Source organism: Heterodontus francisci, chromosome 18 (assembly GCF_036365525.1).
Source record: "Heterodontus francisci isolate sHetFra1 chromosome 18, sHetFra1.hap1, whole genome shotgun sequence".
Classification (NCBI taxonomy): Eukaryota; Metazoa; Chordata; class Chondrichthyes; order Heterodontiformes; family Heterodontidae; genus Heterodontus; species Heterodontus francisci.
The window spans coordinates 46,943,671-47,015,759 of NC_090388.1; positions in this window are offsets into that span (position 1 = coordinate 46,943,671).

The window sequence follows — 72,089 nt, forward strand, 5'->3', positions numbered from 1 at the left end:
TATGGTAACAAAAGTTGAAGATGTGAGGCAATCACAATCAGGTGGAAGCGACACACAAAATTGTCAGGCTCAGCTGGGCTTGATGATCAAGGAGACTGGCAGTGTGGAGTGTCAGGTATCACTGGGACTAATCACCAACAAAACTATTGCAGTGACACGTTCTGGATTTTTGATCAATTTTTTTCTTCACAAAACAATATGACACAGGTTTAAAAACCCACAGGCGATAGCAATGAGACAGAGTTAATGGCCCAGATGTATTGATGTGTAATAAAGCTTTAAGAGCCTGTTTGTGGGATATCATAGCTGAATTTACATCAAATTGAAACAATAGAGTCAAATGATTTATCCCAGACTCATTAAGTTAGAATGGTCTCAATTTATTTTTAGTTTAGCAGGTGATGGCTTCTTTACACCCACACCCCAAAGAGAAAGAAGGAGTAACTGGTTTTATTGATAGTCCTACTGGTGAACTGGGATAATCTCTTGGAACAATACATTCAGGAGCCAACCAGAGAGCAGGCTATACTAGACCTGGTATTGTGCAACGAGATAGGATTAATTAATGAACTCACAGTTAAGGCGCCCCTGGGTAGCAGCAATCGTAATATGATTGAATTTTACATTCTGTTTGAGGGAGAGAAGAGTGGGTCCAAGACTAGTATTTTAAACTTAAATAAGGGCAATTATGAGGGCATGAAAGCAGAGCTAGCTAAAGTGAACCGGCAAATCAGGATAAGGGATAGGTCAATAGAGATGCAGTAGCAGACATTTAAGGGGATATTTCAGAATACACAGAATAGATACATTTCAACGAGAAAGAAAAAGTCCAAAAGGTGGGACCCGCCATCTGTGGTTAACTAAAACAGTTAAGGATAGTATCAAACTTAAAGAAAAAGCCTATAATTGCACGAAGATGGGAGGCAGGTCAGAAGATTGGACAGAATGTTAAAAACAGCAAAGAAGGATTAAAAGATTGATAAGGAAGGTAACATTAGAGTATGAGAGAAAGCTGGCTAGAAATATAAAGACAGATAATAAGAGTTTTATAGATATTTAAAATAGAAAAAAAAAGAGTTAACAAAGTGAGCGTTGGTCCTATAGAAACGGAGTCTGGGGAATTAATAATGGATAATAAGGAGATGGCAGATAAATTGAACAGATATTTGGCATTGGTGTTCACTATTGAGGATACAAGTAACTTCCCAGTATTAGCTGTAAGTCAGGAAATGGAAGGGAGGGAGGAACGCAAGAAAATTATAATCACCAGGGAAGTGGTACTGAACAAATTGTTGGAGCTGTGGGCTGACAAGTCCTCGGGTCCTGATTGACTTCATCCTAGGGTGTTAAAAGAAGTGGCTAGTGAGATAGTTCATGCGTTAGTTTTGATTTTCCAAAATTACCTAGATTCCAGGAAGGTTCTGTTAGATTGGAAAATAGCGACTGTAACTCCTTTATTCAAAAAGAGAGGGAGACAGAAAGTAGGAAACTACAGGCCAGTTAGCTTAACATTTGTCTTAGGGAAAATATCAGAAGCAGGGCATTTAGAAAAATGCAAGGTAATCAGGCAGAGTCAACATGGTTTTGTGCAAGGGATATCATGTTTAACCAATTTATTGGAGCTCTTTGAGGGAGTTACATGTGCTGTGGATAATGGGGAACCGGTGGATGTATTGTACTTAGATTTCCAGAAGGCATTTGATAAAGGTGCCACATCAGATGTTATTGCAGAAAATAAAGCTCGTGGTGTAGGGGTAACATATTAGCATGGATAGAAGATTGGCGAGCTAACAGGAAACAGAGTAGGCATAAATGGGTAATTTTCTGGTTGGCAAGATGTAACGAGTGGTGTGCCACAGAGATATGTGCTGGGGCTTCAACTTTTTACAATTTATATTAATGCCTTAGATGAAGGGACCAAAGGTATGATTGCTAAATTTGCTGATGACACAAAGATAGGTAGGAAAGTGACTTGTGAAGAGGACATAAGGGGCCTACAAAGGGATATAGATAGGTTAAGTGAGTGGGCAAAGACCTGGCAAATGGAGTATAATGTGGGAAAGTGGGAAATTGTCCACTTTGGCAGGAAGAATAAAAAAGCAGCATATTATCTAAATGGTGAAAGATTGCAGAGCTCTGAGATGCAGAGGGATCTGAGTGTCCTAGTGCATGAATCGCAAAAGGTTAGTATGCAGGTATAGTAAGTAATTAGGAAAGCTAATAGAATGTTATCATTTATCGTGAGGGGAATTGAATACAAAAGTAAAGGGGTTATGCTTCAGCTATGCAGGGCATTGGTGAGACCACATCTGTGTACAGTACTGGTCTCCTTACTGAAGGATGTAAATGCGTTGGAGGCAGTACAGAGAAGGTTTACTGGACTAATACCCGGAATGGGTGGGCTATCTTACAAGGAAAGATTCGACAGGCTAGGCTTGTATCCATTGGAATTTAGAAGAGTATGGAGGCAACTTGATTGAAATATATAAGATTCTGAGGGTTCTTGACAGAGTGGATGTGGAAAGGATGTTTCCCCTCGGGGGAGAATCTAGAACTAGGGGTCACTGTTTAAAAATAAGGGGTCCCCTGTTTAAGAGAGAGATGACGAGAATTTTTTTCTCTCAACGGGTCATGAGATTTTGGAATTCTCTTCTCAAATGGCGGTGGAAGCAGAGTCTTTGAATATTTTTAAGGCAGAGGTAGATAGATAGATTCCTGACAAGCAAGGGGGTGAAAGGTTCTTGGGGGTAGGTGGAAATGTTGAGTAATCAGTTCAGCCATGAACTTATTGAATGGCGGAGCAGGCTTGAAGGGCTGAGTGGCCTACTCCTGCTCCTAATTCGTATGATCGTGTGTTTGTATGAAGCATTGAATGGAAAAGTCTGAGGGACAGCTCTCCAACTTTCTGTGATTAGAAAGAAAAGGAGAAAAGAGATATGGAGAGTCAATCAGGCTTTAAACAGAGACCATGAACTGCAAGCCTGAGACTAGAACTGGAATCGCCTGCAAAAGAGACAGGGCATGCATTTTTCTCACTTTTTGAGGAGAGAATTGAAAAGTGAGTGAAGTAAGTGAAATTTCATCTCTGTTAACTCTGAACCTCCACTCATCAGTAAAATAATAACTTCTATTTATATAGTGCCTTTAATGTAATAGAAAAGATCCCACAACACTTCACAGAAGTGTTATAAATCAAAATTAGATACTGAGCCACATAAGGTGATATTAGGGCAGATGGACAAATGCTTGGTCAAAGAAGTAGGTTTTAAGGAGCATCTTAAAAGGAAGAAAGAGGTCAAAAGACGGAGAGGTTTAGGAAGAAAATTCCAGAGCTGACGGCCGAGGCAGCTGAAGGCATGGCTGCAATTGTCCAATATGGGGAAGTATCATGTACTGTATTAACACTACAGATGCACTGAATTTCTGGCTCGGGCAACAACCAGATGATATCATGGATGAAAGAAGCCAGCAGAAACATTGGCTGAAGCCAAGTGAACATCAGCTGGGTAGGAAGGGAAGCTGGCCCTGGTATATGTGCTAAGAAAGCAAAAGAACTTGAACACTAAAGAGGATTTTATATTTGGTATTTCTGTAGTTTGGGGGTTGGTAGTGTCACACTTATGTGTTAGCACTTCATATTGTTAAGACTGGCTCTGTTATCATGATGGAAAATCATACATTACGGTTGTAATTCAGCTGTTGGGATAAGGGAGTATAATTTATCATAAATGGCTGGCAGCTGAATCAAAATTGGGTCTACTCACGAAGCGAGAATTAGATGAGTGTAGATATCTGAGGGTTGTGGGGTGAGAGGAGATTACAGAGATAGGGAGGGATGAAAATATTAATATTGAGGAGTTTTTGACTGGAAGCCAATGTAAGTCAGCAACCAGAGTGGTGATGGGTGAAGGTGACTTGGGGTGAGTAAGGACATGGGCAACAGAGTTTTGGATGACTTTAAGTTTACAGAAAGTAGAATGTGGGGGGCCAGCCAGCAGTGCTTTAATAAATAAAGCAGCTTAAGATTTGTATCTGGTTGCATCTTGCTGAAGTGTTGTTGATTCCACCATTGAAAGAGTGCAGATGTGAGGACACTGTGAAAAGCACAATATCCAGTTCAGATAACAGGATGGGGTCCCATAGTTACAAACACAGGTATACTATCATGCAACTTACAGAAGTGACCAGCACGGCTAAACCCAGAAAATACCTAAGGTAAACCTGCAACTTGAAAAGTCGAGCACCCAGCATCTCTGGGATTGGTCACTAATGACACTATGAGATTTAAGTGTTCGCACTGGGTTTTTAAACAGTGCCCTAAACAAGACATGAAAGGTAATACATTACAAGCTGCTAAATTAGTCTGATACACTATTGGAGATGGATAGGATATTGAGTGGCCTCAAGCTATTACGGTATTGCTTTGGAAATTTGTCCCATTGGTGTTCAGCTTTCCCACCCCCACCCTTACCCACACCCACCCCAACACTGGCAATTGTCCAATATGGGGAAGTGCCATGTACTGTATTAACACTACAGATGCACTGAATTTCTGGCTCGGGAAACAACCAGATGATATCATGGATGAAAGAAGCCAGCAGAAACATTGGCTGAAGCCAAGTGAACATCAGCTGGGTAGGAAGGGAAGCTGGCCCTGGTATATGTGCTAACAAAGCAAAAGAACTTGAACACTAAAGAGGATTTTATATTTGGTATTTCTGTAGTTTGGGGTTTGGTAGTGTCACACTTGTGTTAGCACTTCATATTGTTAAGACTGGCTCCGTTATCATGATGGAAAATCATACATTACGTTTGTAATTCAGCTGTTGGGATAAGGGAGTATATTTTATCATAAAAGGCTGGCAGCTGGATATGACTCTCAATTTGAACTACAGAAGCACTAACTACAAAAGTGGCTTCATTTACTGAATTGGACTTCCTTTTACAATACAAAGAAAGAACTCGGGGACAGTGAGATGGAGAATGGCTGTTGCGTCTTATGGCCTGTTTGTATCTCCAACCAGTAGCTTTTCTTCCCTCCCTCATTTTGGTTGCTGATAACTGAAGATTACTGAAGCTTGAAGTCATTTTTAAAAAAAAACATGTAATGTAGTTCACTTGCATAAGCACTCTGCTTCAATTCATACACAGAAACAATGGTCATACATGCATAGTGATATAGATGATTACAATTACAACGTTGGTTTCTAAAAATCTTCAGATTTTATCATCAGTGCCTATAGCTACAGTATGTTGAGGGGACAAACCACTCCACAGTGATATGAAGTGGCTATTGAGGGAGGAAATGGATTGGGGAGCATGACAGCCACGTTGCTGTAGCAGGTTCAAAACTGAATCTGATACCCTGATAGATAGCACAACCTTAAGATAACCAGTCTTAGACTTTTAAAAGCAGCATAAAAAGGTTGAATTCAAAGTGTATTATATTTGTCCTAAAAAATAAAATAAAAGCAAAGAAAATAATGGAAATATATCTCCAGTCCAGAGAGCTAACAGCTTAACTGTTTACTTGAAAACTATTAGATAAGAGAGCCAATAGCATGTCGGATATTACAAGTTGTACTACTGTCCCCTTAGCCCTGCTACAGAGAGATCGTTGTTTGAGAGAGTGACACGTACAGCTGATCACCTCTGACAAGATCCACCTGAATTGTGAAGCATTATGATCGGATCGCATTTCTGTACTTATCAGGGTTGACAGATTATTAAGTGACTTTCAGTGGACAGATGATACAACAGAGTCCTGAAAAACAACAGATATGTACCTGCTACTTGACATTGTAAATCTATACAGTGGTAGAGCTAAAACTGCCAGTTCACTCACATCCAATACAGTATGATTAGTGTTAATTATTATATAGGTACAGTGCACATCAGGTAATTATCTGGTGTTTTAAGATTCATGTGTATTTTAATATCAACATCCATGCTTTAAACTGGACAAGTCGGTTTCCCATTAAATGTGATAATCAAAATTTGAAAGCAGATCATTTTTTTAATATTCGTTCATGGGATGTGAATTTCACTGGTAAGACCAGCATTTATTGCCTGTCACAGATTGCCCTTGAGAAGATAGTGGTGGGGCAGCCTTCTTGAACCGCTGCAGTCTGTATGGTATAGGTATACACACAGTGCTGTTAGGGAGGGAGTGGCAGGATTTTAACCCAGCAACAATGAAGGAATAGCAATATATTTCCAAGTCGGGATGGTGTGTGACTTTGAGGGGAACTTGCAGGCGATGGTGTTCCCATGCACCTGCTGCCCTTGTCCTTCTAAGTGATAGAGCTCGTGGGTTTAGAAGGTGCTGTTGAAGAAACATTAGCAAGTTTCTGCAGTGCATCTTGTAGATGGTACACACTGCTGCCACTGTGTGCCAGTGTTGGAGAGAGTGAATCTTTAAGTTGGTGGATGGAGTGCCAATCAAGTGGGCTATTTTGTCCTTGATGGCTTCTTGAGTATTCTCATCCAGACAGGTGGAGACAATTCCATCACACTCCTGATTTGTACCTTAAAGGTGGAAAGGCTTTGGGGAGACAGGAGAAAAGTTATTTGCTGCAGAATTCCCAGCCTCTGACCTGCTCTTGTAATCACAGTATTTATGTGGTTGCTCCAGTTCAGTTTCTGGTCAATGGCAATCACCAAGGTATTGATGGTGGTGGATTCAGCAATGGTAATGGTGCTGAATGTCAAAGGGAGATGGTTAGAGTCTCTCTTGTTGGAGATTGTCATTGCCTGGCACTTGTGTGGCACGAATGTTACTTGCCACTTATCAGCCCAAGTCTGAATGTTGTCCAAGTCTCACTGTATTTAGGCACAGACTGCTTCGGTATCTGAGGAGTCATAGAGTCATACAGCACTGACACAGGCCCTTTGGCCCACCGATTCCGTGCTGACCATCAACCACCCATTTATACTAATCCTACATTCATCCCATTTTTCCCCTCTCACATCCCCATCTTCTCTCAATTCTCCTACCTACACTAAGGTAAATTAGCCATTGTAAAAATTGCCCCATCAACCTGCAAGTCTTTGGCATGTGGGAGGAAACCGGAGCACCTGGAGGAAACCCACGCAGTCACAGGGAGAACTTGCAAACTCCACACAGGCAGTGCCCAGAACCGAACCAGGGTCACTGGAGCTGTGAGGCTGCGGTGCTAACCACTGTGTGAATGGAACTGAACATTGTGCAATCAGTGAACATCCCCACTTCTGACCTTATATTGGAGGGAAGGTCATTGATGAAACAGCTGAAGATAGTTAGACCTCGGACACTGCCCTGAGGAACTCCTGCAGCAATTTCCTGGGGCTGAGATGATTGATCTGACAATCACAAACACCTGAATTGTGAACTTTGAGTGATAGACTTCAAGACGACATAGACGGGCTGGTGTAAGGGACGGACATGTGGCAGATACAAATGAATGCCAGAAAGTGTGTAGTAGTACATTTTCGTAGGAAGAACAAAAAGAAAAATTTTAAAAGGCTGCGTTTGCTGACAACACAACCACTATGTGGCACAGCACTGGCACATGCGCATATGCAGCCTGTTCCACTAAAATGGCACAGTCTGTGACGTTCAGGCAGCTGCCAGGACTAAAGATGGCGCTGCTCAAATAATCACACGAGGGCAACGTAAACTCACGGCAGCAGACAATGGCTGGAGAGAGCGGGCAAGGGAAGCGGGGAGCGAGTAGCCGGAGAGAGCAGGTGGGTGGGGGAAAAAAGGAGGAGAGCACACCCGCCGCCAATACCAAGGTCTTCGGCCGCGCTCTTGCCCGCTTTCTCCTCCGCTTCCCCCCCACCCCTACTCTCTCCCCCATGTTACGCGATGGCGTCATCTGCGCATGCGCCTAGTCCTGGCAATGCTGCGCACGCACAGAGAGCAGGAGCCCGTTTGTGCAAAGGTGCAGCTTGCACAGTCTGATGATGTCAGCGGCTGGCTGCGTTGTCAAGAATCACTTTGATTTTAAAAGGGGTGCAGGAACATTTTAAAATCAGCCCTCTATGGATGTGCTGCGAGGTGGGGAGAAGGGCTGTAAAATAGTGAGGGAAGGTGGGGTGTGGCGTGACTGTCACCTTCCAACACCATTCAATTTTGTTAGGGACGGAGAAGGTTACAGACGGCCTTCCTGCCCAGAGGCAATTGAGGTCCTTAAGTGGCCAATTAATGGCCACTTAAGGGCCTCTTCCCGCTGCCGCTGGCATTTTACCAGTGGTGGAGACTTTGCCATGTGTGGCGGTCACCCAGTAATACCAGGGGGCCTTCTTGTGGGCTGTGGGTACCCTCCTGCGTGGGCAATCTGTGGCCCATAGAGGCAAAGGCTGCCCCCTCCACTAACAATCCCTGGGGCATCCTCAACGACCACCCTCCTCCCCCAATCTCGCCGTGGCCTGCTGGACTGGCCCCAGCAAGCCTGCCCCACTTACCTGAGGTCCAGGTTTCCAGCGCTCCTCCTGGACCCAGGCCTTCAACAGCACTGGCAGTGGCCACCACTCCTGTCCTGCCAGCTGTGGAATTCGACCAGGGGTCCAAAAGAGGGCCGAGGTGCAGTCGGCCCACCCACGCCTTTCAGTCTGTTACTGGGACCCCCACCATCTGGGTAAAATCCAGCCCATTGAGAACAAAAGCAAGGAACTTATGATAAACCTTTATAAAACATTGTTTCGGCCTCAACTGGAGTATTGTGTCCAATTCTGGGTATTGCACTTTAGGAAGAATGTAAGGCTTTAAAGAGGGTGCAGAAAAGATTTACGAGAATGGTTCCAGGGATGAGGGATTTCGGTTACATGGATAGATTAGAGAAGCTGGGTTGTTCTGTTGTGTAATTGCCTTTAAGAGTGATGTCCCTTTAAGATCTTAGTATGCTAATAAGCTGATTACCAGGATACTGTCATGTAACTACATGCCAGTCTCTCTGTAATTGTAGCACCAAGAGTCAAGTACTGTAAATAGTTAGCTCTGTGCTGTATATATTAGTTAGCTGTAATAAACCTGTTTGAAATCTTCAACCTACTGGCCTCCATGCATTTCACATCAGTTGCAACAGACAACATAAAAAGCTTCTCATTATATAATGGCAGTGGTGTTGAGAAGACAAGATCCAAGATTGAAAAACGCAGGAAAACAGCTTTAAAAACTGCCTACAGCTAAAAGAGAGAAAGTTAAAAGAAATACTAGTCCAAACAGTGTAAAGAAGAAAGAAAAAGCCTCACCACCAGCTGTAGAAATAAGAGCTCTGAACGACAGGCTGCAAATCAATCACTGTGATCAGGTGAGTCATTGTGCCATCAGTAGAGAAATCCCAGTTAAAAAGAGAGAAGTTTTGAAGTCCTTAAAAGATTGATTTTTTTTTTGACTCTCAAAAGTATCTCTGGGACTGATTTCAGACTATTCAGACAAAGAATACAGTATGCTTCACAGACCAAGTAATTACAGAACCAGAAATCTGAACAGGACCCAGAAAGCTCCTGCAAAGATAAGAGTGAATTTTCAAATTCACCACCTGGAATTGATGTCCTTCAGGCAACAACCACAGGAATCAATAGACCAGTACATCAGTAGATGATGTAATAAGAGCAATGAATGCAATTTTTCGGAAGCTGAGCTGTCAGACTGAATCATAGAGCTCTAGTGATTGTATTGACACCCATTGATGCATTTCAGAAAGACCTTTTGGAGGAAAAAAAAAAAAAAAAGAGGTCACAGCATGATGTGCTGCTCAAAGATGGCAGGAAATATGAAGCCATTGTAGCTGGACAACAGCACCTGCAAGCACTAGGTGCAGTCAACAGTATTGGCACCATAACTAGGTCAAAGAGAGCAAGCAAGCTTTGTGGTATGTGCAGTCTGTCCCACTCATGGTGAAATTGCCCTGCATTTCGAGACCTATGCAAGGTGTGCAGTGCAAAAGGACACTGGGCCCACTGATGCAGGAATTCTGGCTCCAAAGATGCAGCCAGAAATCACGGTAGAACACAAACAAACAGAAAACAGGGCAACAGCAGCAAGGAAATCGCTAAAGACCTGCATAAACGCAAACCGATGCATGAAGTCCACAGCAAAATAGACCTGAGACAAGGCTGAGAGAGAAGTAGTTCTCAGACAGAAGATGAACAGACACTCCCCATTGTGAACCTGACACATCACGTTGATGACGTCCAACAACTGGAAGCTTTCGCCACTATTAACATCATGTGCCCAAAGAAAGCTGGCAAACATACACTCAAGGTCAAGATTGACACCGGCACTAATGCAAATATCCTACCAGTCTGAATCCTGAAGGATATGTACTGGAGTCGTTGGAGATCAATGATACAACCGACAACTGTCAAATTATCTGCATACAACGGATCACCCATCCCTTGCAGTGGGGCATTAACCATGCAATGCAAATATGGCAAGTCGGCATAGAAACATTCTATCTAGTAGTCACGAGTGGACCAGCAGTGACAGGACTACCAGCATGTAAGGACCTCAATGTCATAACTATCCATGAGAGAATTGCCAAGGGAAAATCTCCGAGAACTAGAACCTGCTTGCAGACTCTGACCAGCATCAAATGCTGCAGTCTGGAAACCCAGCAACAGCATAACAATGCCATGCCTTCACTTCTACTGTCTAAAGAACCGCCAGCACCATAACGAGCCAGAACAGACAGATACCTCCATGAGGCCAAGTACTTCTTCCCCAACAAGTCCTCGATCTTTATCCTCAAGCCTTCAGACGCGGAGGATGAGGAGATGTGCAGGACACGCAATGGCCTGAAGAGGCAGAATTGAAGCATTGTTTAGTGGCTATTTGAGATGAGGTGCCGGAACTTTCCAAGAATGACAAGGCCTCAAAGGTGGCCATCTTGAGCAAAGCAACAGTGTATGTTAGCAGGCTGAAGGCAGAGCAATACAGATTGAATGCAGAGAAGGAGAAACTTCAGAAAGAATAGCAACAGATGAGACGCAAACTCCCTGAGCAAGAGTTGTCAAACCACCGAGACGATATATGGACTTTTGAGCCTCTATATTTGTAAAGTTCATAATCTCTATACCTATGTAAATAATTTTGATGTTATCTAATTTTGTGTGTTTTAACTTTTAGCATATGAGACTTATCTTAGGAAAGAAAGGGGCTGTTGTGTGATTTCCTTTAAGAATGATGTCCATTTGAGATATGAGTATGCTAATAAGCTGAGTACCAGGGTGCAGACATGTGACTATATGCCAGTCTCACTCTGTAACTGTAACACCAAGAGGCACCCTGTAAATAGTCAGCTCTGTGCTGTATTTATTAGCTGTAATAAACTTGTTTGAGATCCTCAACCTACTGGACTCCACGCATCTCATTTATGTTGCATCAGACAACATAAAAAGCTTCTAATTACAGTTCTCTTATAGAAAAGGTTGCAAGGAAATTTGATAGAGTTGTTCAAAATCATGAGGTGTCGAACCAGAGTAGATCAAGTGAAATTGTTTCCATTGGTAGAAGGATTGAGAACCGGAGGACACAGATTTAAAGTGAATAGCAAAAGCACCAAAGTCGACATAAGGAAAAACTCTTTGCATTACAACTGTTTACGATCTGGAATACACTACCTGAAAGGGTGGTGGAAGTGGATTCAATCATGGCTGTCAAAAGGAAATTAGATAAACACCTGAAGGGAAAAAATTTGCAGGGCTACGGGGAAAGGGCTGGGGAGTGGGGCTAGCTAAATTGCACTTGCAGAGAGCTGGCACAGACATGACAGGCCAAATGGCCTCCTTCTGTGATTTGTGTTAGATCTGACTCCAGCCAGTGGAGTGTGTTCCCCCGATTCCCATTAACTTCAATCTTCCTCAGGCTCCTTGGTGCCAAGGACAGTCACTCTTGCCTCACCTCTGGAATTCAGCTCTTTTGTCCATATTTGAACCAAGGCTGTAATGAGGTCTGGAGTTGAGTGGTCCTGGCAGAACCCAAACTGAGCATCTGTGAGCAGGTTGTTGCTGAGTAAGTGCTGCTTGATAGCACTGTCAAAGACACCTTCCATCATTTTGCTGATGATTGAGAGTAGATTGATGGGGCAGTAATTGGTCAGATTGGATTTGTCCTGCTTATTGTGGACAGCACACACCTGGGCAATTTTCCACTTTATTGGGTAAATGCCAATGATTTAAGCCGTACTGCAACAGCTTGTCTGGAGGCATGGCTAGTTCTGGAGTACAAGTTTTCAGCACTACAGCCAGGATATTATCAGGACCCTTGGCTTTTGCTGTATTCAGTGCCTTTAGCCGTTTCTTGACATTGTATTGAGTGAATCTAATTGGCTGAAATCTGGCATCCGTGATGGTGGGAACCTCAGTAGGAACGGAGATGGATCATTCATTTGGCAATCCTGGCTGAAGATGCTTGGTGATGAAGCCTTTTGTATAACATATTTGTTCAGCATTCCAGATAGATACAGCTGCTGCTAAAATCATCCTTAAATATGCACAACACTGTTAGACATGGCTGATCAGGCACATCATGGGGCATCAATGGATATGTAACTCATGAGGAATTCATTGGGAAATTAGATTGCATGAAATTCTCTGGGTGGCCTTTAATGTAGTTGCAAGCCGATAGAGCCTCAGTGTTTCCCCCAATCCCTTCGTCTTTTTTCCTCCTCACCAAAAGGCTTTAGTGTGCATGGCTGAACGTTGGACCATGTGGAAGCAATATCAGATGAAGATTAATGACCTTACCCGGGACCCAAAATAGGAAAGCCACCATTACCTTCCATTAATGTAATGCACTGAACATGCATGGTATTTACATTTACCTCTCCCCTCACCCAGTTTAAAACACCTTCAAACTGTACCATCTTGAGAAGACCAGAAAATGTACTGGAGATAGGGAAGTTAGAAGACTGCTACCAGATCAGTATTCCTGATACTTTCTGCTGCTCTTATCATAATCTCTCATTCACTTACTGCCAACAACCATACTCCTCTCTGGGGTTGTCTTTTTAGGTGCTGTTCTGCTCATTGCTGAAGAAGGCCACTGTGTCAATTTCTCCAGGAGAATGTTTGTGGTTTCATCTGAGAAATGGCCCATTCTCTGGCCTTTGCACACTTTACAGATATTATGGGTGATTTGAGGTTCTGGCAGTGCCTGGTGAACTCTTACTGATCCTTGAAAATATGGGAGGGATGATGTAAATATCATGCCTGTCTATGCTCGTATCCGCTGGCATGTTAGAGCCAAGGAAGCAAGGGGAAGTCGACAAGTCAAATCTGTAGCTTTTGGGTAAGGCTGGCTTTAAGAGTTGGATTAGTTTGGCTGGGGCACAAAGCAGTGCTGGATACATGTTATAAAAGAAAAAAATACAGAAGAAATTCTGTCCAATTCTTGTCCCCTCACACAGTGAGAGATATAGAGGCCCTAGAAAGGAGGGTTACCAAATTAATACCTCATTTACCTTAGCTACCGTAATAGGCTCAGGGAATGGAGTCTTTTTCCTCTAGAAAAGTGGATATACTGGGGAGTCTTGATTGAATTATTTAAAATGGTGTAAATGTGGACAGATTGTTTGAATTAGATAATTTAGGGAGAATGAGGAGATAAAGTAACACAGTAACATTAGATGTCAGGAGGTCTTTCTTTTCCCAGAGGATCACTGACCTTTGGAATAGGTTGCCAATTCGTGCAGTGGATACAGGACTGAATTTCTGCCCCCATAGGGGGTAGTGCAGAGGCAGGCGGGCAGGAAAATTCAGGCTGATGGCCAGTGTGCCAGTTTCCTGGCACCATCCTGCCCCCAGGCTATTTTCCTGGAGGCTCGCAAGCAGCAGGTAGGCCATTAAGGGGAATTACATATATTAAGAGCTATTGCCGGAGGCTGGATAGAAATTTCCAGTCAGCCTGTGGGCCCCCACAAGGCATCGGGGACTAGGCCAGCTGGCTGGAGGCAGTGTTTCGGCAGCACACCAGGGTGCCAGTGCTCTAGGTAGGCTTTGAGACCCTTCCCAGTTGCCTGGCCATAGTTGTGACCACAGGCCGCCCTGTGGAGAGATTCCCCTCCACAATGGTGGCCCGGCTGCTGAGTCCATTTTTTAAATTTAAAAGTTTAGAAAGTTGGAGACAGGGTGTCTTTCTTATCTGAACTGCAGGCTGCTGCTCCTTACAAGCTGGAGGGCCTCCTATTGGCCCTCAAGCTTTGACTGCCTGCCTGTCCGCTGTCCTTAATTGGATGGCGAAACTGCCCACTGACCACTTATTGGCCAATTCAGGGAAAATCACTGCCAGGTGACTGCCTCACACTGTGAGAAACAATGACCCCCATTTGACCCTGATATCGGGGTCCCAACCCAAAATCCTGCCCACATTTTCACTGCAAACATTCAAAAGGGTACTGGACAAGCTCCGAAAGAAAACTAATATTCCTGCAATGAGAAGGTAGGTAGGATGTCACATAATCTATTTCATGGCCATTGTTATCTCCTGGAACTCGTTCTTAGTCACCTTCAGGGGGTCAGAATTGACCTATAAGTTTTGTTTATTTGGTGTTTCCCCTCTCCCTGAATGACTGCTGGTAGATGGGGGTTTTTGGAGCTCAGGTTGCTTTGTTGCAATGTGACTGAATGGGACATAGCTGATAGAAAAAGACCAGCTGGTCTGTCTATTTCATAGCTTTCATCAGAACTTTAGTGCATTGCCACCATTTACTTGAAGTTAGGTATGAAAGGCTGCTGTTAAGATCCCCAAACGTAACTTATTTTTTCTTTTCATTTTGTAAATGTGGGAGAGAAAGCTGAGCCAGGACAGACTACAACCAGGCATATCAGCACACACTCTCCCTCTCTGGCAAGGGGCCAGAAAACACACAGGCTAAGTTGCCTGTGGAAGTGGCACAGTCTGCAACTGATTCCTCTTAGAATGCTACTGCTGGCGGGCGAGCGTCACATCAATCTCAACATGCAGACGACACACAAAATTTAAAGTTTAAGAGCATAGTCATCATACAATATTACCAAGCAAGCAAATAGTAGACATTCATATCCATCATGTTTGGTTATTAAAAATTTATTGAACTGAAATTGTTGTTCATCCAGAGAATGTTCTTGAAGAACACTACAACATATTAACAACCCTTCTTGATTATTCTGGTGAATAGAACCTAAATAGCAACAGGGAAAAGTGCAGGAAAAGAATTACAATAATCTTGAAATGCTCCTACTAATGATCTTATAAGGCTCTTTGAAGCTACTTCAGTAACCAGTATAGTTCCTAACAACCCTGTACACCTGCTTTATTTGGGAAGCCATGTGAATTAGTGCTGTACAAACTAGTACACCAGGAAATTGTGTGCATAACGTTATGAGAATTTTAATTTCATCTGTGTGGATTCATCCATGAACTGGTGTGCACTTCTGGCATCCTTGAAACTTCTATTATGATATTGGGCATGGCCCTCAATGGCCAGAGATCAGTTGATTTTATCCAATTTACACCTGCTTATCAGGCAAAACTGATTGAAAAATCTAGACGACTGACTTTTGCTTGGGTATGGTTTCACAGGCGTGGCAATCCTCTGGTACCTCACCGAAGTTCCAGTTCTTCATGTGTTAACCCTGGCAGTGCCAGCAGGCTATTTGACCAAGAATCAAGTTATATATTTGGGTAGATAACAGAAAACAAATGGCTTGATTTTAACCCCACGTTTCCAGTCCTCTGCCACACAGATCTTCCTTTGCCAGCAGCCCATTTTTAAGGCGTGAAATGCACGGTTGGCAGTTGACAATTGTGTCCAATGGTAACGTCTGAGTCACAGATGCCTTATCACTGTCTAGGATTCCATAATGAGGGAACCTTAAAGAAACCAATTCCATACAATGAGCAAAAAGAAAAAAGGTGTGCAGATAATGGGAGAGGAGGAGGTGCTTCAATGGGAATAATCAATTGTTAGGTAAACCGTGCATATGTTCTGCCAGTCTGATTCATCAGTCCTGTGATCAATTGGCTAAAAACAAATGTCCCCAAAATCTGCCCATATAACAACTTGTATTTATATAATGTCTTTTAAGTAGGAAACTGTCCCAAGGCACTTCACAGGAGAATAAGATAAAGATTGACACTGAGCCTATTATTACACGGTAGGTTCTATTTATCATAGCCCTTAACACAAATGTCCATTACAATATTTCTGAACATAGAAATTCAGACCAAATGACAAAAGGTTTAAACCTTGCATGAAATCCCTGCCTAAGTTCCTGTCATTATGGAAGATATTTCTGATTGGAATTGCTGCCGCTGTTCACTTTGATGAGCAAAATGACCTATTTGAGTGGAGAGTGAAATATTACATGATTTAAAGTTAATTAATTTTCTTGGTCTATCTGAAGAGCAGCATGTGATCAGATTGAGAAAGTATACCTCCACTGAGATTTGTGGTCTGCTGCAGATTTGGATTCCTTATCTGTCAAGCCTGTGGGAGTTACAGCTAATTTGAATTTCTTAACCACAGGGTTCTTCCATGCTCCTAGAGGAAATTGTAAGACAGATGCAGTGATAGTATATACCGGGAGACATGCATTCTGAGAGTACATCTTGCTGAATCCAGCTAGTGGGCCAGACAACCAGAATCACATGGTCCAGAGTCAACAGTAGATATATTTTTACAAAGATTATGAAAGAGCATAATTAGAATTCCTACTTTAAAGTAATCCATACAAATTGTTCCCATGGCAAAGTTGACTTTATTCACCTCGGGATGTCTCTATCACTACTTGCCTTAATTACTGTGGGTATTTGGCCTTTTTTTTGCATTTCAAGAATGTGATTTTTTTGGCACATTTTTTCCCATAATTTTAGCTTACAACTGTTGTTTCACTGACAGCAAGCACATTTTCCAATAAGGACACCCTAGATTTCGAACAAGATGACTTTATGCAGAGGGAAAAAAGGCAGGTGCAATTGTACCTGAAGCATTTAGGGAATGAAATTCAACTTTGGTGGAGCCACACAACAGGCTGTGATTGTTCAGTCGCTTGTTATACACAATGTCCCACTTTCCTTCCCATTGACTTTGTGCTATCTTAAGGCTGGATGCCTGATTTTTTCCATTGGAAAGTGAACTGGAATAATGCTGAGACTGTATGTGAGCTGCAAGGTGCCAGCCCTACATACCTTACCAAAACAGATGCCTGACCTCTTTAAGTGAGTTAGAACAAAACCAGGCCTTTATAAGTGAACTCAAACAGAGCTAGGCCTTTGTCAGTGAGTAGGAACAGAGCCAGACCTCTTTCAGTGAGCCAGAAAAAAAAACAGTCCTCTGCCAGTCAACGCTGGTAAAGAGCCAGTGTTCTGTTAGTGAGCTGATTCGAATATGACTGCATCCCTGAGCAGGTGTTTGAATCTGGTGTGAATAATGTATCAGGTTATTGAAACTCGTAGATTTGCCAATGTGTTATTCATATAATTGTAGTTCCTGTTACTGATCGAGGCTGACAGCAGACTGACTACTGGACCAGTGACTATGGCAGGACTTGTCAGTCAAAATTATAGTAAATTAGAGGTGAATAACTTAAGGAAAGAAATATTACTTTTACTATTATTCATTGTGCAGCTTGTTCACCACAATCCATAAATTTCATTTGCTAGTCTTGACGTTTAAAATTCAAACACTGGATTGTGGAGAATTAGAAAAATTCTAGGCATGTTGTTACTTGGTTCAAATTCAAAGTAATTTTAATCATAAAACTTTTTTCTTAATGGGTCTATGGGTCTGTATCAGCTATAGTTAGTTCCATCAACTTGCAGCTTAAAGGGAAATAGAAAGTAGCTTCTTATATACTATACAAAGGGAACAAACTGGATTACTGGATAAAAGTAGTCGACAAACCATTTCTACCAATCACACCAGAAAAACAGTTACATAATAGGCACCATTCTGATCAACTGCACTCATTTACATCACCATTTCCACATGCCGTGCACGGAGCAGTATTAGTTCAGCAAATACATGCAAATTTTATAAACAGAAAACATAATTTGCATTTTATAAAGAAGCAGACAGTAATGACTTGCAAAGTAGTGAAAGCATTTCAGGCTGCAGAAGGGGACAAACCTTTAATTATCACCATGCCACTGACTTTTTGCTGCAGTGGGGAACACTGCACTGATTTTGCAACCATTAATCTAAATGGTCGGAAAATTGTGCACTGTGCCTGCCTGGGTTTTCAATGTGTTTTATCAGCAGATGAGGCTCCCTGCCAGAAATGCAAACAATAACATCCTTCCCAGGATTTGATAAGCAGAACAAAACACAATATGATTAATGCCTTATACAGAAACAACACACCTCTTTTGCTTTTTAATCTATCTCTTATTTCCTCATTATTGTAGCTTACTACTGTTCTGATGGTTTAACAGATTTAGCTACTAGAGTCCTTAGATCTCTTTCCCTATTAGTATGTTGCACCACTGTTCCATTGAACATATAGATTTTCTGCTGCCCTGCTTCAATGTAATGGCTGAATTATAGGCCCAACACAGCAAAATGGAGTGCTGACTGCCTCCATTCTTTGGCGAATAACACTGCCTTCAAACTTCTTCAATGGCATTTGCTTTGGTCTTCACCTGATGAGGGTGTAACAATCTGAATTACATTGGATGTCAAAGGGGGCTGCACTTAGCTCGTCTCAAGTTATGCTAGGTACAGATCAGGGCTGACTCAACCATTGAAACCTGGTGCTACCACTTCTTGAGTTTCCACTTAGATATTATGTGTCTTAAAGTGATAGACTGGTATTGTCAATCAGTATCATCTTTGGCTTCTTAAAATATAGGCCAGATAAAGTGGGCAATCAGCCTTGGATGATGAAACAGGGGCCAAGCAACAATCCACAGTGAGGGACAGGGAGCATATTGGCTGGAGAAGGTATGCTGGATAGAGTAAATCTTTTATATTTTTGTATAAAATCTGCCATTTTTAGATGGGGTCTGCAGAAAGAGAAGAGAAAAAAACTCAAACATTTACAAAAATACAAGTTTAGATACTGTAACTATAAATATCAGCAACAAATTTCACCATTACCACAACATATCAAGTGTATTTTCTTTGTGTGTTATCTATTTGGTATTATAGGTAATGGCCTTTGTCAGGCCAATAAGCAGCCAGCTGCCTTTGGGTGGAATCTTTCCGCCTTTTTTTTTTGCACATTGGGACCATTTCCAGGCCGGCAGAACGCATATGCCATTGGCAGGACCGCTGGTCAAATCTTCCCAGAGGCATCCAATTAACAACCCGCCTCCGGGATTGCCTTCCAATTAGGGATGGCGGGTGGGACATTGAGTCAGCAGCACGCCCGAGTGCGCCAGATTTAAAGGCCTGCCGGCAGTCTTCGCAATCGCTGCATGGAGAGAACGGAGGTGGTGTTTTTCAGCAAAGACCTGTGTGGTATATGAATGCCAGCCTGGGAAGGGCTGCACCCCACTTCACTGACGCCTCCCAGGAAGTTGTTTTGCAGTTGGTAAGGGCACAGAGGCAGGTGCTGTTTCCAGAGGATGGGAGAAGGAGGCCAGGCAGCATGATCAAGAAGGCATGGCTGGAGGTAGCTGAGGAGGTCAGCAGCTGAGGTGTCATTATCAGGACCTGGATACAGTGCAGAGAGTGCTTCAATGACCTCTTGAGGACTGGCAATGTGTGCCCAGAAATTATCAGCTGGCAGTATGACACTCTCACCTCCTTCACGGTCCTCTGCCCAGGAAGGCAGAAAGAAACACTTTGTAGCAACGTAGAGGAATTTCTCTCAGGGTCCTTTCATCACCCTTCATACACACAACCAGCACTCACATTCAGGCATAAAGTGACGACTTTGTGCTCCCATTCACAATGATGTCCATCAAGTGGCACTGTGATCCGCACACTGCATCCCTCATATTCATAACACTCTTATTCTAACTGAAGAACAGAGCGCATAACTCCCAGGAGAGGAGTCGAACTGGGGGTGGAGCGCCCTTACTGGCAATCCTGATGCAAATGGAGGCGGCGGCCCTGGAGATTGTCAGGGTGGCAGCAGGCCAGGCCGTCGCCTGAGGGGAGATGGGGTGCAACAGAGAGTGGGTGAAAGCATTTGTGAGAATCATGCAATTGGATCTGAGCAGCTTCTTCAGTGCTGCTTTTGTATCCATAAGTGAAATTTCAAGCTCAGTAACTTGTGATGGTATGAGACCAACAGCGCAAAGATGCTTCACTAACTGAGGATATAGAGAGAGAGAGAGAGAGAGAGAGAGAAAGAAAAAAAAAAAGAAAGAGGGAGAGCGCACCGAAACAGACCCTTCGGCCCACTGAGTCCGTGCCGACCATCAAACACCCATTTTATACTAATCCTACATTAATCCCATTTTCCCTCACATCCCCACCTTCCCTCAATTCTCCTACCACCTACCTACACTAGGGGCAATTTTCTTTACAATGGTCAATTTACCTGTCAACCCACAAGTCTTTGGCATGTGGGAGGAAACCGGAGCACACGGAGGAAACCCATGTGGTCACAGGGTAGAACTTGCAAACTCTGCACAGGCAGTACCCAGAACTGAACCCGGATTGCTAGAGCTGTGAGGCTACAGTGCTAACCACTGTGCCACCCTCTTTAAATCTGTGCCCCCTGGTAATTGACCTCTCCACTAGGGGAAAAAAGGTCCTTCCTGTCTACTCTATCTAGGCCCCTCAATTTTGTACACCTCTATTAAGTCACCCCTCAGCCTCCTCTCTCACTGGAGGTGTAGCTGCAGCAGCATGAGGAGGCAGCACAGACCTCAGATGAAGAGCAGCACTCTGAGGATGCACCGTTGTATGAGTCTATACACCCATCACCAGCAGATACAGTCACATCGGTAAGGCCTCAGTCATGGATAGAACGGGGGTGGCACAAGGTGGGCATCATGTCACATGTGAGCAGGAGCAGGGGAGGGAGGTAGTGGCAGCTGTGGGCAGTCCCTGTCTGAGGACTGAGGGCAGCTCCTGCCATGCTAATTTTGACAGAGATGCTTAGCCTCGGGGCAGTGGGGGGTGGGGGGTGGGGGGGGGCGGAGGCATATATGAAGCAGTTGCTTGTGGACCAGCAAAGGGAGATGTGTGGGCATCTGTCAGAGTTTCCTGATGCAGTATGCAGCCTTGATCAGAAGATACAGGAATCCATCCATACCAACAGTGCCACCATATCTCAGGCATATGAGCGCATGACCTCCATTAAAAGAATTGTTACCCTTAAAGAGTCATATACGGCAGACCAATGAGTGGATGCAGGACCAGTGCAGTGGCCTTCACACTATGTCTGCAGCCTTTAGCAGCTTGGATTGGTGAAGGCTCAGAAATGGACATGCAGGCAGTTCTATTCCGCTCCTGGTTAGTAGGGATGTGCAGGTGGGCCCTGAAAGGCCAGAAGGAGGGAGGGGTGATGGCAATGGGGGCCTCCTAAAGGCACCTCCCTATGGGTCTGCAGCCGGCCCCTTGATCCTTTTGACAGAGACACAAAAGCTTTGTCCTGCCCCATGACTAAGACTGTCACTGCACACATGCAGGTGGGGCAGACTGTGGTGCAGCCGTCAGACACTGCAACTCAAAGTGTGCCACAGGCTTCTCTGTCGCTGGAGCGCAAAAGTGAGAAGGCTGCCTCCACCTATAAGAGTAGTACCATGTGGAAGCACGAGGAAGAGAACGCGGAAATAGTTTTAGTTGCAAATGGGATTCACCTGGGTTTGTTCTTTTACGTCATTGTCATGATTAGAGAGATACAGCACTGAAACAGGCCCTTCGGCCCACCGAGTCTGTGCCGACCATCAACCACCCATTTATACTAATCCTACACTAATCCCATATTCCTACCAAACATCCCCACCTGTCCCTATATTTCCCTACCACCTACCTATACTAGTGACAATTTATAATGGCCAATTTACCTATCAACCTGCAAGTCTTTTGGCTTGTGGGAGGAAACCGGAGCACCCGGAGAAAACCCACGCAGACACAGGGAGAACTTGCAAACTCCACACAGGCAGTACCCAGAATCGAACCCGGGACCCTGGAGCTGTGAGGCTGCAGTGCTAACCACTGCGCCATGTTGAGTTACTTTATTGTAATGAAACAGTTTGTGGTGGTTAACTATGAAATGTCATAGTTCTCAGTGCCCCATAGCACAATGGCTATGAGGAGCAGCCTGAATGTTAGAGCAATGAATGTTGTAGGTCAGTGTTATAGTGGAAGGGGTAGCGGCTTGGGATTACTTCAAGCAAGGAGAACTGTATGTTGTAAAAAACAAGAAACGCTGGAAATACTCTTGTTTTTATTTCAGATTTCCAGCATCCTCAGTATTTTGCTTTTATTTTTGACCTGTATGTTGTGATGGGCTTGCGATTGCAGCCATAACTGCTACCATAGGGGCTGGGGTGCCAGGAATGCAGTTTTGAAAGCCCCGCACTCGGGTAAATCTTGCTCGGATGAAGGTATCACGGGCTTCCCTGGCGTGCAGGTCAATGGACACAGGCATTAGGAGCGCCTCTGAATAGACATGCTCCACTGGCTGATTGTCATCTTCCTCCTCCACCTCTATGGATGCTGAGCGGTCATCACCCTCTTCCGGTGCCAGCTCCACTCCTCCTGTAGCGCCAAGTTGTGCATAGTGCAGCGTACCACACTATGCATGAGACCTTTGAAGGGCCGTATTGGAGGCCCCCTGACCGGTCAAGGGACTGGAGCCACATTTTCAGCAAGCCAATGGCCTGCTCACTGGTTGCTCTGGTTGTCAAATGGCTACAGTTGTATTTCTCATCTGCATCTCTAGTGGGGTTCTGCAAGGGTATCAGCCATGTCTTTAGCACATATCCCTTTTGCCCAAGAGTTATTCACAAAGGCTATCCAGTGGCTTGAAGGGTTCAATGAATGAATGTGTCATGGTAGCTGCCCGGAAACCTTGCACACACTTGCAGGAATTTTTTGTGGTCCTCACATACCAGATGCTTGTTGAAGGAGTGGAATTCCTTCCTTTTTACAAATACACCTGGCTAATCTGATGGAGTCTTGCTGACTACATAGAAGCACTCCTGTCCTGAGGGAATCCTGCTATGCAGCTGAAGCCGACAGCTCTCTGGGCCCGACTAGCAGCATCTGTTTCAAACCGAATGTAGTCCGTTGCCCTTGTATACAAGTCATCTGTGTGATGCAGTTATAGGCGGGAGACTGCAGGCCTTTCCCTGGAATGATCCCGCTGCAACGAAATTCATTACCACGGTCACCTTGACCACTACAGCAGTATGTGTCCATCTACTCCTTCTGCCCTCAGGTCCTCCTCCAAAAGGGTGCAAGATCTGCCAGCACCTTTGGAGGCACTGCTGCTCGGAAAATTCCAGGAAGCTGACCCTTTGCCTGTCCACCCTGTGCTGAGGGTGGCGCCGCCTTCTATCTCCTGGTCCTGAGCCAACCCTTCTACGCTGTCCACTGCATGTGGGTCCATTGCTGCCTGCAGCTGCTGATCCTTCTTCAGTTACTGCCCCTATACCTGTGGCTGCTGAGTTGGGTCGCCCTGATGCTCCTTCACGGTGGTCCACCTGACCTCGAGATAGGCGGAATCCACATCTCTCTGGAGCCTCAAATACAAAAGGGTCCCTGTAGCCCCTGATGAAAGGTCACTGACCTGAAACATTAACTCTGCTTCTCTCTCCACAGATGCTGCCAGACCTGCTGAGTATTTCCAGCATTTTCTGTTTTTATTCCTGTAGCCCCGTTGTGTCGGCAGATTATGCTACAGTAAACTTCAGCAATTTCTTTATCCCCAACATTTATCAGTAGCAGCAGTCTCGATGAGCTACTCCTGTAAGGGCAAGCCTCAGCCTATGGCTTAGCCCAACCTTGCTGCTTTCCCCCTTTATAGTCCTGAGTGCATGTCAGTTTCATGCATCAATGACTTCCTGTTGTGCACTCACTTCCTGTGAGTTGATACGTCCCAGAGACTGCATGGGTTTCATGTGCCACTGGTAAAAAGCCATTGCCCTGGTAAAATGGCTGGTAATTTTTGCTGTCAGTTGGGTTGTCGACGGAGCCTCCTCTGGAAAAGTGGGGGGAGGAGGAACACATTGGAACACCAACCATTGCCATTTTTTCTGGCTCTCCTGGCATGCCCTGCCTCCAAATTCACTTCCATGGGCCTGGGAAGATTCACCCCTTTGTGAGCTACCATTCTGACTATCCATCTTATTTCATCTCACTCCAGGTGAGAGCTCACAGTGCAGAGGATCGCACAAGAGGTAAAAACATGTTTTAATCACATACAAAACACACTCAGCTACTCTGCCCAGTGAGACAACACACATTACATAGTCGCTGTCACCACACTATCCACTTGGTGCCATTTAAATTGCTTACTAACTTTAGCAAATTAAATGGAAAGAACTTTTAAGTATTTTAAGCAGATCTAATTTATGCATAATTTTAGAATGAGTTTGTGTATGAGTGCAGAGTGAGTGGCTGAAGGTCAGCAGACAAAGGAAATATCCTTCTCTAAGTGTGAACCGTGGCTCAGTTGGCAGAATTCTTGCCTCTGAGTCACAATGTTGTAGGTTCAAGTTCCATACCACGACTTGAGCGCAAGACTAAGGCTGATACTCCAGTGCAGAACTGAGGTAGTGCTGCACTGTTTGAAGTGCCATCTTTTGGATGAGACTTTAAACTGAGGCCCCGGCTGGCCTCTCAGATGGACATAAAACATCCCAAGGCACTATTTTGAAAAAAAGCAGGGTAGTCATTTCCAGTGTCCTGGCTGTTAAACTCCAGAAACCCTGTTATGGAAGGATAATGCTGGAGCCTATCTTTACTCAGTTTCACATTTATTGTACAGAATAAAAGGATCACAAACATGTAGCTCCTCACTCAAAACTCTCCACCAGTCTCAGTAAGTGTCTGCTTATAAGTGCTCAATTAAGACCCCAATTAACACCCTCCACTTGCATATAATCAAACAATTGAAACAATTAACAGAATACCTCCTTTCTTTTATAATACATGGATTAATATGCTCAAACATTTTAAAATAGATTCCATATTATGCACAAATTATTAACATGTTCAAAGAACATTTCAAAATAAATTTCATATTGGGTACAAAGTATTACATTGTGATAAATATTACATTGACACCCCTCCTCTAGCACCTCTAACAATTTCTTTGTACTAGCATTTCTTTTTGTGAAACAATTAGATAGTGGATGACTTGCATCTACCCATTTAAGTTTGCTTTCCTTTCTCTCCAGCATTTGTTTCAATCCAACAAGTTCAATACATAGTCTTTTCCCACTCACTTTTGTAGAGTGTACATTGTCCCACAAAGAACAATTATCCACATAACAGTCAATGGGTATCTTATCTTCAGGATGTCCCTTGTTCTGAATTTCACCCAAAATATTTGACAAATAGAACGCCATAATCTACTGCCTCTACAAGACCCAATGTTTCCGCAGCTAAAGTGCTTTTAACAACCCATTTTATTTTCTTAGCCTCCCAAGCTAAAGGACAACATTCCCATTTTCACACATCAGATTATTATGAAGCCAGCTGCACTCGAATACCCATCAGAAAGATTACCATGTAAAGCATCACTAAAAATTATTAGCTTCATGTTCTTTGGGTGACCAAAGGATGGGAACTTCAGTGCACATTTCTCCGGATTTAGTTTTTTTAAAAAAATGTTTTATTTGCCATTAAAACATTAAAGCATTCTCAACTTTCGGATTTTTCATCATCATGCTTAACGCCAGCACATCAAAACTAGCTTCAGGCCTTGTCTGAGAGAACAGCCAGTTTTATTGATCAATCAAGCTTCGCAATTGCTCAGTCTCTGCTTTAGATATATCATCATCTTTCTGTGATGACCTAACATGATTAACCAGGATGGGAGTAACACTCTCTGAATAGGACTGTTGATTTAAAGTTATTCCAGACCCAGTCTGCTTAATATCTAAACCAATATATTTAAAGGCCCCACAAGCCTGACTCCCAATCTTAAATTCTGCCTTAATCTCGAACATATTTCTCAAACTCTGCAGTATCACCCCATAAGAAATCATCAACGTGCATCATGAAGATGCCTGAAAGTTTCCCTTTATAATACCAATAAAACATTGCAGGATCTGCTTTAGTTGAACACAACCAATTTTCAACAAAACAAAGAACACCGAGAAATACCACACCCTGGAAGCATCATTAAGGCCATAGACGCATTTGTTCTGTTTCCATAGTTTTCCTTCTGCATCTGCTGCCTCTTTGGGTGGTTTCAGAAACACTTCTCTCTGAAAAGTATCACCCTGCTGAATTGTGGCTTTGATGTCAATGGATCTACATTTCCATGAATACATGGCCAAAAGAGCTAAAAGGATTTTCAAGATTACTCTTCCAGCTGTAGGACAGTCCCATCTAACATCGGTATCACCCAGTCGCTCTTCAAAACCCTTCGGCAACTAGCCTCGCTTTAGCCTTATAAGTTCCATCGGGAAGGACATTTTTAGTACAAATCCATCTATGTGACAAGGCTGGCTCTCCCGTATCTGAAACCTTGCAGTTTGGCTGGTCATCTAAGATTTTATGCAGCATTCCATCAACCCCATGCGTGATTCCTTTCACAGAGCCCATTGCTGAAAGGACTTTCATCTGCAGTATTGATAACCATAATGTTCATGTTTTCACACATGTCTCTGAACTCGTCATTGGCAAATTCCCCTCCATTATCAGTCAGAAACTTAGCTGGTGGCCCAAGACCAGTTCCTAGCCATTTCTTCATAATTTTGTCTATAATCACTCCTTTGTCCTTGCTATTTATTATTGCATAAAGACTAAATATAGTTGCTAGGTTTATAAAACGTAGAATGAAAATATTCTTGTCTTTAAATCCATGGCAAGTACCTCATTACAGTCATGTGCCAATGGAAGGTTGACAATAGAATGTGATGGTATCCTGCAATACTTTTTACAGATTTCACACTTCTTTTATCCCCATAGTCATCATCAATCACACCTGCATCCTTTAGCAGGGTTTTTAATCTCTGACAAGGGTGGGCAAATTGTCTGTAACTTCAAGGCAATTTGCTTTTTAATCTCTGATTCTTAACACCTGATGCCATTAATACTGTTCTAACACTGATTAGAAACATCAGGTTTTGTTAAGGGTATACAATAATCCCCTGACTGGGTAAACTGTAAATTCACTGCCTTCCCAAAAGCAATTGCCTTATCATGCTCCATATCAAGTTTCATTTGTGCCTTTTTCATTGAAGGCTTACTCAACAGAAAAGATACCTTACTAGAGACTAGATCAGTACTGATAAAGTGGCTTACTCCAGCTATTTTACATTGAAATCACTAAAGACAGTAGTAATTCTATGTGTTGTCATCACCAAACCTAAAGCTGGTAGTACTTTTATACTCCTTCACCTTGAGTTGATCCTCACTACTAAGTGAATCCAGATATCATAACAAATCAGTTCCACATACTGTCGACGTGCAAGCACTATCCAATACAGCACAGTTGAATGAAGCCACAGCCAACACATTCACAATAGGACTAAAAATCCTTGTGACTAGTACAATTTGATTAGATTCATCAGCAGCTTCCTCTTCTGCCTCAGAATTCGCTGCATCGTGTGTTATTTCAAGGACTCTGCCCCTCCACTTAGGGCAGTTAATTGCATAATGATACTTTGAATCACATCTGAAGTACCTATTAACTGTTCCTTGGGCATTGCTGCGATTCATTTGCTTAGGATTGCTGTTCCAATTCTGTCATCCACTATAATAGTCAGATCTACTAAAGGTGCTTTCATCCTTATTCCTGCTGCCTTTAACACTTCCATTCTACTTGTGCCTGCTTCCAGTATCTGGATCATTTCAAAATCTAATAAATATTGAGTCCTCCATTCTGTGTGCCACCACAGAATGTCCTGTTTGTTCTACCAGGACTGCAAGAAATGACTGTTTCCCCAGTAATTTCTTTAAGGCAGCAGACATTTGATCTAACAGGGAGTCTTTGTCTAAGAACCAAACCCTAGTTAGAACCAGAAGCCTGTCCATGAGACACATTAGTACAATCTAACAATTTAAATGCTAGCACTGAACCAGGAATCTCCAAATTGAATTTCCTCAGTCTTCTATACAGTCTGTTAAAGTCCATGATACATTCCTCCATTGAATAACCATCTGTTTTCTGAAATCTGTCAAAGTTTGACCATGCCTCATACACATTCAATAGGTCAACTATTTTGTAAATTTCATCCAAGAATTCAAACAGAAGATCCAACCCTTCATCAGTATCCAACTGATGAGCATCCAGTTCACAAAACACTAGTTCTGATTTTACTATTGGTAGGAAGTGACAACACCAAGGCCATACCTTTTTTCCTCTTTGGTAGAGATACAACCCATGTCCATATATCCATTTCATTCTTCCACTGGTCATATGGTTTAGACTCAGAACACCAGAGGGTAATCTAACAACTTACACTTGCTTTCTGCCATATTTTCCATAATAGCCCATGAGATTTTAGTTTTCTATACAAAAAAAAAAATCCTCACTTCATCCTTCAGCTTTAGGCAACCATCCTCTGCAACCATGTTAAACTCCAGAAAGCTTGTCATGGAGGAATAATGCTGGGGCCTATTTTTACTGTTTCACATTTATTGTAGAGTAAAAAGATTACAAACATGTAGCTCCTCACTCAAAACCCTCCACCAATCTCAGTAAGTGCCTGCTTATAAGTGCTCAAGTAAAGACCCCAATTAACATCTTCCACCTGTATATAATCAAACAATTGATAAACAAATTAACAGATTAACACTATCCAATACTTACCCTTCAATCAACATCACAAAAAACAGATTATCTGGTCATGGTCACATTGTTGTTTGTGGGAGCTTGCTGTGTGGAAATTGGCTGCTGCATTTCCTACATTACAATAGTGACTATATTTAGAAAGTAATTTATTGGCTGTAAATGCTTTGAAATGCCTGGTGGTCATGAAAGGTGACAAATAAATACAAGTATTTCCTTCTTTCTTGGGTCTGGCAACTTCTCTCTGGACAGATGCTGCAGATCTGCTGAGTATTTCCAACATTTTCTGTTTTTATTTCAGATTTCCATCATTCGCAGTATTTGCGTTTATTCAAGAACAGCTAACTTGAGTGGCTGCTTAGGAGAAACGCCCTGGTGTTCCTTTGTTGTGCAGTCAAGGGCTTGGTACCCGACAGAGCATTCCTTCAGGAGGGAGCTGATTGATGAGTAAAAGGCCTCCATGACATCTTTTGAGATTGTATTGCGTGCAGCCAGTCCTGCGGCAAGAACACATTTAACTTAAAGTAAACTGACATTAAAGGGTCAAGTGGCTGCATTGTAAAGGCGGTTTTGTAAATTGACCAACCATAATAAATTGACCAGGCTTCGTATCCCAGCATGCCTCAAGGAACCAACATGACTTTTAAATGAACTTTTAAAAAAAGCTGTGAGCTGAAATTATCCATACAGAGACACAGATATGATGAATTGACTACATGAATATGCTAACCAAGGAAGTAGCTGGAATGATCAAACCACACAATGACATGTGTTTGTTTAAATTGAACTGATTGTCCTCTACATTGAACTCCCGTGGCCAAGCTGTTAACAGGACTTATAAAGTAACAACCATGGTTCCACCACATCTGGATCGGTCCCCATATCCCTTAGAGATGTTATAAAAATTCTTGCTGGAGTAAAACTCATTCACCAACCTGTCAGATTGCTGATAAACCCAGAATTTTTCCCCATCCAAACACCTTTGTGCGATAATAGTTGAACATCAAAAAGAATAAAGACGTTTCCTTGTGTGTTAATGAACTATTCACTGATCCAGGATCCACGATGGGGAGGTGATCAAATCAAGATGGTAACAATAAAGGGTGGGGGAGGGGTGTTTGCATCAATCCATTGTCATGGGTGTGATCTTTGTATTATAAGAAGTGTACACTTGGGGCAGAATTTGGCAACTTGCAATGAAATTGCGGGTGGACTTGATCATCTGCACAGATGGGAACATACTCTTCTGAGTTATTGCCGAGGTGAGTGGTGTTTGAAATTAAGCAGGATTACAGAGAAATGTGTATGTGAGTGCTGTTTGAAATTAAGGAGAGTTAATGAAAACAGTGTATGTGGGTAATGTTTGGCATTAAAGAGAGTTAAAGGGAACATTGTATGTGAGAACTGTTTGAACTTAAGGGAACAGTGTATTGACGTTTGTATGTTATCCATGGTATAACAGTTAAAATAATACTGAGTTGTATGGAGTTGTGAGCCTTGACCATTTTAACCAGTCCAGATGGGTTCAGGTTGGACTCTGGAATTAGAAGATAAGAGGGAAGATGCAGGTTCACCGACCTACAGCACATCCTACAAGAGATGTTATGGGGGACTTTAACTTTCCAAATATTGACTGGAAATACTATAGTTCGAGTACTTTAGATGGGTCAGTTTTTGTCCAGTGTGTGCAGGAGGGTTTTCTGACACAGTATGTAGACAGGCCAACTAGGGGCGATGCCACATTGGATTTGGTACTGGGTAATGAACCCGGCCAGGTGTTAGATTTAGATGTAGGTGAGCACTTTGGTGATAGTGATCACAATTCGGTTAGGTTTACCTTAGCGATGGGCAGGGACAGGTATATACCGCAGGGCAAGAATTATAGCGGGGGGAAAGGAAATTATGATGCGATTAGGCAAGATTTAGGATGCGTAGGATGGGGAAGGAAACTGCAGGGGATGGGCACAATCGAAATGTGGAGCTTATTCAAGGAGCAGCTACTGCGTGTCCTTGATAAGTATGTACCTGTGAGGCAGGGAGGAAGTTGTCGAGCGAGGGAGCCGTGGTTTACTAAAGAAGTTGAAGCGCTTGTCAAAAGGAAGAAGAAGGCTTATGTTAGGATGAGACGTGAAGGCTCAGTTAGGGCGCTTGAGAGTTACAAGCTAGCCAGGAAGGATCTAAAGGGAGAGATAAGAAGAGCAAGGAGAGGACACAAGAAGTCATTGGCGGATAGGATCAGGGAAAACCCTAAGGCTTTCTATAGGTATATCAGGAATAAAAGAATGACTAGAGTTAGATTAGGGCCAATCAAGGATAGTAGTGGGAAGTTGTGTGTGGAATCAGAGGAGATAGGGGAAGTGTTAAATGAATATTTTTTGTCAGTATTTACAGTAGAGAAAGAAAATGTTGTCGAGGAGAATACTGAGATACAGACTACTAGGCTAGATGGGATTGAGGTTCACAAGGAGGAGGTGTTGTCAATTTTGCAAAGTGTGAAAATAGATAAGTCCCCTGGGCCAGATGGGATTTATCCTAGGATTCTCTGGGAAGCCAGGGAGGAGATTGCAGAGCCTTTGTCCTTGATCTTTATGTCGTCATTGTCAACAGGAATAGTGCCGGAAGACTGGAGGATAGCAAATGTTGTCCCCTTGTTCAAGAAGGGGAGTAGAGACAGCCCTGGTAATTATAGACCTGTGAGCCTTACTTCGGTTGTGGGTAAAATGTTGGAAAAGGTTATAAGAGACAGGATTTATAATCATCTTGAAAAGAATACGTTCATTAGCGATAGTCAGCACGGTTTTGTGAAGGGTAGGTCGTGCCTCACAAACCTTATTGAGTTTTTCGAGAAGGTGACCAAACAGGTGGATGAGGGTAAAGCAGTGGATGTGGTGTATATGGATTTCAGTAAGGCGTTTGATAAGGTTCCCCACGGTAGGCTATTGCAGAAAATACGGAAGTATGGGGTTGAAGGTGATTTAGAGCTTTGGATCAGAAATTGGCTAGCTGAAAGAAGACAGAGGGTGGTGGTTGATGGCAGATGTTCATCCTGGAGGTTAGTTACTAGTGGTGTACCGCAAGGATCTGCTTTGGGGCCACTGCTGTTTGTCATTTTTATAAATGACCTGGAAGGGGGTGTAGAAGGGTGGGTTAGTAAATTTGCGGATGACACAAAAGTCGGTGGAGTTGTGGATAGTGCCGAAGGATGCTGTAGGGTACAGAGGGACATAGATAGGCTGCAGAGCTGGGCTGAGAGATGGCAAATGGAGTTTAATGCGGAAAAGTGTGAGGTGATTCACTTTGGAAGGAGTAACAGGAATGCAGAGTACTGGGCTAATGGGAAGATTCTTGGTAGTGTAGATGAACAGAGAGATCTTGGTGTCCAGGTACATAAATCCCTGAAAGTTGCTACCCAGGTTAATAGGGCTGTTAAGAAGGCATATGGTGTGTTAGCTTTTATTAGTAGGGGGATCGAGTTTCGGAGCCACGAGGTCATGCTGCAGCTGTACAAAACTCTGGTGAGACCGCACCTGGAGTATTGCGTGCAGTTCTGGTCACCGCATTATAGGAAGGATGTGGAAGCTATGGAAAGGGTGCAGAGGAGATTTACTAGGATTTTGCCTGGTATGGAGGGAAGGTCTTACGAGGAAAGGCTGAGGGACCTGAGGTTGTTTTCGTTGGAGAGAAGGAGGAGGAGAGGTGACTTAATAGAGACATATAAGATAATCAGAGGGTTAGATAGGGTGGATAGTGAGAGTCTTTTTCCTCGGATGGTGATGGCAAACATGAGGGGACATAGCTTTAAGTTGAGGGGTGATAGATATAGGACAGATGTTAGAGGTAGTTTCTTTACTCAGAGAGTAGTAGGGGCGTGGAACGCCCTGCCTGCAACAGTAGTAGACTCTCCAACTTTAAGGGCATTTAAGTGGTCATTGGATAGACATATGGATGAAAATGGAATAGTGTAGGTCAGATGGTTTCACAGGTCGGCGCAACATCGAGGGACGAAGGGCCTGTACTGCGCTGTAATGTTCTAATTCTAATTCTAAAAAAAAAGAATGTGCAGCAGTGAATTTCTGACCTTTTGACATCAAAGTGTGAAGCATTTTCACAATTGTAGTGCACCATGGAGCATGTGGCAACAGCACAGCCATGTGCAGGGGAGCTCCAGAGGACAGAGGAACTAAACCTAGGTAGTTCCATTCACAAACACTGGGCTGGAACTAAAGATACTCTGCACATCAAACTTACAAGAGTCTGTGCTGCTAGATTTGGAAGGCTGGTTAAAGATAATGGCCAGCAGCATTGTTCCCTTTTTCCTACCATTTCTCTTTATTGTGAAATGATGATCACTGCAGTTTGGGGTGAAAAATTGCAACTCTGAGTTAGGAGACACAGTAAATTGTGTAGATAGGATCATGGATTACAATGGGTCATAGAGAGTCTAAGTGAGTGGACAAAACTATGGCAGATGGGGTTCACTGTAAGGAAATGTGATGCCATTCATTTTGGATCCAAGAAAGACAAATTGGATTATTTTCCGAATGGTGAGAGACTGTGAGCTGTGAAGAAGGAGTGGGATTTATGTGTCCATGTACACAAATCACTAAAAGCTCATGCACAGGCACAAAAATCAATTAAAAAGGCGAGTAGAATGTTGGCCTTTATCTCAAGGGGTTTGAATATAAAAGTGAGGAAATTTTGCTTCAGTTGTACAGAGCCTTGGTCGGAGCCCATCTGGAGTGCTGCACTTAGATTTCGGTACTACAACTCAGGGAGCATATATTGGCCTTGGAATGGATGCAGCGCAGGTTCACCAGAACAATATTTGGGAATGAAGGGAGGACAGATTGCATAAACTTCATCAGTATTCCTCTGAGTTTAGGAAGTTGAGGGGGTGATCTAATTAAGGGGAGACAGTAGTGTTGTAGTAATGTCACTGAGCTAATAATTCAGAGATATGTGCTAATGCCCTGGGGACTTGGGTTCAAATCCCACCATGGCAGCTGATGGAATTTAAACTTAATTAATCAATGAATTGATAAATATCTGGAATTGAAAGCTAGTCAGTAATGGTGCCATGAAACTGTCATTGATTGTTGTAAAAATCCATCTGGTTCACTAATGTCCTTTTGGGAAGGAAATCTGCCATCCTCACCTGGTCTGGCTGACATGTGACTCCAGAGCCACAGCAATGTGGTTGACTCTTAACTGCCCTTTAAAATGGCTGAGCAAGCCCCTCAGTTTTCAAGGACAATTAGGGATGGGCAACAAATGCTGGCCTTGCCGGGGGCACCCACATCCTGTGAAAGAATAAAAAAAATGATAAGGTTATTTAGAAGGGTAGATTCAAAAAAACTATTCACTCTGGTGGGGGAAACCGGAACAAATGGCATAATCTTAAAATTAGAGATAGGCCATTCAGAAGTGAAAGATGGCGTGGAATTTTATGTCCTCCCCTGCCGCTGGTTAGGAGGCGGGGAAAACATAAAAACAGGCAGGATGATAGTGGGGGGGGGGGGGGGCGGGGGACCCCGTCACCATCCCGCCTCCTCCGAAATTTAGTCCTGAGTGAGAAGGCCTGTGAACGGCCTTCCTGCCCCGCCGTCAATTGCGGCCATTAACTGGGCAATTAATCCCTAATTAAGGACCTATTTCCCCCACAGCCACAATTACCTGTGCGGCGGGCGGTCCTGTCGCTGCACAGGAAACACAGCACCAAAAATCGTGCAGGCTACTTTCTGGCTCTGGGGGTGGGGTCCCCAAAGGCACTTAGTGCCTGAATGAGGGACTCAGCATCAGGAAGGGGGGGGGGGCACGCTGAGGGCCACCACCCCTGCCCTTGCTGTCGAATCCCCTCCCCTGTGACCCCCACCCCGCAAGACCCCTCCTGCCCTGCCCTACCTTAAGCCTTATTCCAGCTCCTTGGTGTCTGGTCACTGCAGCTACAACAGCAGTCACCACCTCCAAGATGGCGCTGTAGCTGCCAGCCGCCGATTGGCCGGCAGCTCTGCAAAGCCAGGACTCCTGGCAATGGGGTCCTAAATCGTACAGAAGGCCTGTCACTGTTCAGTTAAGTGCCTGATTGGCACAAAATTTGGCGGGCCTTCCGTACAAGAGGTGATGCGGGGATCTCAGCGTGGTTGCCCCCTATGTCGAGACCTCTGCCGCCAGCACAAAACTCCCCCCATGGAAGCACTTCTTCACACAAAGGGTGGTGGAAATCTGAAAACTCTCTCCTCAAGAGGCTGTGGTTGCTGGGTCAATTGAAATTTTCAAGACTGAGAGTGATAGATTTTTGTTTGGTGAGGGTATCAAGGGATGTGGAGAAAAGACAAGTAAATGGAGTTGAGGTACAGATCAGCCATAATCTAAATAGAATGGCAGAACCGACACAAGGGACTGAATGATCTATTCCTCTTCCTATGTAGCTCAAGTGGACAGCAATGAACACAATGAGAAAATTTATTGCATACAATATAAAATAGCACCAATCAGCATTAGGAACTCACTAACACACCCTTAATTAACATTAGTAAGCCATGGTTGATTAAATAATGCCAATAGTTCCAATTTTCAAATGGTATTTGATGGTGCTATCACATCTCTCCAGTTTACTGCCACTTTCAATGCCAAAATCCATGGGTATTACAGTGGAAAACATACCCCTTTATTGTGACAATTGTCAGTGAGTCACATCGGTCCCTGTCAGCTATCCTACGTCTACAGTAACAGTATGGGAAATGTCAGAGCATCACATTGGTACCCACCGGCTATCTCATTTATACTTTCAGAGCAAGAAATGACAGTATGTCACCCAAGTACCCATCACCTATCCTATTTATACAGTGACAGTGAGAAATATCAGTGGGCTACACTGGTCAGTTCTCCTGTTCATGCAGAGACAGAGTGAGAAATGTCAATGTGGATTTGAACAAGTTCTATTTTTATTGTGATATTGAAATGCTTCAACACATCTGACAATGTGCAGTTGAGTGGAACGTCTGGTGATTAAGTATGTTTGTACATTCACAATGCATCCCATGGCTTTGCTACAGTGAACAGCTGGGGGCAGGAGCACACAATTTCCAGGCAGCATCAAGCTGGCACTGCTTTCAAAGACTCTGTAGATTGCATCACATGCTTTTTGCCTTTTTCTATTTGTAAATTTTGTGGTCATCAAGATAAAGGATATTAGATTCCTAAGGGGAAATTTTAACCAGTCAAGATGGGTGGGTTTCTATGTGGGCGGCATGTTCAAACATCTGCAACTGCTGGCTTGTTGGGAAGCCAGCAGGAACACACTGACGTCTGCCTTTAACCCGAGCACGACCAGTCCTGCACAAGAAACCCCTGTGGGACAGGTGAGTCTGAGATTTAAACATGTAAAATTCCTATTATCTGCTCTTTTAACACAGGATTCTGAATTTAACTCTGAATGCATGGGTTTCCCGGGCTTCCTGGAACCTGCCAAGTAAAACAAGGCAAGAGGACAATAGGATTTGATGTGGATGAGCAACTGACAGGCATGAAATGCTTTAAATTCTGAGTTTTCAGACTTGCTTCCCAGCCTAAGTGAAAGGCTCTTGCTCACAGGACTTGTTCTGAGAGTGTGCTTTCACTGCTTTGGAGGTGTTTTCCAATACTTTGATTCTACTAACTTGGAGTTTTTGCCATTTCCCAGCTGCCAGCCTTCAGATCAGCATGGAAGCCATTATGCAGCTCTAACTTGGACCTCTGATTAGGAACAAGAGGAGCAGCAACACCAACAGCACCAGGAGCAGCAGCTGCCTTCTCCTCAGCCACCTGCCACTCCACATGACAGAGGGGATGAGCACAGAGCTCCATCTCGCAAGAGGTGATACCCCCAATACAGGGTATACAGGCAAAAGCTTCCTGGACATAACTGAGCACCAATGCCTCAGGGAGCTCAGAGTTTCCTGTCAGGTGGTTGCTGATATTTGCAGCCTCCTAGAAGAAGATCTCCGGTCAGGTGGGCCAGGTGGGCACACATTACCGGTAGTGGCCAAGGTCACCACAACCTGAATCTTTTCACCTCCAGCTCCTTCTAGACATCTGTTGATGATATTTGACGAATCTCTCAATATGGTGCCCGCAAGGGCATCTCCGAGGTGATGGATACTATGTTTGCCAGTGCACTTTGCAACTAATGAGGCCAGTCAGAATGAGCGGGTGCTTGGCTTTGCTGCTCTTGCTGGCTTCTCACAGGTCCAGTCACACATGTGGCAATCAAAGCACCCCTGATCACCCAAGATAAACCAAAAAGGATTCCTCTCCATCAATGTTCAGCTGGACTTCAACCAGTGAAGGTTCATCATGCATGTCTGTCCAAGATTCCCAGGGAACTGCCATGATGCATTTATCCTGCGCCAGTCAAGTCTCCCAGAGATATTCACATCTCCAAGCAGAGGCAGCAGGTGGTTCCTTCAAGGCAAGAGCTACCCTCTGAAGACACGCTGATGACACCTGAGAGGAGTCCCAAATACTGACGCCCAGGAATGGTACAACAGAAACCACAATGAGCACCAGAGATGTAATTGAGCAAGTAATTGGGATGCTGAAGATAATTCAGGTGCCTGGACAGATTTGGAGGTGCCCTGCAATATGCACCAGCAAGGATTTCCAGAATGGTAGCAATCTACTGGGCCTTGCATAACATTGCACCGGAACGAGGACTGGAGCTCCAGGAGGAGGAGGAAGGTAATGAGAACTCTACATCTTAGGAGGAGGAGGAGGAGCAACAGAAGGAGGAGGAGGCAGAGTCTAATATGATGAGGGCATCTCTAGCTGTACACTGAACTGCCAGGGATGCCCAGGAGATTCTGATTCAGACACGCTTCAGTTAATCTGAGGCAGTGCAGCCATCTGAATACCACTTTACCCATTGTGTCCTCCTAGCCACCAGCATAAAGCAGTCCCACAGTCAACAAATCATCCCTTTCACATTCTTTACAAGGTACAAGGTCACTTGGCAGGCGACAGACAAAAATGGCAAGGCGGGACAATGGAGTAGTGAAACAAATGTAATGGTACATAAATATGAAACAAAAATGTGACAATGTAACACTGTATTAAAAACTCAAGTGTATACCCTTGTGCAAGTACAAATCCTTTACCTTCCTTTTTCTACTACTCCTATGTGATGCAGTCACTGTGGCTTCAGCAAAGTTAGAGACAGGCAGCTCGTATCCCTGCCCTGACTGCTCAGATGCTCTTGGCTAACATGCTCTGGGTTTTGGAGTGCAGGAGGGCCCCATCAAGGATTGCTCCACCTACACTTGTGCAGGGGCAGACTCAACCATTGGAACAGGGGGCACTGACTGAAGGGGAGGGGCTGTGGGCAACAGGTGAGAAGTGGAAGCATTTTGAGTGGAGTCCCCATTTCAATGTCGCCAATCTCTATCTTCCCTCTCATGGTCCATCTGCATTTCCCTGCTAGCCAAGAGCTGGAGGACACTTTGCTGCACTTCAGTGAGATATTGAAAGGCCAAGGCAAGGTAATCCTCAACCCTCAGTAAGATGGCAGAATGGGTATGCAGGCCATTGGTGATGTCCAGGATATACACAGTTCCCTGCTGTGTCTGATACTTCATCCAGATGGCCATGCTTTCCATAATTCCAGAATTGCCCTTTTGGCCATCAGCCCGCAAGGTCAGAGCAGAGTTTGGAGGGTCCTGCGAACTCTGACAAGGACTCTCCACTGCTGTTCCTATCTCCAAAACCTGCTCCTGCTCACTTGTGAGGTCTGATTCACTATGAAAGAATCCAACTACTTGTCTTGGAGGCCCCACAAAGGTGTATCTGAGCTGGTGACTAGTATGCATGAGTCCCGTGATGATGCATCCTCAGCGTGAGTAACCTTCTCTGAGAAGTCTTCATCATCCTCCTGTACCTCCTCCTGCACCACCTCCTGAGAGAAGCTTGAAGTACCTGTGGGAGTTGAAAGATATGGATTAGAACTGACAAGGTGAGAGGGCTCTAAGTTATCATGTGCACATTATCATTTTTTATTGCCTGCTGACATGAAGTTAACAAGAGTCAGTATTGTATGCCATGTGGTTCTGTGATATTTAATTCTGCCACAAGAAAGCTGGGAGACCCCCATCTCTCCATCTACAATGACCAGGCAAGCTGAGATCCAGCTTATCTCCAGCACCTCCTGCAGCTGTCAAGGGAGAGATAACTGGAGGGTGGCGTTTGGCTCTCTGCCTCTCCCTAGTCTTCTGTGCTCTTTTCTTCTGCAAGAAGAGACCTATAATTGTGAGCTGTGGAATGTTTTTAGAGGATGGAAGGACAACATTTATGGAGTGTCACTGTGAGTGTTGGATGTGACATTGCAATAAGATGAGGATGAGTACCAGTGATGGCTGGTCACATCAGATGGGGATGTGAGGAGGTGCTTCAAGAGAAAGGGATGGGTGCACAGCAGGGTCTGATGGTATGAGGAGTGATGTGCAGGAGAAGGCTTGGGAAGGTAGAGTGATGGGGGTTATACTTCAATTTGCAATGCCACTCACCTTTCCTGCACTGATTAGGTCATTTATCATCTTGCAGCACTGTACCCAACCACTTCCAGCCATGCCTGCTTTTTTTCTCCTCTCCGTGGAGAACAGAATCTCCCTGTGGGTCCTTACAGGCTGCAACATTATCTCCAGGGACGCATCGCTGAAGCAAGGTGCTGCCTTGTTGCATTGAGCCTCCATCTGTGCAGGTTCTGGCTCTGTCAAAGCCCATCTACAAAGCTGCAACTCTGACCCTTGAGGGGTCCCTTTAAATATTGGAGCTGAAACAGACTGATGCGGGTCATCATCACGCCCACTCTCTCTAATTGGTTGGGAAACCCGGATGTCAGATGCAAATGAAATGGCTAGGTTAAAAAGCCAATGACAAACGCATTGCTGAAACTTCCAGGTTCCTGAAGTGCTGCCAAACACCCGCAATGCGACTGGGTCTGAAAGTTAAAATTCTGTCTCTTATGTCAGCACCCAGTAGTCGCAGCTTAGGTAAAGCCTGGTCAGATGTACTTAAGCACGTCTAACTCCACAGGTTTTCAAACTACAGTCTACAAGGCGGTCCATGGTGTTGTCAGGAAAATCACAATCACCCAGGACTCCAGTACATATAACACTGCTGGCTAGAGCAGCAGGGAAAAGGAAACCATTTGTTCTCAATGACATTTCAGTTAGCCAGTCACAACCTTCAAGCTCGGCTTTTTTGTCACACATACTTAAAATGCAGAAGGAGAAGGTGTGGACAGCTGCTGGTATGGTGTAAATTTTAAATCCCAAAAATGGATGGGTTGGCGTCAGTTTTTTTTAAATCTTTCATGAAATGTGAGCGTCGCTGGCAAGGCCAGCATTTGTTGCCCATTTCTAATAGCCTTTGAAAAGGTTGTGGTGAGCTGCCTTCTTGAACTGCTGCAGTCCATCTGGTGTAGGGACACCAACAGTACTGTTAGGAAGGGAGTTCCACAATTTTGACCCAGCGACAGTGAAGAAACGACAGTATAGTTCCAAGTCAGGATGATGTGTGATTTGGAGGGGAACTTTGAGATAGTGGTGTTCCCATGCATCTGCTGCCCTTGTCCTTCTAGATGGTAGAGATTGTGGGTTTGAAAGGTGCTGGCAAAGGAGGCTTGGCGATTTGCTGCAGTGATTCTTATAGATGGTATACTCTGCAGCCATTGTGCGCCGGTCGTGGAGGGAGTGAATGTTTAAGGTTGTGGATGAGGTGCTGAACAAGCCGCCTGCTTTGTCCTGGATGGTGTTGAGCTTCTAGAGTGTTGTTGGAGCAGCACCGCTCCAGGCAAGTGGAGAGTATTCCATCAGACCCCTGACTTGTGCCTTGTAGATGGTGGACAGGCTTTGGGGAGTCAGGAGGTGAGTTACTCACCACAGAATTCCCAGCCTCTGACCTGCTCTTGTAGCCACAGTATTCATATGGCTAGTTCAGTTAAGATTCTGGTCAACGGTCACCCCTAGGATGTTGATTGTGGGGGATTCAGCGATTGTAATGCCATTGAATGTCATGGGGAGATGGTTAGATACTCTCTAGTTGGAGACTGTCATTGATGGCACTTGTGTGGTGCAAATGTTACTTGCCACTTATCAGTCCAAATCTGAATGTTGTCCAGGTCTTGATGCATGTGGACACAAACTCATTCAGTATCTGAGGAGTTGCGAATGGCACTGAATATTGTGCAATCATCAGCGAACATCCCAACTTCTGGAGGGAAAGATGTTGATGAAGCAGCTGAAGATGGTTGGGCCTATCACACTACCCTGAGGAACTTCTGCAGCAATATCCTAGGGCTTAGATGTTTGGCCTCCAACAACCACAACCATCCTCCTTTGTGCTAGGTATGACTCCAACCAGGGGGCAGTATTCCCCCTGATTCCTATTGTCTTCAATTTTCTATTGCCCCTTGATGCCGTACTCAGTCAAATGCTGAATGATGTCAAGGGCAGTCACTCTCACCTCACCTCTGGAATTCAGCTCTTTTGTCCACGTTTAGACCAAGACTGCAATGAGGTCAGGAGACGAGTAGCCCTGGCTGAACCCAAAGTGAGCATCGGTGATGTCAAAGAAACATGCTTGCTGAATGAGGACTTTTTAATTCATCGGTTGGAAACCTACATTAAACTTTTAAAAAGGAAAGCTGGGATCCCACACTTAACTTTTAAAAAGCTGGCGGCCAGGATGGCCAACACAATTTGCATTGAAATAACTCACATTCCAGGATATCGAATTGGAGACGCATGTCTAACAAGGCTCCCATAAAGGACAATGGCTTGGATAGCTGAGTAGTTTATCCAGTATCGCCCTCATTAGTGGGACTTTCAAAGCCATCTTGGAGCATTCACTAGTGGAGATGTACCTCCAGGGGGGTAAATACTGACATAATACGACCTGAGAGAGAATTGGGATTTAGACTTGGGGCCTCATTTAAAAAAAGGTATTGAGAGAACCATGTGACAGTCTCCCCAGTCTGTGTAAAACTTGGAGTTTTGTTACACACAGCAGACAAGCTTTGTGAGCTAACTGTGCAAGACACCAGTGGGGCTGTCTCTCCCTCTCTCTCTTTCTCCAGATGTACTGCAAGCTTCGAATCTTGTCCAAACCTATTATTGCTATGGACAAAGAGCCCAGGGAAGAAAGCCACCTACATCACTGTCTCCAAGAAAATCCCGAACCAGGTAGGCCAGCTGCAAAGTACACTTCTACCAGCCAGAGACTTCAGGATCACAACTTCAGCTGGAAGACAACTGAATTACCAGACCCCATAGACTGTATATTATTTTTATTTGTTCTGGACTCTAATACAACCCAAACTATTACTCATCACTCTGTAATCTATCTGCATGTGTGTGATTCCAGCGTGTGTATGTGTGAAAGTTGCAGCATAGTTTTATTTATTTTACTTAGATCGGGTTTAGATTTTAAGGTACAATAAACTAATCACTTTCTTGTTTAAACTCAAGAAACCCTGTCCAATTGTCTGTAAGGTATGATTCAGTGAGTATGACTATGTCAGGCTGTTGCTTGACTAGTCTGTGCGACAGATTTCCCAATTTTGCCACCAGTCCCCAGATGTTTGTGAGGAGGACTTTGCAGGGTCAACAGGGCAGGATTTTCTATTGTCGTTTCCGGTGCCTAGGTCGATGCCAGATTGTCAATCCGGTTTATTCTTTTTCGACTTTTCTGTAGTGGTTTGGTACAATTGACTGGCTTGCTAGGCCATTTCAGATGGCAGTTAAGAGTCAACCACATTGCTGTAGGTCTGGAGTCACATGTATGCCAGACCGGGTAAGGATGGTAGATTTCCTTCCATAAAGGGCATTAGTGAACCAGATGGGTTTTTACGACAATCCGGCAGTTTCATGGTCACCATTACTGAGACTGCCTTTTAATTCCAGATTTATTAATTAATTGAATTTAAATTCCACCAGCTGATGTGGTGGGATTGCACTCATGTCCCCAGAGCATTAGCTGCGTCTTTGGATTACTAGTCCAGTGACATTACTGCTACGCCACTGTCCCCGAGAGATGTTAAAACTTTAAAAATCTCAAACCCGACCACAACCTGCCCTGTTCAGGATTTAACAGAGCCAGGATAGGGATAGGGCATCCAACCTACTCCGAGCAGGTGGGTTGGACAATTAAATATTTTGATGAGGCTGATTCCCTCAAATTTAACCTGCTTTGCAGGCTTAACCAGGTGCTTTTTGTTTAATTTGCTAAAGTTAGTGATCAAGCAATTTAAATGACACCAGATGGATTGTCTGGTGACAGTGATTGGGTAATGTGTACTGTGTCGCTGGGCAGAATAGCTGAGTGTGTTGTGTACGTGTGATAAAAACATGTCTTTACCACTTTATGCAGCTGTGTCTACTATGAACTCCTGCCTGGAGTGAGAGGAAATGAAATGGAAAGTCAGGACAGTAGCTGTTTATTGGCCTGGCTAAATCCATCACCACCTGTCAATCCAATAATATTGAATAAATAACACGCAAAGAAAATACACTCAATGGGCTGAATTCTATATGCCTGCCACCGCTTTAAAAAATGGCTGCCCGCCGCGTGGGCCGCCGTCAAAGAGCTGCGGCGATTCCAAGCATTTAAGTAGCCTGGGTGGGCCGCCCCCCAATCATGTGGAGAGGGAGGGCTGTCCGAACCTGGCAATGGCTTCAGCTACCAGTGCACAGGTGCTGACGCCATTTTTAAAGGGCTGTTAGCCCTACCAGGATATTTAAATATTTAAAGTGACATTGATTAAAATAAATACAAACATTTCTTTTGTCCCTCTCCCACCCCCTCAATATCAATTACATTAATTTGTCCTTTCCCCCCAAAACATTTACCTTCACAATCTGACCGTCCCCCCCACAAGCTGCACAAACTTTAAACTACAACACTTCCCACCATCCCCTACACCCATGAAGTTCAGTTGCCCCCCATTCCCCCCCACACCCGACTCCCGCACTGAGAAATTTACCTCATTCCTCCCTCCCCACCAGTGTTGCACCTCGTTTCCCCAGACAGGGATCCGAAGACGCGGTAGTGCCAGTGGCCAGGGTGAAGATCGCGGCGGGACTTCAGGAGGGAGATTCATTTATTCAGGTAATTTAATTTATTTAAATATTTAAATGGCGGTCCTGTCGCCGAGCTGCAGGGGGGTGCCTGCCACAAGGCCACACTGCCGCAGGCAATATCGGGCCCTACTAGCATCGATGTCCATGGCATCCCTCATCCATGGCCATCTTCATGAACCCCCCCCCGCCACAGATCCAGACGTCGAGGGCTCGATAGAATTCAGCCCAACATGTTGTGATAATGGTGAAACTTGTTGCTAATATTTTAGTTGCAGTCACTAAATATGTTATTTTGTGGATGTTTGAGATTTCTTACTCTTATCTTTCTTCAGCTCCACTTAAAAATGACAAATTATATACCAAAATATAAAAGATTTACTCTATCCGGAATACCTTCTCCAGTCTCATACAGCCGTATTCATCCTTGTTACTGACTGTGGATTTGTACTTGGCCCCTGCTTCATTATCCAAGCATGACATCTGGAAATCTCATCTGAAACTACCTTGCCTTGCTAGCACCCATAAATGCCCATAAATCCAGGCATTGTTCAAATTTAAAGAAGCACATTCTTCCCATTGAGTGATAGGCATATCTAAGTGGAGCCTCTTGAGAAATCCATGGTCCAGATTTTTTTCTTTGCTTTTTCTATGTTTATTAATTTCCTATGTTGTTACTGTTGCCAGTACTTACAAAAAACATTTTCTGTAATAATAGGACTGGCTTCCTTTGTTTGCTTTGGGTAGCTGACATTGACTTTGGGATGTCAGAACAACAGCCCCACATGGTGGACTGGATTTTACAGGCCCCCCCAAAATGAAATTGGAGGCTGGGGAGCACAGAGTATTGCTACATGTGGTGGCAGGGTGGAGGGCCTGTCGCTTCTCCATCGCCCAGCGATCTTCCCAGGGGCGGGATAGGCCGATGATGGCCTTCCTGCCCAAGGGCCAATTGAAGGCCTTAAGTGGCCTATTAATAGCAAATAAGGGCCTCTTTCCACTGCCGATGGAATCTTACCAGTGGCAGGGCTCCTCCCCCGCATGGAGAGGATGCCTTGTAAAAAGAAGTGCCCTTCCTGCAGGCTTGGGGGATCCCTCCTCCGTGGGCAATTTGAGGCCCATGGAGGACTCCATCGGGAATCAATTCACCCCCCCGGGTTCCCCCCTCCCCATGGACTGCAATCCCACCCCCCAGCACCCCCTCGCTGGGGCCTTCCGGGCAGTATCCGATGACCCTGCCTCACCCACCTCTTGTCTGGGTTTCCAGTGCTGTGCCTGGGTCTGAGGCCTCTACAGTAATGGCAGTGGCCACTGCTCCCAGTGGCGCTGCCTATACTGCTGTGCTGCTGGCCCTTTGATTGGCCGGCAGCTCACAGAGGCGGAAACACAGTCTTTAAAGGGGCGGGGATCCCGCCTCCTGAAACCTACATTTAAAAACACTAGGGGATTGCTCCAGGGGGACGCGAAATGCAGAGGCGGGGTTTACCCTGCCTTCTCGGCCCATCGTCGGGAGCCCCACCTCCTGCACAAAATTCAGCCCGGTGTGTCAGTTTAGGTCATCGCTACACCAAAAGATTTGAAACCACCCCCCCCACCCCCTGCCAACTCCATGCCAACATTATGTCTCTACTTTACTCCCCCACTACCATGCCACCACCACCACCAAACCCAGAAAAGCACCTAGTGTACCAATGGATTATTTTACATTTCCCATCAATATTGTGGCCTTTCAGAGAAATGCCAAAACAGGTGCTTAGGGGCAGTTTTGTGTAGTGGGCCCACACCTACCATGAACTGCTTGAGACTCTTCAATTTAATTTCATCTAGACCACCTTAAAGCTGGGCAGACTTCTAGTCTGGACGGGACTTGGACCCATTTAACGAAGGTGTTTAATCCACTGCTCCACTCATTCCCCTGACACTTGCCTTTTAACTTATATCTGAACTACTACATGCAGGGCAAAGTCCTCTCTCCAGCAGAGATAAAAGGCAGCTAGGACCATTAATGTAGCTGCAAGTAGCTATCCAGCACACTGCATAATATGAAGATTGTCACTAAAAGCAGATGTATCAACCTCCAATTGTATTTGGTCTTTGTTCTTCTGAAAGAAAAAACATGTTTCATCTTCGGAGACTGATAGGAAATAAAACTAACACCTTGCCTACTCTGTGATCCCAGTATGTAACACATGCCAGTGAACTTCAAATGCTCAGTTCCATTTGCCTTCAGTCGCTATGGTTGCCTTGCAATGACAGTGGACACAAGAGTGCTGAAAGAGATCATGGTTGTATATTACTTTTGAACTTCATTCATTATAAGCCTGCAATTGAAGGGTAGTGAATAAACAATCTCCATCAGTTGCAGCAGTCTCAAGAGAACATCATATTCTGCAAATCTAAATTGACTCTGTAGAGAGTCTCATACAAATATATTCAGGTGAGACATTCAGCTCTCTCATTTACACACAGTTCCTTCTCCCTCTTGGGCACACACACACAAACACACACACACACACACATACACATGCACACAAACATGCACACACACAAGTACAAAAAACAAACACATTTGGTCTACCTAACTTCTACAGGGACATAAGGTTCCCTCCATCACAGACTCCAACCTCCTCTTTGAATGATTCTAGAATACTTTTAGATTAGAGATACAGCACTGAAACAGGCCCTTCGGCCCACCGAGTCTGTGCCGAACATCAACCACCCATTTATACTAAGAACCCCACAATGAAGATTATTCCAGAAATGGATCAGTTTTTGAGTGAAGAATTCCTTGCTTACTTTAGTCCTGAACTTGTCCTTTATCAATTTGTAACTATGGGATAGATCATATAATTCTGGCACAGTGCCATTAGGAAAATCCTCTGCAGGCACCGCATGTACATATGGCAACAAAACTGATCTCTGATAGCTGATGAGTATATTTGATTATCGTGGAGTCAAGGGTCAGTGAAGACAAGCATCAGAACAGCAAAAATGTAGGTGACAGACAGAGTGAATGCTATCTCACCTGTGCAGTGAACCTGGAGGAAGAAATGTCAGTGTCAAGAAGGTTTCTAAGGTTGCTTCATTTTACAAAGTTACTTTACATATTCACAGAACTTCTCTGCAAACGAAGTGGAATGCCACAGAGGGAGGATGCACAGCACTCTGACAACTATTCATGTACTTTTCAAATGCACAGGCATACCCATGTTTCACATACCCTGTATTACGGCAAATCACATGACCATAACATTTGGCTCCACAGTTCTTATTTTTTCAGTGCTATGGGTGCTGTTTTGTCTGTAAAATGGCATCTGCACCGAGCATAAATTAGCATTGAAAGGGAGGAGGTATTAGTGGTTTTAGGAAGCTTAACAGTGGATAAATCCCCAGGCCCAGATGAGATGTATCCCAGGCTGCTATGTGAAGCAAGGGAGGAGATTTCAGGGCTCTGACACAAATTTTCAAATCCTCTCTAACCACAGGAGAAGTGCCAGAGGACTGGAGGACAGCGAATGTGGTACCATTATTCAAGAAGGATAGTAGGGATAAACCAGGTAATTACAGGCCAGTGAGTCTAACATCAGTGGTAGGGAAACTGTTGGAAAAAATTCTGAGGGACAGGATTAATCTCCACTTGGAGATGCAGGGATTAATCAAGGACAGTCAGCATGACTTTGTCAGGGGAAGATCATGTCTAACAAATTTGATTGAAGTTTTTGAGGAGGTGACTAGGTGTGTAGATGAGGATAAAGCAGTTGATATAGTCTACATGGACTTCAGTAAGGCTTTTGATAAGATCCCACATGGGAGATTGATCAAGAAGGTAAGAGCCCATGGGATCCATGGCAATTTGGCAAATTGGATCCAAAATTGGCTTGGTGGCAGAAGGCAGAAAGTGATGGTCGAGGGTTGTTTTTGGGATTGAAAGCCTGTGACCAGTGGTGTACCGCAGGGATTGGTGCTGGGAACCTTGCTGTTTGTAGTGTACATTAATGATTTAGACGTGAATATAGGAGGTATGATCAGTAATTTCGCAGATGACACGAAAATTGGTTGTGTCATAAATAGTCAGGAGGAAAGCCTTAGATTACAGGACGATATAGATGAGTTGGTAAGATGGGCGGAGCAGTGGCAAACAGAATTTAATCCTGAGAAGTGTGAAGTGATGCATTTTGGGACGACTAACAAAGCAAGGGAATATACAATGGATGGTAGGACCCTAAGAAGTACAGAGGGTCTGAGGGACCTGAGTGTACTTGTCCGTAGAATACTGAAGGCAGCAGCACAGGTAGATAAGGTGGTTAGGAAGGCATGTGGGATACTTGACTTTATTAGCCGAGGCATAGAATACAAGAGCAGGGAGGTTATGATGGAGCTGTATAAAGCGCTAGCTGGGCCACAGCTGGAGTACTGTGTACAGTTCTGGTCGCCACACTATAGGAAGGATGTGATTGCACTGAAGAGGGTGCAGAGGAGATTCACCAGGATGTTGCCTGGGCTGGAGCATTTCAGCCATGAACAGGGACTGGATAGGCTAGGGTTGTTTACCTTAAAGCAGAGAAGGCTGAGGGGGGAACCTGATTGATATAAAATTATGAGGTGCATAGATAAGGTAGGTAGGAAGAAACGTTTTTCCTTAGCGGAGGTGTCAATAACCAGGGGGCATAGATTTAAGGTAAGGAGCAGGAGGTTTAGAGGGGATTTGAGGAAAAATATTTTCACCCAGAGGGTGGTTGGAATCTGCAATGCACTGCCTGCAGGGGTGGTACAGGCAGGAGCCCTCACAACATTTAAGAAGTATTTAGATGAGAACTTAAAAGGCCACGGGCCAAGTGCTGGAAAGTGGGATTAGAATAGATGGGCTTGATGGCCAGCGTGGACACGGTGGGCCGAAAGGCCTGTTTCTGTGATGTATAACTCTTTGACTCTATGACACACGCACTTCTGGTGCGGGTTAGCCTGGTTGTTGCAAGCGTGCATTGCAAGTATGCTGAGTAAGCAGAGCATGCCGTCAGACAGCTCCAGCTAACGCCCTCCCTTAACCTTGCACAGTTGAACATGTGTTCAGCAGCAGGGAGATGGTGGTGTACTGTTAATGTTACTAAACTAGTAATCCAGAGGCTCAGGCTAATGCCCTGAGGACATGGGTTCAAATCCTACCACAGCAGCTGGTGGGATTGACATTCAATTAATTGATTAAAAAATCTGGAATTTAAAGCTAATCTCAGTTTCTGTCATTGTCATTACTGTCATGGATTGTTATAAAAGCCCACCTGGTTCACTAATGTCCTTTAGGGAAGGAAATCTGCTGTTCTTACCCGCTCTGGCCTACATGTGACTCCAGATCCACAGCAATATAGTTGACTCTTAACTGCCCTCTGAAATGGTTGGCTTAGTAAGCCATTCAGGTGGCAATTAGGGATGGGCAAATTCTGTCCTTGCCAGCGACACCCACATCCCGTGAAAGAATAACAAAAAGGAAGGAGCCCTCCCCCACCCCCCCCACCCCACATCCTCAACTGGGCTATTTAAAGGGCTCATCAACCACTTGCATGTTATTTGATGATTGATTTCTACTGGCTGTTGTTGAGTTAGTCGAAGTGTTTGGTGGTTTGTACTCTTATTTAAAGTTAGTGAAGTCTGCAGGGAGGGCTGCTGCACATGGTGAAGGCCTTGGTTCTCAATTCAATGGTTTTGCTTACAACACCTGCTGTCATTCAGGGTCTTGTGGTTAGAACCCCCCCTCTCCCCCTCACCTGCAGCATGACAAGGAGATTGGTCAGAGGTAACACAAAGCAGGACAAGCTGCTCACAGAAGGAGGAGGGGGAGAAGGTTCTCAGCTGGAGGCCAGATCCACCCAGGATCTTCAGGGTGCAATTCTTCTACTTTAACATCAGCGAGGAACAGGATATGCAACCTCTCTGTTTTACAAAGGAGGTACTCACTGAAAGCTGCCACCTCTTGCTTTCAGATCTGCAGCCTCAGATCAGGGCAAGGATGGCATTGCCAGTGGCTGTCAAGATGACTACGCTCATGAACTTCTCAGAATCCTTCCAGGCTGGAGCAGGGACATCTCTAACATCTCGCAGTTTGCCATCCATTGCTGGATAAGAGAGGTCACTGATGCACTGTATACCAGCAGAAAGGAATACATTGCAGGCTTTCTATTGACAGAAAAGCAAGTAGATGTGCATGTGGCTTCACCAAGATAGCAGGCTTCCCCGTGACGCAGAATGCCATTGACAGTAGAGACGTTGCTTTTACAGGCTTTGCATCTAAATGTAAAATATACCGCAATTGCAAAAGGTTACACTTCCTGAATGCGCAGTTATTATGCAACCATGCTCAGCACAACAGGCAGGTGAATGCCAGTAATCCTGGCAGCAGTCATGATGCCTTTATTCCACATTATAGCTGACCTCTTGGCTCATGACTCTGCTCTGCACCCGAACCACATGTGGCCAGCATACGTACAATGAGAGCCAAGCTGCTATGTGATACATCATAGAACAGACCACTGGGCTGCTGAAACAATGGTTCCACTGCTTGGAACACTCTGGAAGAGCCCTGCAGGACTCACAGTGATTCACGATCTGTTGTGATCTGCTGTATCCTTCACTACCTCGCACAGTCCTTGCCACCAAGTATACGGCAAGCAGGTGGGGTTGAAGAAGAAGAGGAGGTGAAGGAAGGGAGGAGACAGCCAGCACATTCCTTTTCTGGCTGGGCTATCTGTGATCGGCACATCCAGCTGTGGTACTGGTGAACCCTAAATCCCCATTTGCCAACAGTCCCATACCTTACTTTCCCTCTGTTAATGACCACTTGCCACATGCTGAAATAAAAGCCACCACAAAACAAATATTTCAAACTAACTTTATCAAACAAATGATCCAGTATTCCACACAAAATTTAACTAATCATCCTTGTTCATTGAATGGAACTGAGGGCATTGCTCTTTCTGGCAGCCAGTGTGTACATGATGGGCAAAATGGCCTCCTTCTGCACTGTAATGATTCTGTGATTCTGAGATTCATTCTCTTAATGCCTGTCTTGCGGGTGTTTTTGCTCCTAGTGTTCCTGTGCAGTGCTACCCCAGTGGTTGCAGCCTGGTTGATAGAAGTGACTGCAGAATGGCCTTGCAGGATGACCTTGTGCACCTCTGGCCTAGAGGGCTCGGCTTTAGACTGCACCATGCATGGGCGGCAGCAGTCTGGGCTGGCTGGCTGACAGGTAAAAGCAAATGCAATAGTTGAGTGGCAGTTATGGGAGGACAGTAGGTGCAAGCTCCATGGACCCACTGCCACTCCCTGGGGCAGTGTCTCAGAAATCCTAGCAATGTGTTGGAGACAGTTTGCTGGATTGCTGTGGGAGCCGACATGCCCCTTTGAGTACTGGTATCTGCAGCCATGATGGCAGCACTCGGAGCTTGCATAACAACAAGCTGCATTCAAAAGGCAAAAAGTTGAGCTTACATGATTTCTATCAGAGTTTCCACTGTAGCACTCAGACTTTGGGTGGCATCTGCTTGTGCTACAGTGGAAGCTGAGACATCAAGCACTGCATCATGGCTCTCGTGGAGTTCTTGTGGAGTTGACCACTTCTTCCACACTGGAAAGGATGGGCTCCAAGCTCTGTGCAAAGCCCTGTGTCAACATGGTGTCAGACTCCTTCATGCTCCTTGACAGTAACTACAGGCTTTCTGGCAGGCCTGCCAATGCACCAAGCATTTCTGTACACATGCCCATTAGTCTTTTCCTGTTCACCGCCCTCCAGTGAGCTTGCACCTGTGTTATCCTTTTTTCCTGCTCTGGCTGCAGGACACTCGTGCCCTGTCCCCTTGTGCCCTGTCCCCTGTCGGTTAGCTGATGCTGCCTTCGGTTTTGCACCACATTGTCCTACAAGAAAGAAGGAAGTATGTCAACTGAGTGTGGTGCAATGTATTTGTGTGTTGTAGTTATCATAGTTGAATAGCTGACAGTGTGTGCAAGCTGTGAAATGTGGATGTGAGCCTTGCTGCAGTGCTAAGTGTAGGGGTGAGGTGAAGATATGAATGTTAGGTATGAGTTGTTGTTACGACCAGGTGAGAGAGAGGTCTAGGGTTCCCTTTTAGCCTTCACCTGGTCTTACAGTAATAGGGTTTTAATTTTAAATGCACTGTGTTTTTAGCTCCCCCTTGGTGAATCCTTGTTCACCACTTTCCAATTATAAGGCAAAGAAACCAGCGCAAACAGGCTATCTTAGGTTTAAAGAAGAAAAGTTGAAATTTATTAAACTTAAACTTAAATACTAATTCAGCTGACACCTACAGATACACGCCGTGCCCCATGCTAGCATACATACGCGATACACACATGCAAATAGAGACAGAAAAGAACAGAAGAAAAATAAAGTGGAAACGTTTGAGGCAATATCTGAAGAGTTGTTGTTACGGTTCTTCGAGCTCACTGTAAGGTCCTTGATTGTAGGTAGATCTTGCTTTTTGTTGGGGCCCAGTATTCTTCTTAAACCTTGTTCGCTGTAGGAGACTTTTCTCTCTTGGGGTTCATGTGTCTTCAGTGGATTCAGAGGCTTGTGGGAAACAGATGGGAGCAGACAACAGACAGGAGGTCTTTTTCAGTCCAGGAGCATTCTGCTTTCTGCAGGCTCTCAGTTCAAACTGTACAATTCAGAAATCCCCAGGTTACCAAGCAGGCTAATTATGTGACTAACTGGACTGACCATGTCTTGGCTCTGTGTATTGTATCGTCTTAGCAGGGTATGGAATGTGCTTCCCTGCCTTCAATGTCTGTAGTACGTAATTCTTTTTTCCAGCCAAGGTCTGGCAGTCCTTGTAACAGGCCTTCTCCTCTTCCCAGCAACAATTTGAAATTTAATGTCCATGTGGCAAAATGAATATGCCTCATTCTTGGTAGGTGGGGGCCTGCACAACAGTCGTGATTGATAGAGATTGTTGGTCGGTGATAGATGGGAGTGTGGTGGATTGTGAAGTGTGTGGGGCTAGCAGTACAGTTGGTGGAATGTGACATTTGAAGGTGCATTCACTGACTTGACCAATTATGTGAGGGCACTGAACTTCTTCTGGCACTGCATCGAGGTCCTCAGGGCTGACATTGATCCACACAGCTATCTGCTCCCATTGCCTTCTCAGAGTTCGTCTGGAGGGCCTCCTGGTCCGGTGGATAGAGGACATCTCTGTCTTTGTCAATCTCCTACATCAAGGTCTCCAATGCTGCACGGAGAACCTTGGAGGCCACACTCTGCCATGCTGTCTTCAAGTTGCACAGGATAGCCTAAACTCAAGGTAGTTTCTCACGATTTTAAGCCCCTTACTCAGGTATGCAGCCACTCATCAGTGTGTTCAGCATTGGCTGCAATAATGTAAATGAGCAGGCACCATGAAGTTTGTGTGCTGACTGCATTGGAACAAACGGGCGCAGGTTAATCGCGCATCTGGATCCCTGTGTCCATTTTTGGGCCTTATCCAATGATTCCCTCAATATGTTTGCACTATGACCCACAAAACAGCAAACGGCAAAGACCATGTACATTGCCTTCATAAAGTACACACGTGCTGTATGCACACACTATGTAAGGTAGTTGTTGGTACAAGCACTTATTTGATGTATATTTTCTCTCGTATTCTTTATTCCAACCAATGCATCTTTTCCATCTGTTTGTAGCAGAAGGCTGTGCTTAACCAGCACCAGTGATTGAAGGCTTGGGGGTTAGGGTCACCTAAGCTGTAACACATGATTCCTTACAATCAGAAGACCTAGAGACCCGAGAGATTTTGAATAAGCTGGCTGCAGGACAATTTTTTTTTTGTGAACCCACCAAAATTTTTTCAAAGATTCCAGGCTGTTTTGTGAATGGCATTCCCTTTAAGGACCTTTAAGGTTAGCTGCTCAATGCAAATGGGAAGAACGTGACAGCTCACGGTCTGTCTATTTGCAGCTGGAAATTGCAATCAGAGTCCTATAGCTGGATTCCAATTTAAATATTTAAGCAACCGGTTGCTGTTTCAGGTTGCTGGGCTGCTCGCTCACTGACAGACCTGCATCAGGATGGCTAAGGTCTCAACCTCACCCCACCAAATCCCCATCCACCCACCCACCAATTTTCTGCTGCTGGCTACTTCATTTTCAGGTGAGAAGCTGTGAGTTGAAAATCTCCCCATCAGATCAAACCAATCAGAGATCACTGCAATATAAATATTCCCCAGCTTGCAGACTACAAACCAAAAATCAGTCATAAAATCTGAGAAAGATGGAAATACTCAGCAGTTCAGGCAGCATCTGTGGAGAAAGAAAAAAGTTAACATTTCAAGTTAATGACCTTTCCTCTGTTTCTCATTCAGATTTTATTTTAGATTTCCAGCATCTGCATTATTTTGCTTTTGTACCAAAAAATCAATGTTCAGCTGACTGTCCACTCCTAAAGTTCTGGAAGACTTAACGCTTCATTATATAATCATCAACTCCCCAAACTTAGGCTATTACTGGAGGACTTTAGTTATTTGTAATGCTGCTTATTTCAGTTCCAATCACTGTGGCAACAGTCTTTACTACATCATCTGCTACTGCAGGCTAAACCATTAAATCATTGTACCAGATACTGATTCCAATTGCAAGCATTAAGCTAAGTCACTCTGAGAAGTGAACACTTTAGATTCTTATCTGCTGGCTATTGCTCCTTGGCTGTCAAAGAAGAGTTACTGCCTTTTTTTCAATTAGAATTCTTTGCCTTGACTTTATTGTGAGTCTGAATCACTAGTTCACTCTGATCCTCGTTTGTAGTAAATAGGCATACAAGTTCTTTGGATTTCATTTACTTCATGTTGTTTCATTTTGTGGCTTCATTGTCTCTCCAATTATTTCTCTTTATGCTACAATAATATCTGTGAAAAGTATAGAAGTGCTTTTGAAGAACGCAGTGTATCTAATAGAGAAATATAACTCATTGAATCAGGAAGTATGACTCCTGTGAAACAATACACTCTATTTCTATTATCACTCACGCATATATTTTTTAAGCGGAGTAAATCTTCAAATTTTTTTTTAGCACTGTACTGATGTGATAATAAGAGCTAAAACTGTATATGGTTTGGGTTTTCTGTCATCAACACACCAATCTAACTCTAAAATTAACTAGGGTCATCAGTACTGCTAAAGAATTAAAATCCCTGACTGCAAATTTGGGCTCCACAGTGCCCATTTTGGTGCCAAAATTGTGTTTGCAATGCATGTGCACGCTTCCAGTGAGGACATAGCCCTTGCCATCAAGGATACGGTGAGCAGCTCAGGAAGGGAAGAGAGGAAGAGGAAGGGGAGGAGGGAGAACAGGAGGAGGAGAAGGTGGAAGAGGAGGAAGGGAGGAAGCAGCTGGCACATCCCCATTTTGGTCAGGCTATGCTTCCACAGAACTCAACCCCAAATCCCCATTATACAACAGACACAAGGGGCTTTAGAACAGTACCACCAGACCCTAAAGACAATGATCAGGGCATACTGCTATGAATAGCCCCATGACTGGGACAAAGGGCTGGGATTTCTCCTGTTTGTCACTAGGGATTCACCCAATGAGTCCACCGGCTTTAGTCCCTTTGAATTAGCTTATGGGCACGAGGTGAGAGGTCCTCTTAAACTAATCAAGAAGTTTTTGGGATACAGGAATGAACCTTCCATGTTAGACTACATCTCCATGTTCCAGGAGCAGCTCACAAGAGCGTGCGCAGTGGCTCAGGAACACCTAAAAACCTCCCAGGCAGCTATGAAAAGGCAGGCAGATAAACATGCCAGGGCCAGAACATTTCGGCCTGGAGACCACGTATTGGTACTACTTTCAATTCAAGGTGAACCCCTGAAAGCCCAGTTCAGTGGCCCATACCACATGGGACAAAATATCCTGGTAACATTCAGGGATTCCTGCAATCACAGTGGTAGGTTTACTGGAGCCTACTGCTGCAGTTAGAGCCATGGCCTGATCTGCTGTGCTTCCATCAGGGCCCCTTCTTCTGCCCTGGTCTGGCGTGCCCTCATTAATCCTACAGGTGTTCCCCGTAATTTCCAGCAGTCAGCTTGAAGGTGACCTGCCTTGTTACAGTGGAAACACACAGGTCTTTGGGTGTCACTCTTGCTCTCAGCACCGTCCTTTTTGGCTTGAGGAGGCCCCCTGTGCTTCCAGCTTTCCCTCTCGCCCATGATTATTTAGGCTCCTATCAATATCCCATCTTTTATCCTTTTCAAGTTTGTGGGGGTGAGTAGGGAAGCATTTCCCTTGGGGTAAGGCCTTGTGTACAAGGGTAAATTCATCAGCCAGAATTGTGGCCTCTCTGGCTCTTTGAACCTTTTGTTTCTCTGCGTGGGTTTTAATAGAAAGGGGAAGTGAGTTTTTAAGCTCATTGAGAAGGATCACCTCTCTGAAGTTTTCATATGTGGGCTCTATCTTAAATGCCCATATCCACTGGTAGAAAGCTAGCTGCTTAACTCTTTCAAACTTGAGGATAAGTTTGGTCAGGCTGCTTCTGGAAGGTTTGGAATTTCTGGTGGTATGCTTCTGGTACTAGCTCATATGCCCACAGAATAGCATTTTTAGTCATCTCATAATCTGATGAAAATTCATCTGGCAACAGAGAATAAACCTCATGGGCCTTTCCTGTTAGCTTGCTTTGTAACAACAGTGTCCAGCTCTTGGCCGGGCATTTCGGCTATTTTGCAAGCTTTTCAAAAGTGATGAATAATGCATCCATATCCCCCTCATTAAACTTTGGAATCAGCTGGGAGAACTTTAAGAACACAGCACACGGTCCTGAGCTAGGAGGAGCTTCCTCACTAGCCATACCTTCACTGGGTGTACTGGGTCGTCCCCTAGTTAATTCAAGCCACCTTAACTCTCTTTCCTCCTTCTCCTTCTGGACAGCTCTCTCTTTTTCCCTTACTTGACACTTTCTCTGCTCTTTCTCTCTCTGTAATTCTAATTCTAGTCTCCTCTGTTCTAACTGTATTTTTGCTAACATTACCCTGCCTATTTCTGACTCTAACCCTGTTGCTGAATCTTCGGGTTCAAATGAAAAATGTTTGACCACAAGTCTTAGGAATTTGGATTTCCTAGCTTCTGAACAGAAAGTAATCCCTAACTGCCCAGCTACATCCCTCAACTCTTCAATAGATAGGACCTTTGACCAGTCCCAAGTTAGGAAGGTACTGGCCTTGAATGTGGACATGTTAATATTCCAGCAGTGAAACACAAGAAAACCTGTCTTGACGTTTTGCATTTTTTTTTTACCAGGGATCAACTTGGTTTTCAATTTATTGTGTGTCATTGGGTTACAATCATAGACTAGCACCCCCAAATTTCTGTTATGGCCAGGTGAGGGGTGGTCACAGGCTCCCCTCTTGCCCTTCCTCTTATTTGACTGCAACAGGGTTTATTCTTTTTTAAACAGTGGATGTGCTTACCACCTCAGTGAGTGTTTAACCTTTTACCTTTAATGTGATTGTGAAAGAACCAGTTGGACAGGTTTTCTTAAGTTTAAAACAAGAGGTAAGTTTATTATACTTAATAATCTAAACTTGATCTAAGAAAAATAATAAAAATATGCGATACACTCACACGAGAATCACACGAGAATCACACACACATAGACACACACAAATAGATTACAGAGTGAAAAGTAGATTTTATGGTTGGATTAGAGTCCAGAATAAATGGAAATTAAATACACAGTCTGTGAGGTTGGATGATTCGGTGGTCTTCCGGATGAAGTTATATTGTTGAAGTCTTTGGCTGGTCAAAGTGCACTTTGTGGCTGGCCTGCTTGGCTCAGGATTTTCTTGGAGGCAGGTTTGTAGGTGGCTCTCTTCCCCTGGTCTCTGTCTGTTGCAATCTGTCGGCTTGGAGGGTCCACAGTCGCAGACGGTTTTCAAACTTGTGGTGTTATCTGGAGAGAGAGGTAAAGAAAGAGGGAGGCACATAGCCTTCCTGCTGCTGCACAGTCTGAGTTACTGTTCTGGAAATTCCCAGCTTTCACAGAGATGGACAAAATGTCACATGACTGCCTCAGTGTATTCTCTGGAACCTTCTAATGAGATTCAAGGTTCGGAATTGGCTCCCCAGGCCCCAGGATGCCAATATTTACACTTGGACTGGTTTACTCTTTCAAAGTCAAGGTGTTAGGATTGCCTTGAACACCATGCTAATGAAGCAATCTTAGATAATTCAATCACTTAGAGAAAGCCATTGTTCTGGGTCCATGCTCCTCAGACCTTTGTTTCCAGTTGGAGGCCTTGGAATGTGAAAAGATATTTCAGATGCAAATTGCAGTGGCCATCTTGGCTGTCAGTTTTTTAAAAGTTAACTGCAGGATTTTTTTCCCATGAAAAGTTTAATGTAAGTTTCCAACTGATGAATTAAATTTCCTTATTTGGAATATTGTTTTTCTTGACACAATGATGAGGAAATGCAACTGTGCTTGTCCCCGTCAGTTAGTAGCTTCTACCTCCGTTTATGGGACATCTTGTCCTGCATGAGAGATGTGTAAGTGAGTTTGGTGAAATGTGCTTGTCTGACTTGCCTGCTGCAGTTGAATAGCTGGAAGTGTTGTAAGCTGTGAGTGCAGCAATGCTAAGTGTGTGAGGGCGAGGTGAGGCAATAAATATTGGGTATGAGTTATGCTTGATAGCGACTGTCGATAAGTGAAAGGGGGTGGTGAATGGAGCAGTGTGTGAGGTTAGTGGTTCATTTGTAAGGATATGGTATGTGAAGATGAAGTCATTGAACTTCTTGCAGCAACTCATTCAGTCCAGCAACAGTCGAAGCTTGACTGCTGGTAGTGACTGAAATAGCTATCTACTCCCACTGCCTCTGCAATGTCTGCCTGGAGGGTCTCCTGGCCTCCTGAGGAAAGAGGGCCTCTCTCCCCCTGTCCACCTCCTGCACCACAGCCTACAGTGCTGAATTGGAGAACTGAGAGTCACACTTGCTGGCCTGTTTTATGATTTCTACTCCTCATTCTGCTCAGAGAATCTTCTTGAACCAGCTGCTCCAACCACAATGCACCTTACCTTTAAGAGGTGAAGGTTGGCTTTAATTAGTGCTGTTATTGTTGCAGCCATAGTTCCAAAGGACCATAGACATCTCTCCCATTTCAGAGAGACAGTTGGTGATATATAGCTTGAGGGTCACCACTCCACAAGCATGGGGCAAGGTGAGGAGGCAGGCCTCCATGAACTACCACAACTGGTACAGGGATTGAACCGACCCCCCTTTAATTAGTGCAGGTCCCCCTGTAGAGGCATGCAGCCACTCTGTACCGTGTTTAGTGCTGGACTGCATGCCACAATCATTTAAATTAGCAGATAGCACCAAGTTTGCATGCTGTCTGCATTGTGTCTGCATCTCTATGAGCAGGTGCAGGTTAATCATGTATTGCAATCCCTGCCTTTTCCAATTCTTCCACCACTGTGTTTCTGGCAGGAATTAGTGATACTGTTACTGGGATTACTCTCCAGTGATATCTGGGTATCCAACATTGGCCAGTGATGCTGTTATTGGGGTTATTCCCCAATGGCCTCTGAGAAGAGTTTAGTGATGTTACTGGAATGTTCTGCATCCATCTCTGGGTGGGGGTGTCAATTGGCCTGTTTCTAGAACATTTTAGAATGTTCTTTGACAGGAATTAGTGATACTGTCACTGGAACAATCCACACATTTCTCTGACAGATGTTAGTGAGACTGAGAACATTCTACATCACGTTAAAAATTATGCTCTGTGTCTTGTCTTGGTTGAAACCTCAGACACAATACAGACACGTGCATGCACACTCTCACCGACATGTACCTGCTTACCTACCTACCTACCTATCTATCTATCATTGTAAGAGAGGAAGTATTAAAGGTTTTGACATCTTTGAAAGCAGATAAATTGCCAGGTCCGGATGAAATATATCTCAGGTTGTTAAAAGAAGCAAGGGAGGAAATTGTGGAGGCTCTGATCATCATATTTCAAGCCTCCCTGCCTACAGGAGTGGCGCCAGAGGACTGGAGGATTGCCAGTGTTGTACCGCTATTTAAAAAGGGAGGAAGGGATAATCCGATAATTATAAACCAGTTAGCTTAACTTCAGCTGTGGGCAAACTACTGGAATCAATTCTGAGGGACAGTATGAACCTTTATTTAGAAAGGAATAGATTAATCAAAGAAAATCAGCACGGATTTGTTTAGGATAGGCGATAGTTGAATAACTTCATTGATTTTTTGAGGAGGTGACAAGTAGGGTTGATGCGGGTAAGTGGTGGATGTGGTCTACATGGATTTTAGCAAGGCTTTTGACAAGGTCCCATATGGTAGGATAGTCAAAGAAGTAAAAGCTCTTGGGATCCAAGGGAGAGTGGCAAATTGGATACAAAATTGGTTTAGTGGCAGGAAGCAAAAGGTAATGGTTGACGGGTGTTTTTGCGACTGGAAGGCTGTGGAGTTCTGCAGGGCTCAGTACTTGGTCTCTTGGTTTTTGTAGTTTATGTTAGTGATTTAGACTCAAATGTTGGGGGCATGATAAAGAAGTTTGTAGATGATACAAAAATTGGCCATGTTATTGACAGTGAGGAGGAAAGTTTTAGACTGCAGGAAGATATAGATGGTCTGGCCAGTCAGACAGAAAAGTGGAAAATGGAATTCAATCTGGAGAAGTGAGAGGTAATGCATTGTGGGAGGTACAACATGGCAAGGGAATACACAATAAATGGAAGGATATTGAGTATTGTAAAGGAACAGGGGGACCTTGGAGTGTATGTCTACAGATCCTTAAAGGTAGCAGGACAGGTTGATAAGGGAGTTAAGGCGGCATATGGCATGCTTTCCTTTATTAGCTGAGGCATAGAATATAAGAACAGGGAGGTTATGCTGGAACTGTATACAACACTCGTTAGACCACAGCTTGAATACTGCGTATAGTTCAGATCACCACTTTACAGGAAAGATGTGATTGCACTGGAGACGACGCAGAGGAGATTTACGAAGATGTTGCAGGACTAGAAAATTTCAGTTTTGAGGAAAGATTGGATAGGCTGGGGTTGTTTTCTTTGGAACAGAGGTGGCTGAGGGGTGACTTAACTGAGGAGTATGAAATTATGAGGGGCCTAGATAAATAGGGACAACCTATTTATCTTAGCAGAAGGATCAAAAACCAGGGGCATAGATTTAGAGAGATCGGTAGAAGGATTAGGTGGGAGATGAGGAAACATTTTTTCACCCTGATGGTAGTAGGGACTTGGCACTCACTGCCTGAAAGGGTGATAGAGGCAGAAACTCTCACCACATTTAAGAAGTACTTGGACATCTACTTGAGGAGTCGTGAACTATCTATCTCATCTTTATTTAGGACAGGCTCCAATTGAAACAGCAACATTGACCATATCAGTATGAGCACATGCCATTATGGGGCAACCTTAACTTCCAGGCTACAATGGTTAACTCTATCCTGGGAATGCGACCAGCTGACATCTTTTTTCTGTGTTGGAAAATTTACTGCAGCTCCCCATTTGGGTGTAGATCCTTTCCCTATATACCCTTTCTTAACACTCCCGTGTGATATTACAAGCCACAGTTCCTTTTTGTTTCCCAAATCTTACAGAAACTTTATTACATTTGTTTGACTAGATTACTGTCTTTTGCTGAATTAACACTCTTGAGTCCTTGTAATTTGAAACAGTAAGTTTGACTTACCTTCCGAAATATTTGTTTAATACTACATTCAGTGTACCCCACTGGGTCAAATTATAAAAGACTTGTCTTTACCTTCAGCACATGTGCCACAAGAACACTTGTACATTGTCTTACCTGTTTCCATAGATTTCACTTCCTTATCCATCTGCTCTGCAGGTCCATCTACTCAACCAGACATTGATTAGTTATGTCAAAATATTGTGACTTGAAACTACATTAGCATATTTCTCAGGCGAGAAGTTAAAATTTCATGAAGCTACAGTATGCCCCGTAACCTTATATAAAAAAATCATTGCGAATAGCTAAACCAGCAAATTCCCTCAAAAATTAAACAGCCTAGCCACAGTATCTCTACTGCTATCCTGATTCACGCTTTCCAAAGTTATTATCCATCAATGATTATCCAATAGATGTGCATGGAGCAGTCACTGGGAGTACTCTGCAGGTGTGTCTGACAGGAAGCAACAGCCCTTTAACTGGATGAACAAAGAAGCTAAAATTTCTACTCATAGAAAAATGATATTTAGTCAGAAATTAGTTATTGCTGTGAATTCCTCCATCAATTATTTACATAAAGTTACTGGATCCAAGCAAACAACCTATTTACACCCATAATGGCAACAAAGAGGACAGAGGAAGCCTCCACAATGGCATTAAATTTATTTATGAAACTTGTCACATTTACAAAATATATGTTTAGGCACAAAAGTAAAATGACTGCTATTGGAGGGTCATTGGTCAATTTGTAAAATTACATTGAAAATATTAAACTTTTCAGAGCAATTTGAGGATTCTGAACTTAGAGAGTTGAAGAAAGAACTTGCATTTATATAGCACCTTTCATGTCCTCAAGCTGTCCTCTGAAGTACTTCACGGTCAAGTATTTTTGAAGTGTATTCCCGACTGTATCGTAGAAAAACATGGCAACCAATTTGGGCACAAGGTTCCACAAACAGCAAAGAGATAATGAGCAGATAGTCTGTTTTAGGGATAAATGTTGTCAAGCAAACCCGAATAACTCCGCTGCTCTCCCTTGAAAAGTGGCATGTGGTCTTTAACTTCCATCTGAAAGGACAGAAGAGGTCTCAGCTTAACATTTCACCTAAAAGAAGGTATCTCTGACAGTGAAGCGTTCCCTTGCTGTTGCACTGAAGAGTCAGCTTATATTATTATTGCCTACTCCTGCTCCTAAGTCATATGTTCATATGTATGTATGTACTCAAGTTTCTAGATTAGGGCTTCAGAAATGAGAGTGCTCTCACTGAGCCAAGACTGACAGTTGAAAATTATTTATTCTTAATTGAATTTTTTATTTGTTTACAATGAGCAATGACACTGATGGTGTAATGAAGAAAACATTAACATATATAAAACCAAATAAGTGGAAGTGACCTCTCATACGGATACATCATTCACAGATCCATACAATTACAACAGGTACATTAACCAAAGTGCATTGTGTGTTCCTCATCTCTCCTACTGCAGTTTAGCTGCCCTTTACATCCTGGTATGGACTCTTAATACCAAGCAAGCCTCTCTAGTGCATAAAGTCTTTCAACAGTTTTCAACAAGTCATTAATTGAACTGAGGGAATTTGTGTTTATCCAAGTGTATGACAATATATTTAAGTAAATAGTTCAAGGTTTGCTATAAAGTGCATTTAACTAAACAGCTGTGAAGAGGCTAGCAAGTAGCACAAGAATGCTGAGGAGTCTCAATTGCTGATTAAGATCACAGAGCCAATACTTGATATCAGTAAAACGTTCATTGCACATATTCTTGGTTTCTTTCAGATGACTCGACTTTCTATGTAATCATTTTCCACAATAATTTGACTTGTGAAAGGCCACCTCGAAAATGACATTGAAAGTGAAGTTAGAGTGAGAAAGGAGAGCATCAGATTCCTTTTGCAGATTGAATCCGCAACTAAATGCTTTCAGATGCATAAATCTTGTATTGAAGACATGAAACAACCAGCAGCTGTTTTTTCTGATCCAAAAATTCTCTTTCTTCTCCAATTTCCCATCTTTCCTGAAAAGAATCGGGTCCAGTTCAACATTTTCCAGGAGGGGAATCACTTGATAACCATAAGAATTAGAAATTTTAGCCAATTTTGTTTAACTTCCCCAGACCAGTTTGTAGCATCCCCAGTGCCATCCTGAAAGAAATCAATGTTGTCAACACAGCTGAAGAACTAAATATGGCACCATGATGGTTTTTGTGTGATTGGGGTACACTCCAATGTGCAGAGGAATCCAAAATTAAGAATGATTTGGGAGATCAAAGTGGTATATGCAACTCATTAAGCATTGTCCAGCAACAACTCTTTGGACACAGCAGAAGCCTACTTGTAGAAGAAAGGTTGTGTTGGATCCCATTAGTTACACAAAGAGAGACGAAGTCCGACTGTAGCTTTAAGAAACTTTATTGCAGTACTTCTTGGTTACATCATCAGCAAAGCAAACAACAACAATACCTGGGCTCTTCTCTCCTCTCCTGTCCCGCCTGAGCAGGGAAATCAAGCCTTTCTTATAGTTCTTCATACAAATCAGTGACACCCCCTTTATGTTCCCAATTGATTTACAAACTCTGCAGTTTCTTGGTGTCATGGCCTGATTGGGGTACTGCCTTGTCAATTTGTTGCACCTCCTTACTCTAGCAGTTTCTCATCCCCCCTATCTCCTTGGACCGTTCGGCTGATTGCTATCCAATGGGCTACTATTATACAGCCTGCAGCTGTCCTGTTAGTTTTTGCTTGTTAGTCTACTTCTACTGATAAGCTGTCTGTGCAGCCCTGAAACTATGAAGTCAATTCTGATAAGCTGTCTCTGCAGCTCCGAGGTTAGTTTGTTAGTAGTACATGATTGATTAATTAGTTCACCTTAAATGTCCCCATATTATTCTGTCCCCACAGAGGCAACAAACTTCAGTTTAGACCCAAGTCCATAAATATGCAGGACAGACCTCTCCTAATAACAACTGACTGTGATTTCATTATCAGTCTATTAGGTCTGTGTTACTCCTAACATAGACTGACATAATTTGTGATGTAGCTCCCCTCATCTTGGGCCTTCAGCAGACTGGTTTTTCGATGGGTCTCTGGACCTTTGTTAATGATCTGCCTGACCACGAGATTTTAAATAATTTAGGATGCAGTGCTGTTTATCCTCAATACCTAAAAAACTCTCAAAAACCAACAAAGTGCTTGAAAGAAAAGCTAAAAATGTTCCAAAGATATTAACAATTTCAGTAATAGTAAAACAAGTCTCATGAATATAGCCCTTTGACTAGCATCACTTCATTTGTTGACAAAACAGTGGCAAGTTTTTGGACACTGACATTCCTATTCCATGAGCCTCAATTTTGTTAACCAGCTTTTTAATGTGGTAATTTGTCAAACGCTTTCTTAAAATCCATATAGCCAACATCAATTGCATCCCCTTCATCAACGTTCTCTGTTACTTCATCAAAAATCAAATAGATTAGTCAAGCACAAACAGCCTTTTACAAATCCATGCTGGCTTTCCTTAATTAACTCAAACCTCTCCTAGTGCCTGATGATATTTTTCCCTGATTTTTGTTTAAAAACCTTACCCACCAGCTTGTAGTTACCATGAATGTCCTTACACCCTTTCCTGAATAGGGGTGTCACATTTTTAAAAATTAGTTCATGGCATGTGGGCATGGCTGGCTAGGCCAGCAGTTATTGCCTATCCCTAATTGCCCTTGAGAAGTGATGGTGTGCTGCCTTCTTGAACCGCTGCAGTCCATGTTGGGGAGGTAGGAAGGGAGTTCCAGGATTTTGACCCAGCAACAGTGAAGGAACAGCGATGTAGTTCCAAGTCACAATGGTGTGTGGCTTGGAGGGGAACTTGCAGGTGGTGATGTTCCCATTCATCTTCTACCCTTGCCCTTCTAGATGGTAGAGGTCACGGGTTTGGAAGGTGCTGTCTAAGGAGCTTTGGTGCATTGCTGCAGTGCATCTTGTAGATGGTATACACTGCTGCCACTGTGCATCAGGGTGGAGGGAGTGAATGTTTGTGAATGGGGTGCCAATCAAGTGGGCTGCTTTGTCCTGGATCGTGTCGAGCTTCTTGAGTGCTGTTGGAGCTGCACTTATCCAGGCAAATGGAGAGTATTCCATCACACTCCTGACTTGTGCCTTGTAGATGGTGGACAGGCTTTAGGGAGTCAGGAGGTGAGTTACTGGTTGCAGGATTCCTAGCCTCTGACCTGCTCTTGTAGTCTTGGTATTTATATGTTCACTTTCTGGTCAATGGTAACCCCCAGGATGTTGATAGTGGGGGATTCACAGATCGTATTGCCATTGAATGTCAAAGGGAGTTGGTTAGATTCTCTCTTGTTGGAGATGGTCATTGTGTGGTGCGAATGTCACTTGGTACTTATCAGCCCAAACCTGGATATTGTCCAGGTCTTGCTGCATTTCTACACGGACTGCTTCAGTATCTGAGGAGTCGCGGATGGTACTGAACATTATGCAATCATCAGTGAACATTTCCACTTCTGACCTTATGATTGAAGGAAGGTCATTGATGAAGCAGTTGAAGATGGTTGGGTCTAGGACATTACCCTGAGGAACTCCTGCAGTGATGTCCTGGGACTGAGATAATTGACCTCCAACAACCACAACCATCTTCCTTTGCACTAGGAATGACTCCAACCAGCGGAGAGTTTCCCCCTGATTCCCTTTGACTTCAGTTTTACTAGGGCTCCTTGATGCTATATTCGGTCAAATGCTGCCTTGATGTCAAGGGCAGTCACTTTTACCTCACCTCTTGAGTTCAGTTTTGTCCATGTTTGAACCAATGCTGTAATGAGGTCAGGAGCTGAGTGGCCCTGGCAGAACCCAAACTGAGCATCACTGAGCAGGTTATTGCTGAGCAAGTGCCGCTTGATGGCACTGTTGATGACACCTTCCATCACTTTACTGATGATCTGAGAGTAGACTGATGGGTCGGAAAATTGGCTGGGTTGAACTTGTCCTGCTTTTTGTGTACAGGACATACCTGGGCAATTTTCCACATTGCTGGGTAGATGCCAGTGTTGTAGCTGTATTGGAATGGCTTGGCTAGGGGCAAGTTGTTAGCTGCAAGTTCTGGAGCACAGGTCTTCAGTACTATTGCAGGAATGTTTTCAGGGCCCATAGCCTTTGCAGTAGCCAATGCCTTCAGTCATTCCTTGATATCAATGTGGAGTGAATTGAATTGGCTGAAGACTGGCATCTGTAATGCTGGGAACTGCAGGAGGAGACTGAGATGGATCATCCACTCGGCACTTCTGGCTGAAGATTGTTGCAAATGCTTCAGCCTTATCTTTTGCACTAATGTGCTGGGCTCCCCCATCATTGAGGAATGGGATATTTGTGCAGCCTCCTCCTCCAGTTAGTTGTTTAATTGCCCACCACCATTCACAGCTGGATGTGGCAGGACTGCAGAGCTTCGATCTGATCCATTGGTTATGGGATTGTTTAGCTCTGACTATCACATGCTGCTTACGCTGATTGGCACGCAAGTACTCCTGTGTTGTTGCTTCACCTGATTGAGGTATGATTGGTGCTGTTCCTGGCATGCCCTCCTGCAGTCTTCATTGGACCAGGGTTGGTCCCCCGGCTTGATGGTAATGGTAGAATGGGGGATATGCCAGGCCATGAGGTTACAGATTGTGGTTGACTATAATTCTGCTGCTGCTGATGGCCCATAGCGCTTCATGGATGCCCAGTTTTGCATTGCTAGATTTGTTCAAAATCTATCCCATTTAGCATGGTGGTAGTGCCACATATGATGGAGAGTATCCTCAATGTGAAGATGGGACTTTGTCTCCACAAGGACTGTGCGGTGGTCACTCCTACCAATACTACCATGGACAGCTATATCTGCAGCAGGCAGATTGGTGAGGACAAAGTCAAGTATGTTTTTTCCTCTTGTTGGTTTCCTCACCACCTGCTGCAGACCCAGTCTAGCAGCTATGTCCGTTAGGACTCAGCCAGCTCGGTCAGTAATGGTGCTACTGAGCCACTCTTGGTGATGGACATTGAAGTCTCTGACCTGGAGTACATTTGCTATACTCCAATCCTCTGTCACTTTCCCTGTATCTAAGGAAGATTGGCAGATTATGGCAAGTCCTTCCACTATCTCTAACCCCACTTCCTTTGGCAACCTGCAATGCAAGTCATCTGGACCAGGCAACTTACCCACTCTAAGAATAGCCAGCCTTTCCAGCACATCCTCCTTATCAATTTTCACCTATCCATTACCTCTACCATCTCCTATATTTTGTCAGCATGCTCTTTCTTCATAAACACTGATACAAAGTACTCATTAAGTATTCACGCCTTGCACTGCGCCTTTTAGCACACATCACTCGCTTTGTCCCTACTAGGCCCCACTCCACCTCTTACTACCCCCTTACTATTTATATGCCGGTAGAAAGATTTTTGGGTTCCATTTTATGTTAACTGCTATTCTATTCTCATGTTCTCTCTTTGCCAATCTTCTTTTCCTCTTCACCTACCTTCTCAACTTATTGTATTTGAGCTGGTTCTCACTTGAAGAATTCACCTGACATGCATCATATACCCTCTTTGTTGGTTTCGTCATATTCTGTATCTCCCTCATCATCCAAGGAGCCCTGACTTTGGTTCCCTTACCTTTTGCCCTTGTTGAAATGTACCTAGCCTGGACCTGAAACATCTCTTCCCTAAAAATCACCCATTGTTCAGTTTTTCCTGTCAGCTTTGGGTTTCATTTTACCCAGGCTGGATCCCCTCTCATCCCATTGAAGTTAGCCCTCTTCCACTTTCGAAATTTTACTTTAGATTGTTCCTTGCTCTTCTCCATTATTCATCTAAACCTTATGATATGATGATCACTCTTACACAAGAGCTCCCCCATGAGCACCTGGGCCTGAATTTTCACCACAGAGGCAAGAAACAGGAGCCTGGTCTGTTTTGGGGTCAGGTACCTGTCTCCGGGGGGAAACTGATTAAAATTCAGATTTTTACATGGGGAAGCCCTTAATTGATATAGAGAACAATTAGGGTGGCACAGTGGCGCAGTGGTTAGCACCGCAGCCTCACAGCTCCAGTGACCCGGGTTCAATTCTGGGTACTGCCTGTGTGGAGTTTGCAAGTTCTCCCTGTGTCTGCGTGGGTTTCCTCCGGGTGCTCCGGTTTCCTCCCACAGCCAAAAGACTTGCAGGTTGATAGGTAACTTGGCCATTATAAATTGCCCCTAGTATAGGTAGGTGGTAGAGGAATATAGGGACAGGTGAGGATGTGGTAGGAATATGGGATTAGTGTAGAATTTGTATAAATGGGTGGTTAATGGTCGTCACAGACTTGGTGGGCCGAAGGGCCTGTTTCAGTGCTGTATCTTTAAATCAAAATCAAAAATCAGATAGGTTTCTTGTCCATTTAGAGCTAGTGGGGCTGGGAACGGAGATGGGTCAGATGAAGTAGGGGACTCATTTAGCCTCCCCACGGTAGACTGCTGGTTGTCCTGAAGGAGAGATCTGCATTTTGTGCCAAAGCCTTTCACTGCACCAGAGGGAAGCAAGATGTCACAGGGGAGCCGGAGGCCTGGCACACAGGCAGGGCAGACCCTCGCTTCATCAATGCCGACCTGGATCTAAGGCTGGAGGCCGTGGGAGAGAGGGAGAAGTCATCTTCCCAGAGAGTGGCAGGAGGAGGCCATCCCGTCTCTGTTCAGTGTCACCTCCCTCCACTTCTCTTCCTTCTCTCTCACCTTCTACTCCTCTCCTCCCCTGATGAGCTGTCTCCTTCCAGGGCCTCATTGTCCTCAGGATCCACACCGCTCTGGAGGGTCATGCTATGGAGAGCACAGCAGACAGAAACCCTTGCAGGAGGGTATTGGAGGGAACCACCCTACTGATCCAGGCAGAGCTCTCACATCTTCAGAAGCCCAATGGCCTGCTCAATAGTTGTCCTAGTAGTGATCCTGTCTGGGGCTCTTCCAGGAAGATCCTTTGTCCTCTAGGATTCATCCACACACTTTGGGGTCTGGAATGAAGGTTTGAGGCAGCCTGGCCTGGTGGAGGACAAAGGTGTCATGGCAGCTACTAGGAAAGTGAGTGTAACAATGGTCGAAGCTCTTGTTGTGATCTCAGACCAGTTGGACATTGAGGGAATGGAAGCCCTTCCTGTTGATGAATCTCACTGGCCGTTACTGGGTGCCTGAATGGTCACATGGGTGCTTTGGATGATGTCCTGCACCTGGGAGAATCCAACGATAAAGGCAGAATCCAATGTCCTCTGTCTCTGCGAGGCCATGTCTGTCGTCAAATGAATGTGTTGTTCAGCTCTGGCAAAGAGGGCATCAGTGACCAGTGAGATGCAGTGGTGTGCAGCCATTTGCAAGATGCCACCAAGTCTGCAGCTGATCCTTGGAAGAATCCAGAAACAAAGAATTTCAAGGCCACAGTGACTTGGACAGCTACTGGCAACGCATGGCGAGCAGTGCTGTGAGGTGCAAGGCCATCGGCGATGAGGGCATAGATGTCGGTGACCATCTGCCTGGAGAGTCGCTGTCTCTTCCACCACTGGGTCTTGGTCATCTCCAGATTTCTCCATCTTCGGTGGTGGATCCTATGTTGAGGGTATGGCCTCCCTTGCCTTCCTGCCCCTCTTTCCTCTCCCGTGCCCTCCTGATGCCTAGGTTTCCGCCCTTCTAGCGGAGGGTGTTGGCTCTCATTGCCACTGGGCCCAAAATCTGACAGTCGTGCCCCCAAACTTGAGCTTCCCACCGAGGTTGACAGTGGCATTGATCTGCTCATTCATTTCAAATAAAGAAGGAGAAAGCAGGAGCTAATGGGTGAATGGATACCACACACAGGGACAAAGCAGTTTGGCCATTAGACCCTGAATCATGGTTGGTTTCATAGATCTGCTGCTTGGGGTACCCGCTTATTCCATGTTGAAAGGATGAGTTCCAAGGTCTGTGCAAAGCCCTCTGCTAAGTTGGTGCTGGATTCCTCCATGTTCCTTGACATTGAACACAGCCTTTCTGGCAGGTTTTCCAGTGCACCAAACATTTGTGTGTGTGTGCACCCATTAGCCCTCTTCTGTAGCTTGGCCCATCAAAGTCATCATCCGAGTCCTGTGCAGAAAAACAAGTGTGTGACCTCGCCCTCTGGTGAGGTGGCACCTCCGACATCCTTTTCCCCTGCCATGGCTCCAATGCACTTGTGACTGGTGTCTTACCACATGCAGATTTCTCCTCTATCCTAGCTTCTAAATTATATGCAATGTCAGTATCTGAGCTGGTGGCTGTGACTATGAAATTGAGTGATGCTATTCTTCATCTCGATTGTCTTCTTGCACTTCCTCCACTACTTGAGTGGGTTGCAATTCTTGGGTAGCTGAAAGGAAAAGGGACAAGAGTTGGGTTGTGGTGAGGGGAGAGGAGAAAGTAAGAGGTGTATGATTATACCATAAGCAGCTTGTCAGTCAGAAGAGATTGTGGGATGAGGGAAAAATGAGGTGAGAGAAGGAGGATTAGGAATGTGGATACGCTCATCTTCAATGACTTCAGCCCTGCCAGTGGCCATGGCCCTTCCATGAGGATTAGAGCATGCAAACATGCCTCTTTTCCTCTGGTTAGCTCCTGCTGCCTCTGCTTGTGGACTACCTTGTCCTGCAAGAGAGAGGGAAGTTTGTCAGTGAGCATGGTTCAATCTGTGTGGGTGATGTGGCTCTCATGGTTAAAAAGCTGTTGGTGTGTGCAGGCTGTGAGATAGAGATATGAGGCTTAGATAGTGCAAAGTGTGTGAAGGTGAGGTGACGCATATGAATGTTGGGTATTAGTCATGATTGATAGAGATTGTTGGTTGGTGAGTGATGTCAATTTGAGTGACTGAGGCTATTGTTGCAGTTGGTATGATATGGCATTTGAAGATACATTCACTTATCTTGACCACTCGTGGCAAGATCATTAAACTTCCTCCTGCACAGCATCCATGTTCTTGAAGCTAAACTCATGGCATTGACCTCCTCCACTATCTCTTGCCACAGCCTTCAGAGCATGTGTTTGGGGGGACCTCCGGCCTTCTTGAGGATGCTGGTCATCTCTCCTCAGTTTGACCTTTTCTATAAAGACCTCCAGAGCAGCGTTTGACAACCATGGGACATGCTTTCAGCCATTGTTGATTGGTGCACAGCACTATTCCCAATGAACTCAGCACCTCCGGTAGGCACAATGCACCTTCCCTTTAAGAGGCATAGGCAGCTTTAAGTGGTGCTAGCAGGTAATGATATTGGGCCTCAAGCTGAAGCATGCAGCCAATGAAAGGTACGGTTAGCACTGGCTGCACACAGAAATCATTATAATGAGCGGGCAGCACAAAATTAATGTGCTGCCTGTATTACACTGAAAGGGCGC